Genomic DNA, 66,229 nt, shown 5'->3' on the forward strand with positions numbered 1-66,229 from the left:
CCAATGGAATGTTGTCTACTCCGGGAGCCTTGCTTCGATTCAGGTCTTTCAGTGCTCTGTCAAACTCTTCACGCAGTTTCGTATCTCCCATTTCATCTTCATCTACATTCTCTTCCATTTCCATAATATTGTCCTCAAGTACATCGCCCTTGTATAGACCCTCTATATACTCCTTCCACATTTCTGCTTTCCCTTCTTTGCTTAGAACTGGGTTTCCATCTGAGCTCTTGATATTCATACAAGTGGTTCTCTTATCTCCAAAGGTCTCTAATTTTCCTGTAGGCAGTATTTATCTTACCCCTACTGAGATAAGCCTCTACATCCTTATATGTGTCCTGTAGCCATCCCTGCTTAGCCATTTTGTACGTCCTGTCGATCTCATTTTTGAGACATTTGTATTCCTTTTTGCCTGCTCCGTTTACTGCATTTTTATATTTTATCCTTTCATCAATTAAATTCAATATTTCTTCTGTTACCCAAGGATTTCTACTAGCCCTCATCTTTTTACCTACTTGATCCTCTGCTGCATTCACTACTTCATCCCTCAAAGCTACCCATTCTTCTTCTACTGTATTTCTTTCCCCCATTGTTGTCAATTGCTCCCTTATGCTCTCCCTGAAACTATGTACAACCTCTGGTTCTTTCAGCTTATCCAGATCCCATGTCCTTAAATTCCCACCTTTTTGCAGTTTCTTCAGTTTTAACCTACAGGTCATAACCAATAGATTGTGGTCCACATCTGCCCCTGGAAATGTCCTACAATTTAAAACCTGATTCCTAAATCTCTGTGTTACCATTATATAATCTATCTAATACCTTTTAGTATATCCAGGATTCTTCCATGTATACAACCTTCTTTTATGATTCTTAAACCAAGTGTTAGCTATGATTAAGTTTTGCTCTGTGCAAAATTCTACCAGGCAGCTTCCTCTTTCATTTCTTAGCCCCAACCCATAATCACCTACTATGTTTCCTTCTCTCCCTTTTCCTACTGACGAATTCCGTCACCCATGACTACTAAATTTTCGTCTCCCTTCACTACTTGAATAATTTCTCTTATCTCATCATACATTTCTTCATTTTCTTCATCATCTGCAGAGCTAGTTGGCATATAAACTTTTACTACTGTAGTAGGTGTGGGCTTCGTATCTATCTTGGCCACAATAATGCATTCACTATGCTGTTTGTAGTAGCTTACCCGCATTCCTTTTTTCCTATTCATTATTAAACCTACTCCTGCATTACCCCTATTTGATTTTGTATTTATAACCCTGTATTCACCTGACCAGAATTCTTATTCCTCCTGCCACCGAACTTCACTAATTCCCACTATATCTAACCTTAACCTATCCATTTCCCTTTTTAAATTTTCTAACCTACCTGCCCGATTAAGGGATCTGACATTCCACGCTCCTAACCGTAGAACACCAGTTTTCTTTCTCCTGATAACGATGTCCTCCTGAGTAGTCCCCGCCCGGAGATCCGAATGGGGGACTATTTTACCTCCAGAATATTTTACCTAAGAGGACGCCATCATGTAATCATACAGTAAAGCTGCATGTCCTCGGGAAAAATTGCAGCTGTAGTTTCCCCTTGGTTTCAGCCGTTCGCAGTACCAGCACAGCAAGGCTGTTTTGGTTAATGTTGCAAGGCCAGATCAGTCAATCATCCAGACTGTTGCCCCTGCAACTACTGAAAAGGCTGCTGCCCGTCTTCAGGAACCACACGTTTGTCTGGCCTCTCAACAGATACCCCTCTGTTGTGGTTGCACCTACGGTACGGCCATCTGTATCGCTGAGCCACGCGAGCCTCCCCACCAACGGCAAGGTCCATGGTTCATGGGGGGGATGAAGAAATGTATGATGAAATAAAAGAAATTATTCAGATAGTGAAGGGAGATGAAAATTTAATAGTCATGGGTGACTGGAATTCGGTAGTAGGAAAAGGGAGAGAAGAAAACGTAGTAGGTGAGTATGGATTGGGGCTAAGAAATGAAAGAGGAAGCCACTTTGTAGAATTTTGCACAGAGCACAACTTAATCATAGCTAACACTTGGTTTAAGAATCAATAAAGAAGGTTGTATACATGGAAGAACCCTGGAGATACTAAAAGTTATCAGATAGATTATATAATGGTAAGACAGAGATTTAGGAACCAGGTTTTACATTGTAAGACATCTCCAGGGGCAGATGTGGACTGACCAAAATCTATTGCTTATGACCTGTAGATTAAAACTGAAGAAACTCCAAAAAGGTGGGAATTTAAGGAAATCCTTGGGTAACAAAAGAAACATTGAATTTAATTGATGAAAGGAGAAAACACAAAAATGCAGTAAATGAAGCAGACAAAAAGGAATACAAACGTCTCAAAAATGAGATCGACAGGAAGTGCAAAATTGCTAAGCAGGGATGGCTAAAGGATAAATGTAAGGATGTAGAAGCGAGTATCACTAGGGGTAAGATAGATACTGCCTACAGGAAAATTAAAGAGACCTTTGGAGAGAAGAGAACCACTTGTATGAATATCAAGAGCTCAGATGGCAAACCAGTTCTAAGCAAAGAAGGGAAGGCAGAAAGGTGGAAGGAGTATATAGAAGGTTTATACAAGGGTGATGTACTTGAGGACAATATTATGGAAATGGTAGAGGATGTAGATGAAGACGAAATGGGAGATAAGATACTGCGTGAAGAGTTTGACAGAGCACTGAAAGACCTGAGTTGAAACGAGGCCCCGGGAGTAGACAACATTCAATTAGAACTACTGACGGCCTTGGGAGAGCCAATCCTGACAAAACTCTACCATCTGGTGAACAAGATGTACGAGACAGGTGAAATACCCTCGGACTTCAAGAACAATATAATAATTCCAATCCCAAAGAAAGCAGGTGATGACAGATGTGAAAATTACCGAACTATCAGTTTAATAAGCCACAGCTGCAAAATACTAACACGAATTCTTTACAGACGAATGGAAAAACTAGTAGAAGCCGACCTCAGGGAAGATCAGTTTGGAATCCGTAGAAATACTGGAACACGTGAGGCCATACTGACCATACGACTTATCTTAGAAGAGAGATTAAGGAAAGGCAAACCTACGTTTCTAGCATTTGTAGACTTAGAAAAAGCTTTTGACAATGTTAATTTGAATACTCTTTCAAATTCTAAAGGTGGCAGGGGTAAAATACAGGGAGCAAAAAGCTATTTACAATTTGTACAGAAACCAGGTGGCATTTATAAGAGTCGAGGGACATGAAAGGGAAGCAGTGTTTGGGAAGGGAGTGAGAATGGGTTGTAGCCTCTCACCAATGTTATTAAATCTGTATATTGAGCAAGCAGTAAAGGAAACAAAAGAAAAATTCGGAGTAGGTATTAAAGCCCATGGAGAAGAAATAAAAACTTTGCGGTTCGCCGACGACAACATAATTCTGTCAGAGATGGCAAAGGACCTGGAAGAGCATTTGAACGGAATGGACAGTGTCTTGAAAGGAGGATATAAGATGAACATCAACAAAAGCAAAACGAGGATAATGGAATGTAGTCAAATTAAGTCGGGTGATGCTGAGGGAATTAGATTATTAAGTGAGACACTTAAAGTAGTAAAGGAGTTTTGCTATTTGGGGAGCAAAATAACTGATGATGGTCTAAGTAGAGAGGATATAAAATGTAGACTGGCAATGGCAAGGAAAGCGTTTCTGAAGAAGAGAAATTTGTTAACATTGAGTATTGATTTAAGTGTCAGGAAGTCTTTTCTGTTGTTGTTGTTGTTGGGATGTTTAAGGGGGACTAAACAGCTAAGGTCATCAGTCCCCCATTCCAAAAAACCGGCGAAACAAAATTTACGGAACAGGTAAAACCCCAAGGGGGGAGGAGACGCCCCTCCCCCCAGTCACTGAAAGAACACCAATGTGGCAGCGAACACTAGAGACAAGAAGAGTACAGACGAACACTGGACAGAAAGAAACGGAAGAAAATAGGAGGGTCGGAGACTGGTTGACTGACCATGGGAACAAAAATTGGGAAAGAGTCAACCACCCGAATACACACATTAATATCTGCGACCAATGGGACACTCGAGGACAAGATACACAGAAAGGGAAAAGGACAGGTCCCCCCTAAATGGAACCATAAAAAGGACTACCACGGATAAAATTTAAAACGTCGTCAGCCATGGAGGCATCGTCGCATAAAACCAAAGGCAACGTGCCCGGGAGATTAAAAGTCTGCCGGAGGTTGCGCAGGCAGGGACACTCCAACAAAATATGGGCGACCGTCAACCGGGACCCACACTGACACGGGGGGATCCTCCTGACGCAAAAGATGTCCATGCGTCAGGTAGGTATGGCCGATGCGGAGCCGACACAGGATGACAGAGTCCCTGCGAGAAGCCCGCAGGGAGGACTGCCACACATCAGTCGTCTCCTTAACAGCCCGCAGTTTATTCGGAGAAGTCAGGCTACGCCACTCGTCACGCCACATCTGAAGCACCTTACGGCGCAACGCCAGCTGCAAATCACGAGCCGGGAGGCCGATCGCCAAAGTGGGGGCATCGACCGCCCCTTTGGCCAGCCTGTCGACACGTTCATTCCCCGGGATGCCAACGTGACCTGGCGTCCAAACAAAGACCACCGAATGACCAGAGTGGGTAATGGCAAAAACAGACTCCTGAATAAAGGATACCAGAGGAGAAGAGGTATAGCAGCGGTCGATAGCCTGGAGGCTGCTCAGGGAGTCACTGCAGATGGACGTACATGAGCAGGAACGCATATGCTCAAGAGCGCGCAATATGGCTACCAGCTCTGCAGTAAAAATACTGCAGCCAGCCGGCAAGGAGCGCTGTTCAACATGGGCAGCGTGAGCAAAAGCGTAGGCAGGACAACCATCCACCAGGGAACCATCAGTGTAGACAGGCTCACAGCCTGAAAATGAGGCGACGAGCGCAAGAAAACTTTTGCACTTTTGCTTCAGCTGAGTAATATGAGGAACCCACGTGAGCCGGGCATCAAAGACGAGTCCTAAGAAGCGGCTAGTGTCCACCACTTCAAGTAGGTGACCGTCGAGGTAAAGTTCCGGATGAGGGTGGACCGTCCGACGCCTGCAGAAGTGCATAACTCGAGTCTTGGCCGCAGAGAACTGAAATCCATGAGTCAGAGCCCATGATGCCGCCTTGCGAACGGCTGCTTGCACCTGCGTTCGGCGACTCCCGTAGTCGTTGAGCTAAATGAGATGCAGAAGTCGTCGGTATACAAAGAAGGAGACACCGACGACCCCACGGCTGCAGCCAGACCATTAATGGCCACTAGAAATAAAAAAACGCTCAACACCGAGCCCTGCGGGACCCCATTTTCCTGTATATAAGATGAACTAGAGGCGGCACCGACTTGCACCCGGAAAGAGCGGCGCAATAAAAAGTTTTGAAGAAAAGCTGGGAGCTGACCACGAAGAACCCACTCGCGCAACGTAGCAAGGATGTGATGCCTCCATGTTGTGTCATATGCCTTCCGCAGATCAAAAAATACAGCAACGAGATGCTGACGGCGGGAAAAGGCCGTACGGATAGCAGATTCCAGCCGCACCAAATTGTCCGCAGCAGACCGGCCCTGACGGAAGCCACCCTGGGATGGAGCGAGGAGACCGCGCGACTCAAGGACCCAACACAAACGCCGCCCCACCATCCGTTTGAGCAATTTGCACAAAACGTTGGTTAGTGTAATGGGACGATAGCCGTCCACCGCCAGAGGGTCCGCACCGGGCTTCAAGATGGGAACGATAACACCCTCTCGCCATTGCGACGGGAACACGCCCTCGCTCCAAATGCGGTTAAAGATGGTGAGGATGTATCTCTGGCAGTCCCTGGAGAGATGCTTCAGCATCTGCGCGTGGATGCAGTCCGGTCCTGGCGCTGTATCAGGGCAATTGGCGAGGGCAGCGAGGAATTCCCTCTCGCTGAAAGGAGCATTGTATTTTTCAGAACGACGTGTGTGGAATGATAACGGCGTCCACTCGGCACGCTCCTTTAGAGAGTGAAAGGCAGGAGGGTAAGTTGCAGTCACAGAGCTCGTAGCAAAGTGCGTGGCAAGGTGGTCAGCAATGGTGGCAGCGTCCGTGCAGACAGCGCCGTCCAGGGAGATTCCAGGGACACCCATAGGGGTCTGGTATCCATAAATCCGCCGGATGCGGGACCACACGAGCGACGGGGAGACACGGGAGCCCAAGGATGAAATGTACCTCTCCCAGCATTCCTGCTCACGCCGTGCAATAAGACGACGGGCCAAGGCACGGAGCTTCTTAAAGGCGATGAGGGTCTCCAGAGACGGGTGCCGCTTATGACGCTGGAGAGCCCGCCTACGGTCGCGAATAGCCTCAGCAATCTCCGGCGACCACCAGGGGACAGACTTCCTCCGAGGAAGTCCAGAAGAGCGAGGGATGGCAGTCTCGGCCGCAGAAATAATTGACGAGGTCAAGACACGGACCACCTCGTCAGTGTCACCCTGTGGGAGAGAAGCAATGGTGGCAGCGGAAGTAAAAGCCGGCCAGTCAGCCCTGTTGAGAGCCCAGCGGGGCAGGCGCCCAGAAGAATGACACTGGGGCAGTGACAAATAGATAGGAAAATGGTCACTACCACACAGATCAGGATGCACTCTCCAGTGAAGGGATGGGACAAGTCCGGGGCTGCAAAGAGAGAGATCGATGGCCGAGAACGAGCCATGGGCCACACTGAAATGCGTGGGAGCACCGGTGTTCAAGAGGCTAAGGTCGAGCTGAGCCAACACATGCTCCACAGCGCAACTGCGGTCATCGGAGACAGTCCCACCCCATAGAGGGTTGTGGGCATTGAAATCGCCCAGAAGCAGCAATGGCGGCGGGAGTTGAGCCAGCAGCGCAGCCAAGACATGTCGGGGGAGTTGCCCATACGGAGGAACGTAAACAGAGCAAACAGTAATAGCCGGCGAGAGCTCAATCCTGACAGCGACTGCCTCTAAAGTCGTCAGAAGGGGTACTGGTGAGCTACAGACAGAGTGGTGAACAAAGAGGCAAACTCCACCTGAAGCTCGTTGACAGTCAGCGCGGTTCTTATAGTATCCCCGATAACCGCGAAGGGCAGGGGTCCGCATTGCTGGAAACCAAGTTTCCTGAAGAGCAATGCACAGAACAGGGGAAACACTCAGAAGCATCCGGAGCTCAGGCAGGTGGCGGAAATAACCGCCGCAATTCCACTGGAGAATGGAAGCAGGAAGGGACTGGGAGGGCATGAAGGCGACTAAGAGGCAGACGGCGCTGCAGAGTCAACAGCCGCCACCGAGCGAGAGTCAGCTGTGTCCATAGGATAGGTCCCCGAGGGTTCCGTGAGGGCGAGATCTGCGGCAGAGGCGAGGATCTCCACCGCATCCCCAGAGCCAGAGCTATTGACAGCAGACGGTACTGAAACTGCCGTAGCGTCCTTCTTCTTGGACACGTTCCGGTCCTTCTTCTCGCGTCTGTCCTTTGGCTTAGAGGGCTGGGAGAGTTTCTCTGAAGGAGCGTCGGAGGCTGACGACGACGCAGAAGCCCTACGACCAGCAGGTGGATGAACCTTCAGCCACTGGCTGACATCTGGCGGGGTAGCAGAAGAAACGGAAGAAGGGAGGGCCCCGAGGGACCCCTTCCGCGAGAGAGGAGCCGGCAGAGAAGGGGGAGGGGGAGGGGGAGGGGGAGGGATCGAGCCCCCTGGTTTTGGAGCAGATGTCACTCCTGAAGCATGTGCGGGGGGAGTGACAGAAGGGGGTTTGCCCCCAACTGCTAAGGGGGCAACAGAGGAAGGCTTGTCCCCAGACACGAGGGAGGCAGACATAGATGGACGGCCCTGAGGGCCAACTGAAGGCGGCACAGAGTAGGCGACAACTGCTGCCCGCGAGGGCGACGATAACGTAGCTGCAGCATAAGAAGTTTGAAGAGGGACAGGATGCAACCTTTCAAATTTCAGTTTTGCCTCGCGATAAGTAAGCCGGTCCAGGGTCTTAAATTCCGTAATCTTCCGCTCCTTATGAAGAACAGGGCAGTCCGGCGAGCATGGAGAGTGATGTTCCCCACAGTTGACACAGACAGGCGGAGGCGCACATGGGGAATCGGGATGAGAGGGGCGTCCGCAATCTCGACATGTGGCGCTGGATGGGCAACGGGAGGACATATGCCCAAAACTTCCAGCACTGGAACCACCGCATCGGGGGAGGGACGTATGGCTTGACGTCACAACGGTAAACCATTACCTTGACCTTCTCAGGCAATACAGCACCCTCGAAGGCCAAGATAAAGGCACCGGTGGCCACCCTGTTGGTCTTGGGTCCTCTGTGCACACGACGGACAAAATGCACACCACGTCGTTCCAAGGCAGCTCTCAGCTCGTCATCGGACTGTAACAAGAGGTCGCGATGGTAAATAATCCCCTGGACCATATTTAAGCTACTGTGGGGAGTGACGGTAACAGGGACGTCTCCCAGCTTATCACACAAGAGCAACGCCCGTGATTGGGCTGGGGAGGACGTCTTGAGGAGGATGGACCCATTCCTCATTTTAGACAAACCCGCCACTTCCCCAAACTTATCCTCCAGGTGTTCCACAAAAAACATAGGCTTTGTCGAAAGAAAGGAGTCACCATCAGTCCTGCTGCAGACAAGGTATTGTGGTACATAAGGCTCCAGCTTGGCACTAGATCTGCATCCCTCCCATGGCGCAGCCAACGAGGGGAACGACTGAGGATCATATTGTGCAGCATCGAATTCAATTTTGCCTCGCTTAGAGATGCTGGTGGCAGTGCGACCACCAGCTTGGTGAGATTTATTGCGCTTCATTGCGCCACATCCGCCCAGATGCCACCTACTCCGAATGAGGGCTCTCCCCAAGGGCGCCACCCAGCCAAAGCAACGGGTACCTGGCCGATATCCCATTGCCCGGAGTCCCCGTGCCCCAGACAAGATGGGCACATACTCCTTGGCATGCATGGGGAGGAAACAGCTCTGGCATCTGTAGTGCGATCCCTGCGTGGTCAGGGGGCTACCACCAAGAGGGTACATGACGACCCCACCACAACGGACTGGCTACCGTGCTGGATTTTAGGTGTTGAAAGGGTCCACAGTTGCCGTGGGCGCTAAGAAGGGGATTGCGCACAAGACGAGGAGGCAACCCAGAAGACATGGGGTGTAAATCCCTCCACACGACAATAGATAGCATTGCAAGATGGAGGTGCACGATGGACCAATAGAAAAACACCACGTAAGGCGTCCTTCCCCAAATGGCACGCACTAACAACGGAAATTTTGAAAATGGCAGGTCAACCCAAGTGGGGACCATCACATAAGGCCGAAACTTTGAAGACTCCTTTTAGTCGCCTCTTACGACAGGCAGGAATACCACGGGCCTATTCGTACCCCCGAACCCGCAGGGGGGGGAAGTCTTTTCTGAAAGTATTTGTATGGAGTGTAGCCATGTATGGAAGTGAAACATGGATGATAAATAGTTTGTCCAAGAAGAGAATAGAAGCTTTTGAAATGTGGTGCTACAGAAGAATGCTGAAGATTAGATGGGTAGATCACATAACTAATGAGGGTAAAAACCGTAGGTGGAGACCAAGAGATGACTACACTAAGCAGATTCAGATGGATGTAGGTTGCAGTATGTACTGGGAGATGAAAAAGCTTGCACAGGATAGAGTAGCATGGAGAGCTGCATCAAACCAGTCTCAGGGCTGAAGACCATAACAACAACGAAAGTTTATCTTGCAGGGAAATATATATACAGTGTGAGTGACTATTAAAATGTCAGATTAAATATTAGCTGTCGTATTTTAACAGGAAGTATTTACTAACCTCATATGTACTCATAAAATGTAATCCTGTTTTCTTTGTTAAACGTTTAATGTTTGTAAAAAATTGTTTGACGCACTTTATACTCTCAGCTGAAAATTATCAGCTCAAGTCCATGGGCAGCGAATAAATAAATAATCTAACATTTAATTTTATTCAAATAAAGGTTTTTGTTAAAGGAATTATTATGGAGTTTTCCCACTGAAAATGGAGAACATACTCTCAGCCAAGGTAGGTTCTGCTCTCTCATGTGTAAAATGCAAGGTCGTTACTAAAATGGGTGATAAAAATGTACGAACAACAAATATTGCACACCAATGATCATCTTGCCTGGAGGATGAATGGGCAGCATCTGACTTCACGGTCTCAGGGACTGGAAGCAGCTATGGGGTTGCCTTGTGATATACACTATGTGTGGGTTTTCCGTCACCACCAGCGAGAAGAGGAAAGGTTTCCTAGCTCAGCGGCCAATGTTCTTGCAGCAATAAATCATTTCATTTCCATAGTGAGTGGTTGTCTATGAGCTTAGACATTATTTTCAGCCAGTGCAGGACTTGCTAACAATGTACTGAAGACAGAAAATACATGAAGAGGGGAAAGCTAATAGTGAATGCTTGAACAGTTTTAACACAAAGGTTCAGGTAGCATTTTCTTGAGGTACGGTATTTAATAGTTTCATTTTAGTATTCCTAATAACAATATAAAATTAAAATGTTTAAACTAAGTACTTCATTTTTATTAATGTACATTTGGGCACAGCTTAGAAAGTTTACAAAATTCTAAATTGTAAATATGTTATTTGAAGATTACCTATTATCATTTGTAACACAAGATGAATTTTTTAAGAAATGTACAATGCATTTGATTATCTGTGACAAAATTTTTTTGCAGCCTCCTAACTTGAAGGTGACAGAAGTTCTAATGTGAAGTTCAGTTGTGTGGTCAAAAATAACATCTTTTAACTAGCATTAAGTAACCTAATGTCAATGCAATAATCTAAAAAAAGTTTTTTTTAAGAAAACAAGAAATAATTAATTCTACTTGCAGCACATAAAACTGAAAAAGAAACCAGGACAAAACAATCTGCAGATCAGCCTGCAATGAGGTTTCAAGTCGCTTGACGATGCAAAATGTAAGAATATGTTGTGTTTCATGTTCTCAAGTACCTTTTGAAACATTACAATATACCCATTATTTAGTCATAACAAGCAGTTAGGAATTGTTAAATGGATTGAACAATTAGGAACAGTATTGAAAGCATTTTAAGGAGAACAGTTACTTCTCACTGACTCATCCCATAAGCTCACTGATACGTACTACGACTTCAGGATGTGTGGCTACAGTCTCTGCCCATCCAGGTGTGCGCATCACCTCGCACAGATTGTGTCTGATGAAAATGATAGCACGGTCCCACAGAAGGTCGCAGGAGAAAACTGAGGCATTGGTTGCAGTTGCTGCGGCATTGTCCACATTCAGACAGCTGGCGATGTGGGTCTCACACTGACGCTTCAGCTGGTGCAGCTGGTACTTATCAGCGGCTATCAAGAGCTCCAACGGCATGTCCTTGAGAGCCGGAGCTACTCCTGTGTACATGTACAACATAATCTGCTTCAATATTTCCGGCTTCACGTCCTTTACCTCCACACGACCCTCCTTTGCTTCCTTTGTGTGGGGCTGCAGCATGGCAGCAAAGTAAGGACTCCGAACGGCCAGTAGTGCCCTATGTGCCTTTAGAACTGTATTTCCTGCATATAGCTCAAAGTCTGCGAGGACTTCATCACGCGTCATCTCGTCCACAGCCTTCACTATACCGCCGTGTGGTGGTTCTGTGTCTGGCACAGGCAGTTCATCCTGGATAACGCACTGTAAGCAGATTTCGCACTGGAGTACTATCTCATTTTCATTGTAATTCTGTTCGACATTGCCTGCTTTCCTAATGACCTGCATTTCTGTTTTTTCGCCTTCCTTCAGGTGATACCATTTGCACTGAAATACTTCACATATCACACCAGTCGGAAGAATTTCGTCAGCCTTCAACTTTGCTCTCAATATCTTGTTGGTTTCACTCTTTTTTAGTAAAAACCACAAAAGCACTTCATTTGCTCTCTTCGTAAGAACCATGCACCATTTACTGCCATTCTGATGGGTTAACGGAGCAGATTCGATACATGTTGTTCCTTCACACAACGTCTTCAAACCCGTCACAGTCCAAGTATGGACAGATGAGAAGTCCTCCAATCTTGTACTACTTGAGTACTTTAGAACAGTTGGTGTTTGTGCTGCTACTTCTGCAACTGCACTTTTCACTGTACCTGATGCTGGAAAAAAATCATCATCATCATCATCATCATCATCATCATCATCATCATCATCAAACGAAGTTGGATAATATAACATTTTCACTGTCATAAATAAATAAATAAATAAATATAAAAAATGAACTAGTATATGTTCCAATTATGGCGTACATATTGAGTTACTGGCCTAATGCTATAAAAAATACACTGATCGAAAAAAATATTTGTTACACACTTTAAAAAGCACAATGACAGATTTTGAGCACTGTACTTGTGGTAATGTGACCCTCCGCTGCTGAGGTAAGTCGTGGCAGTCCAGCTGTACGAACTCAACACAGTAACATTTCCCCTTGCCCAATTTGTTTGTGTGTCAATGTGGATTCTACAACATTTCTACAATGAATGGTGTATGACATGCAGACGAGTAACACTTTGGAGCAACAGTGGTATCGAAAAGATCCCGAATGACAGGAACTGGAGACAAGTGTGATGCTTTGTCAATGGCAATTTGTTTCACACCTATATGAATTGCTGCGTCCATCTCAACCAGGTTTGAAGAAACAGTGCGAAGACAACTCCAGGCAACTTATATCTGCAGCTGGGTATATCACAAAGGGGCACAGCTGACATGGGCAAATAGAGCTGTCTGTGTTCCATAAACCAAACAACACAGAAACTGCACAGTAGCTGATGGAATGTGTGTAATATGATCCTACAAGTCGCAATTTCTCTTCTTCTCAAATGAGACAAGGTCTGCTGTGCTGAGGCGTGTAACTATTATTGTTAGGAGTATGTTGTTTAGGCCATATGTGGTTCTGTGACATTTTGGGATGGTTTTTCCTACTACGATTTGGCTCACTCATTTGCAAAAATGGACTAGGGTCTTTATTTCAGCAGTCTCTGTGATCACGTAACACCCTTTCTTCTGTATCATCATGTTGAGAAAGCTTTTTTCCCAAGATGACACCAGCCACCTGCTTTCTTGGTGGAACCACAACCCCAATGAGTTGTCAAGCAGTTCAAGTTTAGGCTTTTTCAATGTTTTGCAATTCTGATGAGCATTTTCATCATCTACCATCATAGTCCCCCCCATGAACCATGGACCTTGCCATTGGTGGGGAGCCTTGCGTGCCTCAGCGATACAGATGGCCGTACCGTAGGTGCAACCACAACGGAGGGGTATCTGTTGAGAGGCCAGACAAACGTGTGGTTCCTGAAGAGGGGCAGCAGCCTTTTCAGTAGTTGCAGGGGCAACTGTCTGGATGATTGACTGATCTGGCCTTGCAACATTAACCAAAACGGTCTTGCTGTGCTGGTACTGCTAACGGCTGAAAGCAAGGGGAAACTACAGCCGTAATTTTTCCCGAGGACATGCAGCTTTACTGTATGATTAGATGATGATGGCATCCTCTTGGGTAAAATATTCCGGAGGTAAAATAGTCCCCCATTCGGATCTCCGGGCGGGGACTACACAGGAGGATGTCGTTATCAGGAGAAAGAAAACTGGCGTTCTACAGATCGGAGCGTGGAATGTCAGATCCCTTAATCAGGCAGGTAGGTTAGAAAATTTAAAAAGGGAAATGGATAGGTTAAAGTTAGATATAGTGGAAGTTAGTGAAGTTCGGTGGCAGGAGGAACAAGACTTCTGGTCAGGTGACTACAGGGCTATAAACACAAAATCAAATAGGGGTAATGCAGGAGTAGGTTTAATAATGAATAGGAAAATAGGAATGCGGGTAAGCTACTACAAACAGCATAGTGAACGCATTATTGTGGCCAAGATAGATACGAAGCCCACACCTACTACAGTAGTACAAGTTTATATGCCAACTAGCTCTGCAGATGATGAAGAAATTGAAGAAATGTACGATGAAATAAAAGAAATTGTTCAGATAGTGAAGGGAGACGAAAATTTAATAGTAATGGGTGACTGGAATTCGAGTGTAGGAAAAGGGAGAGAAGGAAACATAGTAGGTGAATATGGATTGGGGCTAAGAAATGAAAGAGGAAGCCGCCTAGTAGAATTTTGCACAGAGCACAACTTAATCATAGCTAACACTTGGTTTAAGAATCATGAAAGAAGGTTGTATACGTGGAAGAACCCTGGAGATACTAAAAGGTATCAAATAGATTATATAATGGTAAGACAGAGATTTAGGAATCAGGTTTTAAATTGTAGGACATTTCCAGGGGCAGATGTGGACTCTGACCACAATCTATTGGTTATGACCTGTAGGTTAAAACTGAAGAAACTGCAAAAAGGTGGGAATTTAAGGACATGGGATCTGGATAAGCTGAAAGAACCAGAGGTTGTACAGAGTTTCAAGGAGAGCATAAGGGAACAATTGACAGCAATGGGGGAAAGAAATACAGTAGAAGAAGAATGGGTAGCTCTGAGGGATGAAGTAGTGAAGGCAGCAGAGGATAAAGTAGGTAAAAAGACGAGGGCTGCTAGAAATCCTTGGGTAACAGAAGAAATATTGAATTTAATTGATGAAAGGAGAAAATATAAAAATGCAGTAAATGAAGCAGGCAAAAAGGAATACAGACGTCTCAAAAATGAGATCGACAGGAAGTGCAAAATGGCTAAACAGGGATGGCTATAGGACAAATGTAAGGATGTAGAAGCTTATCTCACTAGGGGTAAGATAGATACTGCCTACAGGAAAATTAAAGAGACCTTTGGAGAAAGGAGAACCACTTGTATGAATATCAAGAGCTCAGATGGCAAACCAGTTCTAAGCAAAGAAGGGAAGGCAGAAAGGTGGAAGGAGTATATAGAAGGTTTATACAAGGGTGATGTACTTGAGGACAATATTATGGAAATGGTAGAGGATGTAGATGAAGACGAAATGGGAGGTACGATACTGCGTGAAGAGTTTGACAGAGCACTGAAAGACCTGAGTCGAAACAAGGCGCCCGGAGTAGCAAGATGTATGAGACAGGTGAAATACCCTCAGACTTCAAGAAGAATATAATAATTCCAATCCCAAAGAAAGCAGGTGCTGACAGATGTGAAAATTACCGAACTATCGGTTTAATAAGTCACAGCTGCAAAATACTAACGCGAATTCTTTACAGACGAATGGAAAAGCTGGTAGATGCGGACCTCGGGGAGGATCAGTTTGGATTCCGTCGAAATGTTGGAACACGTGAGGCAATACTGACCTTACGACTTATCTTAGAAGAAAGATTAAGAAAAGGCAAACCTACTTTTCTAGCATTTGTAGACTTAGAGAAAGCTTTTGACAATGTTGACTGGAGTGCTCTCTTTCAAATTCTAAAGGTGGCAGGGGTAAAATACAGGGAGCGAAAGGCTATTTACAATTTGTACAGAAACCAGATGGCAGTCATAAAAGTCGAGGGGCATGAAAGGGAAGCAGTGGTTGGGAAAGGAGTGAGACAGGGTTGTAGCCTCTCCCCGATGTTATTCAATCTGTATATTGAGCAAGCAGTAAAGGAAGCAAAAGAAAAATTTGGAGTAGGTATTAAAATTCATGGAGAGGAAGTAAAAACTTTGAGGTTCGCCGATGACATTGTAATTCTGTCAAAGACGGCAAAGGACTTGGAAGAGCAGTTGAACGGAATGGACAGTGTCTTGAAAGGAGGATATAAGATGAACATCAACAAGAGCAAAACGAGGATAATGGAATGTAGTCAAATTAAATCGGGTGATGCTGAGGAAATTAGATAAGGAAATGAGACACTTCAAGTAGTAAAGGAGATTTGCTATTTAGGAAGTAAAATAACGGATGAAGGTCGAAGTAGAGAGGATATAAAATGTAGACTGGCAATGACAAGGAAAGCGTTTCTGAAGAAGAGAAATTTGTTAACATCGAATATAGATTTATGTATCAGGAAGTCGTTTCTGAAAGTATTTGTTTGGAGTGTAGCCATGTATGGAAGCGAAACATGGACGATAACTAGTTTGGACAAGAAGAGAATAGAAGCTTTCGAAATGTGGTGCTACAGAAGAATACTGAAGATAAGATGGATAGATCACGTAACTAATGAGGAGGTATTGAATAGGATTGGGGAGGAGAGAAGTTTGTGGCACAACTTGACTAGAAGAAGGGATAGGTTGGTAGGACATGTTTTGAGGCATCAAGGGATCACAAATTTAGCGTTGGAGGGCAGCGTGGAGGGTAAAAATCGTAGAGGGAGACCGAGAGGTGAGTACACTAAGCAGATTCAGAAGGATGTAGGTTGCAGTAGGTACTGGGAGATGAAGCAGCTTGCACAGGATAGAATCGCATGGAGAGCTGCATCAAACCAGTCTCAGGACTGAAGACAACAACAACAACAACAACAACAACAACAACAACCACCACCACCACCACCATAGTACACGATTCAATGTCTTTCTGATTTTTTCTCAAATCTTTTATCGCCATAGTGCCTATATTGAGTTCCTTAGCAATTTTTTGCCCCGATTGCCCCGGGTCCAGTCTTCTTAGCACTCCTAATTTTTAATTTAGTGAAGGAGTAATGTGATTACATTTCACTCCTGACATGACAAAAAACCACAGCCAGCTGTACAGTACACAAATTGCAAAACAAATACATACAACCCCGTAACAAACAATGGAAAAAAAAATGTTGTGCTACCACTGAGCAGCAAGCACCAAAACTTCACAGTGCAGAACTATACAAAAAAACACAGACAATGACAGAAATGATAATGGAGACGACATAGCACCAAACCAAACTGTAAACAACAATGGCACAATGGCTAGTCACCAACACGAGTCAGGGCAAGTTTGGCTCTAGCACAATCAGATCAACTGGAGCGGTGGACCAGCCAAGAACATCTGATTGGGGTTTTCCTATAGACATAAACTATCCTGAGAAAACCTACTAACAAAGCTTCAAGAACCAGCTTTACATGGTGATTCTACGAATGTACTCGATCCCCTATGTACTGCTTGCACAGGGATCGTCAGGCCAAGATTACAATAATTATATGGCACACAATGAGGCATCAAAACAATCATTCTTCCTGTGCTCCATACGTGAATGGAATGGAAACAAACCTTATTAACGTATTTTCTGCCACGCACTTCAGTGATTTGCAGAGTGTAGATGTAGATGTTGAATGGGGGAGGGGGGGGGATATGAGAGGATTACTCCAACAACACCTCAGGCAGTCAATGAGGCCAAAAAGCCCTACCTCACAGGGATGAATAGAATCCATCTTCACAGGTAAAGTGTAACACCAGGTCAGCCCCTTTGGCATAGTCTGCTAGCACCGAACGAATCATGTCAGCAAGATTAAGATGCCACCTCGAAGCACCAAATCAGGGCTGTCAATGAGCACATGGACCACCGTCAGGCCGGCTCTGCATCAATAGTGAGGAGGAACCTCACGTCAGCGAATGTGGCCATGTATCAGCCAAGGGTAGCTACTGTGGAGTTCTCTGCACTGTGCATGTGTGTATCCAAAGCCTGTTCATCCATCAAATCTGGAGCAATCTCGACAAGTACCACTTCTGAACCCACATACATCTCAAGGACAGCCAGAGCAGGTTGCGAAAAATTGTGGTGTCAACAGAGAACCAAAGCAGATTTCTAGACAAATCTGAGTTCAGAGCACAAGCCAGGGGGGCAAATACAATGTCTCCCTGACCAGAGGTGACAATTGAGGAAGATGCAGTTCTGAACAGACACTGGAGGCATGATGGAATTTTATATCCAGTTCTGGGTGGCTGTTGTGGGAGGTGCACGACATGGTAGTTGGGATGTTCAGGGAAGCTACAAACACATAATTCAGAAGCTGTTGTTGGCACCTGATAGATAATGGAGGAACTCCAGCCTCAGCTAGTAGGCTGTTCACAGGGCTGGTTTAGAAGGCTCCTGCTGCATGTTGGACACATTTTGTAGTGCTGCTAAAGGGTAGTGCACCCCAGCTAGGGTTACTGAGGCAGCAAAGCGTATTGAGGTGTCGCCAGCGTTTTTGATTAAGTTGGCGAAGGTGGGGAAGCCATGTCAGCCACGAATCTATGACCAGTCCCAAAAAGCGGTGCATCTGAACTACAGGAAGTAATTGATTGTTTACATGAAGCTCTGGGTATTCGTGGGGAGTACGATGACAAAATAAGTGCATCCACATGAGTCTTGGTGGCTGAAAATCAAAAGCCATGGGTGAGAACTCATGAATGCACCTTTCACATGGCGCCCTAATATGACACTGAGCAACACCCATAGTAGACGAGCAAATAAAGAGGGCGATATCAAAACCCCCCAGTTACCGCTAGTCCATAATGGTCACCAGAAAGAGGGCAATGCTCAGTAGAGTCATGCCGGATCCCGTACTCCTGGATATGGGGGGAGGGGGGGGGGGGGGGGGTGTACTGAGTGAAGCACCCACTTGAACCCAGAAGGTATGGTGTGACATTAAATTCTTGACTAAAATTGGGAGTCAACCCCAGAGACCCCACTCATGCAAGGATGGGGTGATGCCATAAGCCTTCTGTGGATCAAAAAAGACAATAATGAGATGCTAACAACATGCAAAGGCCCACCATTGAAATTAAATTACTAAACTAATTCAAATTACCATAAAAATGCAAATTTAAATGAAAAAACACCAGATTCCTTTCTGTTAAGCTGTAATGTTTTTCTGCAAGCTGGGTGCACTGGTGGACGCTGACGAAGTGCAGGACACAGCGGTCCAGAGGCACGAAGAAGGCTGCTCAGCACATGTATGGTGGACTTCAGATGGACCAAATTATCAGCAGTGGAGAACCCTTTGCAAAAACCGCCTTCAGATGCAGCTGAAAGGCCACCAAGATTCAAGGAGCCAACAGAGCCGCTTCCTCACCATGCATTCGTACAACTTTGACAGTGTCGGTAAGGCTGATTGGGCAGTAAATGTCCTGTGAGGGTTCTGGTTTCAGTACTGGAGCTATCACACCTTCTCGCCACTGAGATGGAAACTCACACTTGTTCCAGATCCGATTAAAGATGGCAAGGATGTGACACTGACAATTGCTGAGAGATGCTGCAGCATTTGGTTGTGGATGCAGTGTGGCCCTGGGGCCATATCAGGGCAATGAGTTAAGGCACTGTAGAGCTCCCGTTCACTTAATGGAGCACTATATGGCTCCAGGTGCCGGGTAGTAAAAGATAAGTGCATTCACTCCAACTGCTGTTTCATCAGCTGAAAGGTGGGGTGGTAGTTCTTAGATGCAGATGCACCATCAAAGTAGTTGTTGTGGTCTTCAATGCTGAGACTGGTTTGATGCTCTCCATGCCACTCTATCCTGTGCAAGCTGCTTCATCTCCCAGTACCTACTGCAGCCTACATCCTTCTGAATCTGCTTAGTGTATTCATCTCTTGGTCTCCCTCTACAATTTTTACCCTCCACGCTGCCCTCCAATACTAAATTAGTGATCCCTTGATGCCTCAGAACATGTCCTACCAACCACCTTGACTAGAAAGTCAAGTTGTGCCACAAGCTCCTCTTCTCCCCAGTTCTATTCAATACCTCCTCATTAGTTATGTGATCTACCCATCTAATCTTCAGCATTCTTCTGCAGCACCACATTTCGAAAGCTTCTATTCTCTTCTTGTCTAAACTATTTATCGTGCACGTTTCACTTCCATACACTTCCATCAAAGTACTCAGCAAAATGTTTGGCGACAGCGTCTGGATCAGTATAAATGGCATCATCTACGGAAATACACGGTACATCTGCAGGGGACTGGAAGCTGTAGATGTGTCCGATCTTTGCTCATACCTGTGATGGAGAGTTACGTTATCCAGTGGTGGAAATTTACTGTTCCCAGGATTCTTGCTTTTTTTCCATTTTATGAGGTAGCAGATTTGGGCATGAAGCTGTTTAAAAGTGACGAGGTGCTCCAATGAAGAGTGCCACCTATGGTGTTTGAGAGCCTGCCTAAGATGTCTAAGGGCTGTAACAACCTCTGGGGTCCACCAGGGTACCATTTTCCAAAGGGGGAAACCTGAGGAATAGGGGATAGTTGGCTGCCAAAAGAATTGCTGCCATTGTATGCTGAACAGCCATATCAATAATGCCTTGTGATGGAGAGCTAAGGACAACAGCAGAGGTGAATCCATACTAACAGCATTATGGAGAACCCATCTGGGCAGGCATCAGGGGAGCAATGCTTAGGGAGGAACAGGAAGATCAGGAACTGGTCACTTCCACACCGGTCATTGTGGACCCTCCAGTGGATAGATGGTAGAAGACCAGGGCTGCAAAAGGAGAGATCAATGGCTGAATAAGTTCCGTGTGCTACACTCAAGTGTGTGGACGCACCAGAGTTCAAAGGTCGAGCCATGCCAGTGAAATTTCTATGTCTTTACCTCAGCCAGTGACCACTGCTCCACCCCGAGGCACAAGGTCACTCACTATATAGAGTGTGCACCACATACACACAAACTTCATCTGATACCCTCTCATAGCCAGTACGATTCTTAAAATAACCTCGGTAGCCAAAGGATTTCCACCTTGTGCACACGGGGGCCACCAGAGTTTCCTTCACCTCAGAGCATTTCTTTTTGTCTTTTTATCCTTACAAGGCAAGGACTGGGAAGGTTTCCCTTAATTGGTTTAAAGGACAGAGGAAGAACGAGAAGTTCAACCGCGAGCAGCCTGTGGTTCCTTCAGCCACTTGCTAGGGGGCTGGCTGTGGACCAGCAGTAGCCATGGAAGGGAGGGTCCTGATGGATGTCTTCTTAGCTAAAGAATCTGGAGAAAGATGAGGTGCCTCCAGCTGGGGGATGGGAACCAGTGTCCTCAGCAGGTGGGGACTCAATGCTCCCCAAGCAGCTGCAGTGGGAGCACCAGGTCTCCCAACCGCCTGGCAAGTGGGGAAAGGGGAGAGGGGGGCGGGGGGGGGGGGGGGCAGCTCTGAGGGCCCACTGTAATAGGTGCAACAGAGGAAGGCACAGTCGACAGCAAAGGCGATGACATTGTGGCTGTAGTGTAGGATTGTGTCATTTGTATTGGATTAAGATGCTCCTACTCTTTTCTAGTCTCTTGAAATGTGAGCCTGCCTAGACTTTTATACTCCTGGATTTTCTTCTCACACTTAAATATGGGGCAGTCTGGTGAGCAGGGGAGTGGAGCTCGCCGCAGTTTACACAGATGGGAGAGTGGCACAAAGAACATTCATATGCAGTGGATGTCCACAATCCCTGCAGACTGGGGTAGCAGAGAAAAAGGAAGACATTGTCCCAACTTCATACACCTGAAGCATCTCATAGGAGGAGGAACATTGGGTTTCATGTCACACCGGTAGACCATCACCTTGACCACCTCAGGCAATGTATCACCCTCTAAAGCCAAGTTGAAGGCCCCAGTAGCAACCCTGTTTTCCCTTGGTCCCCTATGGACACGACAGATGAAGTGCACATCCCAATGACATTTTGATCGGGAGGGACCCAATCTTCCAATCTTCATCTTAGAGATGACTGCAACCCTCCCGTATTTGTCTTCACTGTGTTCCACAATATATAAATGCTTTGTGGCCGAAAAGGTGTCCCTTTCAGTCCTGGTACAAACCAGGTATTGAGGTGGGACCAGGGGGGGGGGGGGGAGGGGGGGAGGGGGGTGTTAGCTCCTTGCTATCTAGTCCTTCATTCCTCCCAAGGCTTGGCCAGGGAAAGGAATGCACTGTGATTGTACTTTGTTGCATCATATGAGGCCTTTCCATCCAAAGAGACTGCTGGGACTGTACATATTTATTCACCACGATGAGTAATTCAAATATGTTATTGCTTCCGTTTGGACCACAAGTGATCCAACACTTTCCTGCACGTTTTCAACTGATCATGTCACCCTGACTCCTGATGGTTGTGCCGCACACTTTTAGCACCAAAAGTTACACAAAACTGGTCACATATTGTTGTACATTAAACTACACACACCACCATTTGTTAGTGTTAGCAGCTAAGAATAGCTGCTTTAGATGTGTAGTAAAATAAGGTATACGGTTATGAGATGATTGTTTATCTTCTACAATAATTGTAGCTGGCCACCAGTCTTAATACCATTTCATTGCATGTTTAGCTAGAAATGGATCCATCTATTTGGGGGCTGTCAGTAACAAGGAAACACAGATGTAGTACACCATTAGATGACAAGGGCCTATGCTACTATCTGAACGGCTAAAAAAAAAAAAAAAAAAAAAAAATTTGGCTCTGGTGATCACAACATCTCTCCTGCATCAGACGACTATCCAGCTTACAGTCACCAAGATTCAAGAGTCTCTTTGGATTTAAATGTAGAAGATGATGACTCCTGTTCTGATGATGATGAGACCATGATAATGGTAATTGCACTGATGAAACTGATATCTCAATTGAGAAACCAAATGGACAAAATATAACACAAGTAATTTTTAATCGGGATTCAGAAATTAATATTTCCACCACTTTTGGTATCCCTTCTGATGTTTGCAAAAGGTTGGTAACACAAGCCACTTTGTAGGAAATAAATAAATATGCAGCACAGAAATTGTTCAAAATGCCAAGTGAGCTGACTATTTCTATACAAGCATTTCTCTAACACATAAGTTGTTAGATAAAAATATCCTTCTCCAGCAAACAAATCGCCCAAATAGAGCAGGACTTCCCTAGGATATAGCGAAGAAGCAGCTTAAAAAGGAGGAAATATGTGGAGCAAAGGACAATATGGGGTCAAAATTTTTAATTGGGTTGACAAAAGGAGAGTTCTAATGATTTCAAGTCTCCCTGGGCATAGTGATGTTTTAGAGGACAAAAGGGGGAGAAGTTATAATCAAACCAAATGTTGTGCTGGAGTACAACAAGATTTCAGTGACCAGATGTATTCATATTATTAACTCTTGAGAAAGGGGGTGAAAAGTTGCAATGGAACTTCAATTAGAGACCTCTATAGTATATGCTAGGATTCTGCACCGTAAAAAGAGCACTTCGAGGAGGAAGACGAGGAGGTTATTTCGAAATTTCAAACAGTCAATTCCCTTGCAAATATATGGATGTGCCATTCCTCCATCAAGAAAGAAAGCACATACTTTGGGAAAAAATGAGGGACCTGCAAGAAAATTTTGGCGACACTGCACATTCTGCTACAAATGGATTTTCACGCAAGAAAGCAGCATACAACAAACCCAAGAAAGTCACAACCTTCTGCAATGACTGTCTAGGACAACCTAAAATGTGCATCAGTTATTTCAATGAAAACCACATTCAGGGATGACTTTTTAAGGTTTTGGTGTTTATGGTGCAAAGGTTAGGTTGATAAGCATTTTTTGTATAATTTGTTTGTGTGTTTTGCAAATGAATTAGTAAGATAAACTGTCCTTCAAAAACAAAAGAAGCAAGAGAGAATAAAAACAAGAATGAGTTTTTAAAATTCCAGTAATTAAAGAGTGCAAAGTTTATGTGAAAATTATATTATTTTTATATCTAAAAACAAAGATGTGACTTACCAAACAAAGGCACTGGCAGGTCGACAGACACACAAACAAACACAAACATACACACAAAATTCAAGCTTTCGCAACCGGCGGTTGCTTCGTCAGGAAAGAGGTAAGGAGAGGGAAAGATGAAAGGATGTGGGTTTTAAGGGAGAAGGTAAGGAGTCATTCCAATCCTGGGAGTGGAAAGACTTACCTTGGGGGGAAAAAAGGATAGGTATACACACACGCGCGCGCGCACGCACACGCACACACGCAAGCAGACATTTGTAAAGGCCTTTACAAATGTCTGCTTTTGTCTGTATGTGCGGATGGATATGTGTGGGTGTGCGCGAGTGTATACCTGTCCTTTTTTCTGTACTACTATATTTGGCAAACACATACCTTCCAGGAAACAATAAAAATAATATAAATTAATGATTTGAATATAATAGAGGGAAACATTCCACGTGGGAAAAATATATCTAAAAACAAAGATGATGTGACTTACCAAACAAAAGCGCATAGTTTTGGGGTCATTTCACAATCTAGCTGGCCACTACTGAAGCAGTTTATGCAGCGATATGTTCCCTTTGCTACTGACAGCCTACCAGGTACATACATGATGAAGTGACGTCATGGCATTCAAAACACCGGTAACCTGAGCCGCATTTCAGCAAAGTTTTTATCAAGCCACCAGGCTGTGATACGCAGTACAGGAATTTCCACAAGGAGCATTTTAGGAGGGGATACTTCAGCCAGAAATTCTTAGTAGAATCTGATATGAATTCCACTGGGGCTTGGCCCTTAATTCAGTTTTAATGACTGGAGTTGGATCTGAATGCCACTGATACTCATATCTGTATCACTCAACCTTAGAGCTATGCAAGAATTGACCTGGTTCTGTATTCCTGGATTTTCTATCGTAAAGGAAAAATTGAAAACAAAATTCAGCATTTCTGTTTTTGCTTTGCTAAATTCAATTTCACAGGGTGTATACATGGACAAGGAAAAAAATTCCCGGATTTCCCGGTTAAAAATACACTTTCTCCAGGGTCAAAACATATTTTTTCCCCTGTTAACTGACAGTATATTTTCTCTCTGAACTGTATAACTTGTAAGTCTTTTGAATGGTTCTGGTTTTATACACAGGCGTAGAATTTCCCGGGGCTTTAGAAAACTAAACACAGAAAAAAACTGTTTTGAAAAGATCTTTAATGTGTAGCAACATGTCCACTGCATATTTTCGTATTACGAAAGTATAAATTTGAATTCCACCAAACACTGCTTGTTACTTTCCGAAGCATTAAAATAGAGATTGTGATGCGCTTTTGTAAGCCAGTCATAGCTCATGTCACGTGATCTAGCTAGCCGATCACAACGGGTATTCAGAGCTTAGGACACGTGATGTAGGCAACCAATAGCAACATCACTGTTAAGTAGCACGAACACACAAACAGAAAAAGTTAATGGTTTAAATTAATATACATATTGTAGCTACACAAAACACAAAGCTGTCACATATAATATTGGTCTATAAGATTAATACACTGCAAGAGAAGCTAAGCTGTAACATACAATGTTGGTCTTTTATGCACGTGTTACAATTTAAGATAAACACACAAAGGTGCCAGTAAAATTTTTAATGACAAATGTCTGATCTTCTGGGCTTGAAATTCATCTAAATGGCTTGTCATCAAAGAGTTGATTTTTAAATGAGAGTCAAACTCTCTGTGATTTAAGAAATTCATCTTACATTATCGCACATAGTTCTGGTGTAACTGCCAGAATGCTACTTTGATGGTAACGCTTTTCAAACCACCATTCAGAAAATTTTCCTACAACCTGTTAGAAATAGGTTCATTTCTGCAGTTGCTAGAGAGCGCCAGATGACAGGCATCATCGCACTTGCGCAGCTACGATGTCGTAGGGAGCCCATATGTTCTTACGTGTAAAACATTAAAAGATCTTACATTATATGCCATAAAAGAAACAAGGCATCAGAGGACACTCCAAGAGGATCTGAATTTCGTGACCCCAGATTCCCAGTGAAGTAAGCCATGACCTGATAAGCTTTTCAATGTAGTTTTCAGGATGTAAATTTTCTTGGAGTATTGTGTTCTCATGTTTGGTTCTTTATTATGGCATAATGCCAAATGTGCTAGAAGTTGAAAATGTGCACTTGAAATACAGCTAACAGTGCGTGGAACTAAACACTTCGTTTCGAATATATTGTCTGCCTCAGTGGAAATGATTAATAAAAGAAAATTTCTTTGGCAAACCGACAAAAATAACTTCATTGTTCTGCAAGGCAATTAATGCTTGACTGTCAGAAAAGTGGAAATAAAATAAAATCTGCAACTAACACATTTTAGCCATCCATAATTATGTATTTTAATTCACTTGATAGCTCCCGGTGACAGAAATCTGTTTTGTTTTCATTTGACGTGAGAGCAGTAAACCAAGAGGAAACAGCAAAATCACTAAATGTAAACATGGGTCACATGGAGACGACCCACTTCCCCACTGTAACTCAGACTGCTCTGCGCATCAGCCCCAGATCTACAATGTTTCCTAACCGGGACAATACCACGCCATTCCCTCACGCGTTTGAGATAGGACATAAAAAATTTAACAAAATTGAATTTTCAAAATTATGTTCATTTTGTAGCACACATCTTTCTCAAGAGTCTGATGCATAAAACACTTGTGTTTGAGGAAATGTAGGGCATGTTATTTGATCATAAATGCGCCAAAGTGCAGTGCCTCGCCTCCTCACACAGCATTCTTCTATCACACGTCACTGTACTTTGCTCTGTGGAATTGAAACATGTATATTTTGTAATGGATGCCATCAAACCATATTCAGGACAGTGGAAATTAAAATGTCCTATGGTGTGTCTCCTGCTTACAGTTGGTCAGTTTATAAAACAAGAAAAAAACTCTTCAGAAAATTTGCACTCTTTGTTCCCTATCAGCTAACAACATGCTGCTTTGTGTGACATAAAATTAAATGTAGGATACATAAACCCAGTAAAGACACTGGACAAGCAAGACAATACACATTTCGTCAACCCTTAGCTCCTAGAGATTTTTTTCTCTCTAATCTTGGTACAGCTTTACATGGTGTGCTTTCCTTTCTGCAAAGGAATTTATTACCTCATCAAAGTTCATCAAAGTTCGTCAAACGTTTTGCTACATGAACAGTCGAAATGTTGTCTAATACTGAAAAAGCTGTTCATACAAGTAAGACCCAAGACTGCTGTGGATACATCTATTTTGTCACTGTCTGCTAGATGAAACAAAACCTACGTTTCTAATACTGCAACAATTGTAATACACACCAAATAAACGAGAATGTTTTGCCACAAACGGTCTTTTTTGTAACGACAGAATATAATTCACAAAGTCCAACATCAAATGCCAATTAGACCTACTACAAGCAAAAAGCTTTACAGTAGGAAATAGTTTCACACTTCATTCATGCACTCCAGTTTCTCAAGCATTAGATCAAAAAGTAGTAGTAGTAGTAGTAGTAGTAGTTGTTGTCTTCAGTCCAGAAACTGGTTTGATGCAGCTCTCCATGCCACTCTATCCTGTGCAAGCTGCTTCATCTCCCAGTACCTACTGCAACCTACATCCTTCTGAATCTGCTTAGTGTAGTCATCTCTTGGTCTCACTCTACGATTTTTACCCTCCACGCTGCCCTCCAATACTAAATTGGTGATCCCTTGATGCCTCAGAACATGTCCTACCAACCGATCCCTTCTTCTGGTCAAGTTGTGCCACAAACTTCTCTTCTCCCCAATCCTATTCAATACTTCCTCATTAGTTATGTGATCTACCCATCTAATCTTCAGCATTCTTCTGTAGCACCACATTTCGAAAGCTATTCTCTCCTTGTCTAAACTATTTATCGTCCATGTTTCACTTCCATACATGGCTACACTCCAAACAAATACTTTCAGAAATGACTTCCTGACACTTAAATCTACACTTGATGTTAACAAATTTCTGTTCTTCAGAAACGCTTTCCTTGCCGTTCCCAGTCTACATTTAATATCCTCTCTACTTCGACCATCATCAGTTATTTTGCTCCCTAAATAGCAAAACTCCTTTACTACTTTAAGTGTCTCATTTCCTAATCTAATTCCCTCAGCATCACCTGATTTAATTTGACTACATTCCATTATCCTCGTTTTGCTTTTGTTGATGTTCATCTTATATCCTCCTTTCAAGACACTATCCATTCCGTTCAACTGCTCTTCCAAGTCCTTTGCTGTCTCTGACAGAATTACAATGTCATCGGCGAACCTCAAAGTTTCTATTTCTTCTCCATGGACTTTAATACTACTCCGAATTTTTCTTTTGTTTCCTTCACTGCTTGCTCAATATACAGATTGAATAGCATTGGGGAGAGGCTACAACCCAGTCTCACTCCTTTCCCAACCACTGCTTCCCCTTCATGTCCGTCGACTCTTATAACTGCCATCTGGTTTCTGTACAAATTGTAAATAGCCTTTCGCTCCCTGTATTTTACCCCTGCCACCTTCAGAATTTGAAAGAGAGTATTCCAGTCAACATTGTCAAAAGCTTTCTCTAACTCTACATATGCTAGAAACTTAGGTTTGCCCTTCCTTAATCTAGCTTCCAAGATAAGTCATAGGGTCAGTATTGCCTCACGTGTTCCAACATTTCTACGGAATCCAAAATGATCTTCCCCGAGGTTGGCTTCTACTAGTTTTTCCATTCGTCTGTAAATAACTCGCGTTAGTATTTTGCAGCTGTGACTTATTAAACTGATAGTTTGGTAATTTTCACATCTGTCAACACCTGCTTTCTTTGGGATTGGAATTATGATATTCTTTTTCAAGTCTGAGGGTATTTCACCTGTCTCATACATCTTGCTCACCAGATGGTAGAGTTTTAACAGGACTGGCTCTCCCAAGGCCGTCAGTAGTTCCAATGGAATGTTGTCTACTCCGGGAGCCTTCCTTTGATTCAGGTCTTTCAGTGCTCTGTCAAACACAGTTTCGTATCTCCCATTTTATCTTCATCTACATCCTCTTCCTTTTTGTAACATTACAGGAGATATTGGGACATATTGAAGTATTCGATACTGTAGACTTTTAGGGGATGTCGATACAGATATGCAAAATGTAAAGGGAAACTTTGGTGATGTTTAAATATTGTACTGTGTCAATATTAGGACATTTTGCACAGAAAGAACAAAAATAGAATTAATGTAAATATATATTAGTGTTAGTAACCTATTTTCATTCAATCTTGTAATTATATTTCATTTTGTAAAAGAAAGACTCACTGTTTGCTGTAGCTCTGATTAATTGTATAAATTATCAGTTTTGAGCTAAATTATTTCGTATAATATGGACAAGATACTTTCAAAAACTCACCAGCTAAAGAGAAAGTCTGTAAATGAACGTTTAATGCACACTTCTGGAACTTTCTATGGAGAAATTCTATATTATGATCGCAAAAATACGAAAACTTGTGAAAACTGTTTCATAACCTAATTTCGAAAGACGATTTGTATCAAGAAATATTGCTAAAAAGATTTATTTACGTTTTGAAACACGATTTAAATCATTTTACATATAAATAGTTGTTCTAAATCACTCAAGAAATATCCAGAATCAAATGTCAAGATATTTCTGGAAACATCGGTACAAATCTGGTGAAGGTTATCCAGAAGCTGGTAGAAAAATGTTATAAAATCTATTTGGAAATTATGCTCGTAAGAATTTATATGTACTGATCCTTTTACTTACTTTAATCTGTACTAAAATTCTGTAATGTCTAATTTAGTTTTAAGTCGTGAATTGCTATCGTATTGTAAACAAAACATTGTCAAAAACTCTCGTTGTTTGGAAAGATATTAATACACCTAGGAGTTGTCAGTTGCCAGTTCGGATATGCAGTGCGGTTAGCTCTGAAAGTCAGTTGTTGAGTCTGTGAAGTCTGTCAGTTCTGTTTGTAAATAAACGTCTGTAATGAAGAATTACTTGTTGTCGTCAATATGAACTCAAGACATTTTGCACGAAGCAGACACCTCCTAATGCAACGTTTTAATTTGGTGTTGGGGAGCTGAAATGTTATAATTTCCATAATATTGTCCTCAAGTACATCGCCCTTGTATAGACCCTCTATATACTCCTTCCACCTTTCTGCTTTCCCTTCTTTGCTTAGAACTGGGTTTCCATCTGAGCTCTTGATATTCATACAAGTGGTTCTCTTATCTCCAAAGGTCTCTTTAATTTTTCTGTAACCAGTATCTATCTTACCCCTAGTGAGATAAGCTTCTACATCCTTACATTTGTCCTATAGCCATCCCTGTTTAGCCATTTTGCACTTCCTGTCGATCTCATTTTTGAGACGTCTGTATTCCTTTTTGCCTGCTTCATTTACTGCATTTTTATATTTTCTCCTTTCATCAATTAAATTCAATATTTCTTCTGTTACCCAAGGATTTCTAGCAGCCCTCATCTTTTTACCTACTTTATCCTCTGCTGCCTTCACTACTTCATCCCTCAGAGCTACCCATTCTTCTTCTACTGTATTTCTTTCCCCCATTCCTGTCAATTGCTCCCTTATGCTCTCCCTGAAACTATGTACAACCTCCAGTTCTTTTAGTTTATTCAGGTCCCATCTCCTTAAATTCCCACGTTTTTTGAGTTTTTTCACTTTTAATCTACAGGTCATAACCAATAGATTGTGGTCAGAGTCCACATCTGCCCCTGGAAATGTCTTACAATTTAAAACCTGGCTCCTAAATCTCTGTCTTACCATTCTATAATCTATGTGAAACCTGTCAGTATCTCCAGGCTTCTTCTATGTAAAAAGCCTTCTTTTATGATTCTTGAACCAAGTGTTAGCTATGATTAAGTTGTGCTCTGTGTGAAATTCTACCAGGCAGCTTCCTCTTTCATTTCTTTGCCCCAGTCCATATTCACCTACTATGTTTCCCTCTCTGCCTTTTCCCACTACCGAATTCCAGTCACCCATGACTATTAAATTTTTGTCTCCCTTCACTATCTGAATAATTTCTTTTATTTCATCATACATTTCTTCAATTTCTTCGTCATCTGCAGAGCTAGTTGGCATATAAACTTGTACTACTGTAGTAGGTGTGGGCTTCGTATCTATCTTGGCCACAGTAATGTGTTCACTATGCTGTTTGTAGTAGCTTACCCGCATTCCTATTTTCCTATTTATTATTAAACCTACTCCTGCATTACCCCTATTTGATTTTGTGTTTATAACCCTGTAGTCACCTGACCAGAATTCTTGTTCCTCCTGCCACCGAACTTCACTAATTCCCACTATATCTACCTTTAACCTATCCATTTCCCTTTTTAAATTTTCTAACCTACCTGCCTGATTAAGGGATCTGACATTCCACGCTCCGATCCGTAGAACGCCAGTTTTCTTTCACCTGATAACGACATCCTCTTTAGTAGTCCCCGCCCGGAGATCCGAATGGGGGACTATTTTACCTCCGGAATATTTTACCCAAGAGGACGCCATCATTTAATCATACAGTAAAGCTGCATGCCCTCAGGAAAAGTTACGGCCATAGTTTCCCCTTGCTTTCAGCCATTCGCAGTACCAGCACAGCAAGGTCGTTTTGGTTATTGTTACAAGGCCAGATCAGTCTATCATCCAGACTGTTGCCCCTGCAACTACTGAAAAGGCTGCTGCCCCTCTTCAGGAACCATACGTTTGTCTGGCCTCTCAACAGATACCCCTCTGTTGTGGTTGCACCTACGGTAAGGCTATCTGTATTGCTGAGGCACGCAAGCCTCCCCACCAACGGCAAGGTCCATGGTTCATGGGGGGAGGGGGAATAGTCATATTGTTCCACAATTTGTGTGATGTCCCCATTTCTTCTCCTTCCTCATTCTAACAAACAGTCTTGTTATCACTAATTCTGTAACTACTCTTGCCAATGTCAAAGCTTATTCGCAGGTTAACTTCACTAACTCTGCCAGATCACCGGTTTAGTTATCCCGCGATTATTCTCCGGTTAAGTGTTGTTACATGTTCATACAACGAGTTTTCTGCACTTCTTCCAGAATAGAACTTGATGCGAATGCTAGCCGGGGACTACAACTGGCCCTTACTAGTACAGCAATCTGTCCAAGAATTTTCTGTCAAAATTTCATTTTCTTGGATACACCGAGAAGGTTATACATAATATTTCTTACCTGTTATTCTTTTAGTTCCACTAATTATAACAACACTCATCATTCACAAACCCCATCAACCACACAATCAGACAGCACTTGGCATTCATCCGTTCGGTCTTACTCCGCTCAGCTCGTATACCCCTTTTTGTCTGTAGGAAAGTGTGTTTCTATATGGGACGAGGATTCCCCTGACAGACATCATGTACACTATGCACGCATTCGCAAATCAACTTACGATTCATCCAGAAATCAACTTAGAATGGGTTCAAAAATGTTCAAAAACCGACAGGGATGCATTTCTAAGTCGTATGAATAACCAATAGACTAACGTGCGATGGATGCTAGTCGCTTTGTGAAACAAGGTTCTTTCCCTCAAGAATATGAATTTGCCCCTCCCCCTGCTGCGCATGCATGAATCTGGCAGCTTGGGTGCTCCAGTAAAATTTTTCCTGGTATCATCTAGCTGCTTGCTGCGACTGCTTACACAGCCAACATCAACACTTCTGTAGCCAGAAATGGGAGAAGGTACTACTCAACTGTGCATGCGTATGATACCTCTCGTAACTGCTAAAATGAATATAGTGTAAACAATTGTGACGTCACACTCATCTGAGGCAATTTGTTGTTACAGAGCATTGCACAGTCTTCCTAAAGCCTTTGACACATTTTGCTGTTGGCAGACGCTTGTATGAGCACTGTGTTTTGTTGCTGTATACTGCACATTCCCCTTGCAATTTAAGTTTTATTTTCGTTTTTTCTCTTGTTCATGTTTTATTGCTGCAGTATTATTCTGTAGTATCGGGACACATTAATATCCTTTGTTCGAGTATTGGTTCTTACCTATCAAAATTACAAAATTTTAAATGAAAACAAAAACAATGAAAAATTCCCGGAATTCTAAAAAATTCTCAGGTTTTTCCCAGTTGTCTCCCGGATCTCTCAGTTGTCCGGGGTCGTATACACCCAGTTTCTGTTCCAGTGTCACCTATGGCTGTGTGCAACTGACAGCTTTTACACAACTAGAATTTCTTTCACTTTTGTGGGAAGTCTTATACATTTCTGTTACAATAGTCATTGAAGACATCACACATTGTCTTTTCTACAGCCTGAAGATCATTTAGCATCTTTGTATCTATATTCCTATGCATTGTTTTACACTCGCTGTACGATATGCACTGTTCCTTACATACAGGGTGAAAAAAATACAGCACTTTGTGGTCAGCATGCAATTCCTAATCCAGGCTCAAGACAAAAGTTTATGTAGCAAAATCTGATTGGGTGCATTTTGAAAAATGACCTATGTAAACAAGAAGGTGAAAACACTGTCACACTGTGCAGAGCATCAGAATGTACAGAGGAATGTATGTCACCCCCACGCTACCATGCCATCTGTCATAGATCACTGAATAGACTGCTGGGACACCAAATGCACATACATCATGGCGCTATGGTTTGAATCCTCGTCAGGTTCCTTTTTTTTATTTTTAGACAGGTTCCTTTTTTATAGTTCTTGTTTATAAGCAGCTCATCATTTTGCCACATGACAATAGCCTATCACATGACGGTGGGCTCCATTAAACTGCACACATGTCTATTAACTGTGCAGCACACAACTATAACAGGTCATGTCAAGTACATGTACAGCAGCTTCCCAGCGGACTACACAAATGATGAATACATCAATATAATTTTGGTTCTGTGTGTGTCTGATAACCAAGCTGCTGCTGCAGCACAGTACCCTCACAGGTGCCATCCTGATAAAGTTTTTTGTCACCTAGAGCAAAGCCTTTGGGGAAACCTGTGATCTTCATCCAGAAGTTATGGATAGAAGTCATCCAAGAACTAGACATACTCCACAAATAGATTAAAATTCTTGAAACTGTTCCCCAATCACCCTGGTAAAGTACTTGTTATTGCAAAGCAGTTCTATATACCCCAAAGACTAAGGGTTGAAGTTTGTATAATGAAGAACTGCATCCATATCACTAAAGATCAATACAATACCAGTTGCCAGTAGGCTCCATTCAACGAGTGCAGCTTTGGGAATGGATTTTGCAACTAGTGGAAGATATCTAACACTTTATACCGGTTGATCAAAAAGTCAGCATAAATCTGAAAACTTAATAAACCACGGAATAATGTAGATAGAGAGGTAAAAATTGACACACATGCTTGGAATGACATGGGGTTTTATTAGAAAAAAAACCATATTGCTAGATGCGTGAAAGATCTCTTGTGCGCGTCATTTTGTGATGATCGTGTGCTCAGCCGCCACTTTCGTCATGCTTGGCCTCCCAGGTCCCCAGACCTCAGTCTGTGCAATTATTGGCTTTGGAGTTACCTGAAGTCGCAAGTGTATCGTGATTGACTGACATCTCTAGGGATACTGAAAGACAACATCCTACGCCAATGCCTCACCATAACTCCGGACATGCTTTACAGTGCTCTTCACAACATTATTCCTCGACTACACCTATTGTTGAGGAATGATGGTGGACATATTGAGCATTTTCTGTAAAGAACATCAATCTTTGCTTTGCCTTACTTTGTTATGCTAATTATTGCTATTCTGATCAGATGAAGTGCCATCTGTCGGAAATTGTTTTGAACGTTTGTATTATTTTGGTTCTAATAAAACCCCATGTCATTCCAAGCATGTGTGTCAATTTGTACCTTTCTATCTACATTATTCCACGGGTTATTCAGTTTTCAAATTTATACTGACTTTTTGATCACCCAGTACGTGTAACACTACATGGAATGATAAATCAAGCTTCACTCGTGATCATTTTCAACCTCCCCAACAGCTACTGCTTGTCAGAACGCAACCCAGACCACCCGTGAACGTGGTTTTAAGGAAGACTTTGGCATAAGTCTGTGGGCTGAATAATGGGAGTGCTTTCAAGCTCTTACCTAATGCTGATCAAGTTAAATTGTACATTTCTTCCCAATACTTTGCCTGATGCATTAGAAAATATTCTACTTGGTGTTTGGCAGCAGCTATGATTCCAGCATGATGGTGCACCACCACACTTTGGAATGAATGTGCGTAACTATTTAAATGAAGTGTGTCCAGGGAAATGGACTGGTCATACAGGCCCAACGTTCTGCCCTCCAAGTTTTCCACACCTAATTCATTAGATTTTGATTTGTGGGGACACAACAGGAACAAGTTTATAACACTCCAATAATAGATCTATAATACCTAATAGCCCACGTGCAAGCTGCTTTGGCAATGGTGGATGCAGTTGTGTTGCATAGGATACAGTGAAGTATGATCCAGCAAGTTGCGAAGTGTTTGCAAACACAAGGTGGTCACTTTGCACATCTCTTCTAAATCGAACATTGCTAGTACCTGTATGTACTGGCTCTATGACGATAACCCTGGATGTCAATCCTTCATAATGTGCTATTTAGTATAGCCTACCTATTGTAGTTTTTGTACCTCAATGGATATAGATGATGTTACTATATCCACTATTATTTTCTTCTGGCCTTATTTGTGCCATGGACAAAACAAAATGGTCATTTATGTCTGTAAGAAGTTCATGCTATGTCTTCATGTTTAAATATAGGTAACAGTAACAGAAAGAAATATACAAGCTACCACATTGTAGAAGTGTAAATTGGATACAATTTAATGCTTCAGTTAGGTGGGTGGGGGCAAGGGGAGAAGTAATTAAGTTTGGTGCGAATGCGACTAACATCAGTAAGTTTACATATTTGTTCCCACAGCATTTGCTAAGAGAACAGGTCTGGCTCAGTGCAGAGTTCATGCTACCTGTTTGTGGCTTGCTGTTACAGCATTGCCAGAGATTTGTTTATTAAATTGCAAATCAATTAAACCTATTGTTGGGACTTGGTTTTGCTAGATACACTATTGTCTTGAACTGAAATAAGCAATGGCATCTCAACCTCCAAGTGCAGCATTTTTTCCTTCTTCACCTTATATGTTGCATAACAGGAAGAGTCCATCACATTAGAAACAGTTCTATGTATATAATTGTCTACTTTTTGGTCCACCATTCTAACGGATTATTGGAGTTAGAGGACAAATTGAAATGGAAAGGGGTATAGAAGGGAACATATTGTAAATACAAGAGTCAGAAAAATGAAATGATACAGTCAGGAAAAATGTAAATAGACTTGGTTGTTTCCACAGTGATCTCACCATAACTATTAATACATTTATCCCACAGTGAGACCCAATCAATGCCTTCATGAAAAAATGTTTGTTGTTGCCTAAGACACCACGGTTGTATCCAGACATGTACCTGTTTGCCTGCAACAAATTGATGGTCATTAATGTCTTTCTTTAGGGCTCCATAAATATGGAAATTGGATGGGGGAGAGCTCAGGACAATATGAAGGGTGTGTGAGGACTTTGCAGAGAAACTTCTGCAGTGTAGTCAACCCTTGACAATGTGTTGGCATGCAGTATCCTGCAACAGGAAGATGCTTTCTGCCAACATTCCTGTATGTTTGGCCTTGATCGCACAGTTCAATTTTTGCACAGCACCCATGTGGACAGAAACTGAAGCACATTAATGTTAACGGATAGCATCATTTTGATGTAGGGTAATGCCTACCCATATGTTGCCAAGATTATTTCAACTATGCTGCAGAAGTTTTGCTGGGAAGCCCTTAAAAATCTTCCACTCTTGACCTCTCCACATGCGATCTCCATATTTTTTGAGCCCTGGAGACAGAAATTAGTGGCCATTGACTTGCTTCAGATAAAGAGATGCAATCTATAGGGACTACTTGTCAAATAATAAAAACTTCACTTACTATTTTTCCATCTCTTATGTTTTCATTTTAGTGCCCTTTATTCATATTGATTAGCACTGAATAGAAAGTCCAAGTGTTAAAAACAACATGTTTGTTTTCACAAAGATGATGCATATGACACTATGCTAATGTGAGCATCCAAGCAAAACTTATTCCTTACCATAGTTACAGAGCCTCAACACCTAGGTAACTGCTCGTTCTTTGATCATTGCGAGTTTCAATTGGTCGTAAATTTGCTTATGCTTGAATATTCCACCAGTGTATGAAGTTACACAAACAATTCCAATTAATTTGTGGACAGCTGCTATGTGAGTATCTTCCCTTTTACAATCTGGACAGTTCATCTAGTAAAATATGGTTACAACTTAGAACAGTCTTTTACTTGAGCATTCACACTTTAGATTTTTCTGTGGAGTTAAGTACTAAAGTGAAAGTGTGTAAATGTCAGAAGATGAAGTGATTATGCATCTGCATCTGTACGTTGTGTTGGAGAGGGTGCTTAGCATACACTATCATTTAATGCCCTTTTTATTACATTTATTCCTGGTACGGGAGAAGAAAAACTGTTGACAATCACGAATTTCTTAATTTTAGTACAATCATTATATGAGAGATATGCTGGAGAAGTTAATATGTTTCTTGCCTCTTTTGGAAAAATGAGGTATCTGAATTTTGTAAGGTCTCCCACTTCAGTTTATTGAGCATAGCTGTAACACATTCCATGAGCACAGTCTTTCTACAGACAGCAATTTATTGTGTGGGTTGATGAACAGCTGAAGAATGCCAGCAAAACTTAAAAATAATGTGGTAAAATACTTGCTCCAAACAAAAGGTCTGTAGAAGCAAAGTATTGTAAACACACATATTTTTGAAGAATGCCGTAGCCAGATAATCAAATAAAAATATTTAAATTCAAAATATATACAGGATAATGGTAATATGAGAAATAATGTAAATATGAAGTATCATACAACAAACAATATAAGTTAAAATGAAAAACACACACACACACACACACAGGGGAGAGAGAAAGATAGAGAGAGAGAGAGAGAGAGAAAGTGAGAGAAAGTGTACAAAGAAAGATACTTTACACTTTTGGAGACAGTACAATAAGGAACAACAAGGAAACTGACATAGCACATTTACTGTACATAACTTTCATTAAGCCATAATTTTAATATAATGAGAAAAAAATGTTCAGAAAAACAAAGAAATTGCAAACTTGCAGCCAGTAGTTAATAAATACCCTCCATAATATTCTGACCGTGTATCTGCAAGTCATCCCGATGTGAGGCATTGGAGACTGGCGAAGATGTCCATCATCCACAATTTATTAGTGTGCTGTCAGTATTACTCGCATGCACCAATATCATGGTAACAGACTGAGCACATTGCCCAGCAGGTAGCACCCTTGCTGCGGGAACTGCAGAACTCGGCTGCCGTCAGGATTACCACTCACAAAAACTGTCAACATGCTCCGTTTTTGATTAGTCACAAAGCATGCAGGCCGAACACAGGAAGAACAGATACAGGAACCATCGGTATAACAGCTCTAAATTGTCGTAGCTCTGTTGGGAAAGTACCGCAGTTCCAAGCACTAATAGAAAGCACCAATGCTCAAGTCATTGTAGGCACTGAAAGCTGGTTAAATCCAGAGACAAGTTCAGATGAAATTTTTGCGGAGAACCTAACGGTGTTCCGAAAGGATAGGCTAAACACAGTTGGCAGTGGTGTTTTTGTTGCTGTTAGAAGTAGTTTAGCTTGTCGCGAAATTGAAGAAGATAGTTCCTGAGAGTTAATATGGGCAGACGTCATTCTTGGCAACCAGAATAAAATAATAGTTGGATCCTTTTACTAACCTCCCAATTCAGGTGATACAATTGCTGAAAGGTTCAAAGAAAACTTGAGTGATTTCAAACACATACCCGACTTATACAATTATACCTGTACTTAATGGCGACTTTAATATACCCTCGATATGTTGGTGAACTTAAAGTAGTAAAGGAGTTTTGCTATTTGGGGAGGAAAATAACTGATGGTCGAAGTAGAGAGGATAGAAAATGTACACTGGCAATGGCGAGGAAAGCATTTCTGAAGAAGAGAAATTTGTTAACATAGAGTACAGATTTAAGTGTCAGGAAGTCATTTCTGAAAGTATTTGTATGGAGTGTAGCCATTATGGAAGTGAAACATGGACGATAAATAGTTTGGAGAAGAAGAGAATATAAGCTTTCGAAATGTGGTGCTACAGAAGAATGCTGAAGATTAGATGGGTAGATCACATAACTAATGAGGAAGTTATTGAATAGGATTGGGGAGAAGAGAAGTTTGTGGCACAACTTGACCAGAAGAAGAGATCGGTTTGTAGGACATGTTCTGAGGCATCAAGGGATCACCAATTTAGTATTGGAGGGCAGCGTGGAGGGTAAAAATCATAGAGTGAGACCAAGAGATGAATACACTAAGCAGATTCAGAAGGATGTAGGTTGCAGTAGGTACTGGGAGATGAAGAAGCTTGCACAGGATAGAGTAGCATGGAGAGCTGCATCAAACCAGTCTCAGGACTGAAGACCACAACAACAACAACAACAACAACAACAACAACAACATGTTGGTGAAGATACATGTTCCATTTCGGAGGTACACATAAAACATCATCTGAAATTGTGCTCAATGCATTCTGTGAAAATTATTTCGAGCAATTAGTTCATGAGCCCACAAAAATAGCAACCGGTTGTGAAAACACATTTGACCTCTTAGCAACAAATAAATCTGAGCTAATAACTGAGCATCAAAATGGATACTAGGATTAGTGAACACATGGATGTCTTAGTGAAACTGAATATGGAAACCCCCCAAATCTTCCAAAAATAAAAGAAAAATATACCTATTCAAAAACGGAGATAAAATTAATTCCATGCCTTCCTGAGAGACACTCTCCACTATTTCCAGATTAACAATGTGAGGTTATGGCAGATGTGGCTTGAATTCAAAGAAATAGTATCAGCAGCAACCGAGAGATTTATACCAAATAAATTAATAAACAACAGAGCTGATCCTCCTTGGTAAACAAAATGGGTCAGAACACTGTTGTAGAAACAACAAAAAAAAACATGCCAAATCCAAACGGACACCAAATCTCTAAGATTGGCAATCTTTAACAGAAGCTTGAAATTTAATGTGGACTTCAATGCAAGATGCTTGTAATAGTTTCCACAATAAAACATTTTCTCGAAACCTGACAGAAAATCCAAAAAGATTCTGGTCATATGTAAAGTAGGCTAGCGGTAGACATAATCGATACCTTCTCTGTGCGTTAGCAGTGGAAATACCATCAACGACAGTGCTGCCGAAGCAAAGTTACTAAGCACAGCCTTCTGAAATTCATTCGCCAAAGAAGATGATGTAAATATTCTGGAATTTGAATGAAGAACAGCTGCCAACATGAGTAACATAGTAGATTTCCTCAAAGCAACTTAAAAACACTTAACGAAAGCTAGTCTTCTAGTCCAGTTAGGTTCCTTTCAGAGTATGCTGATACAACAGCTCCATACTTAACAATCATACATGACTGTTTGCTTGATGAAAGATCCATACTCAAAGACTGGAAAGTTGCACAGGACACACCAATAGTCAAGAAAGACGGTACGAGTAATCCTGTAAATTACAGGCCCATACCATTAATGTCAATATGCAGCACGATTTTGAAACATTTATTGTGTTCGAACATTATGAATTACCTCGAAGAAAATGGTCTATTGACATCAAGTCAATACCGATTTAGAAAACATCATTCTTGTGAAATACAAGTAGCTCTTTGCTCAAACAAAGTGTTGAGTGCTATCGACACGGGATTTCAAATTGATTCCATATTTCTAGATTTCCAGAAGGCTTTTGACACTGTACCACACAAGTGGCTTGTAGTGAAATTGTGTGCTTACGGAATATTGTCTCAGTTATGTGACTAGATTCATGATTTGCTGTCAAAGGTCACAGTTCGTAGTAACTGATAGAAAGTCATTGAGAACAACAGAAATGATTTCTGCCATTTTCCAAGATAGTGTAATAGGCCCTTTGCTGTTCCTCATCTATGTAAGTGATTTAGGAGACAATCTGAGCTATCATCTTGGGTTGTTAGCAGATGATACTGTCAGTTATTTTTTGGGTTGGATGAATACTGTAATAAAATAAGGGAAAGTAAAGCTCACACAAAGATATAGGTGTTCCTTTAAAGTCAGTACCACCATTAAACTGCTTTTTATTTGCAGTATTGCATTTACACTATCAAGATTTCAGCTTTAAAGTGCCATTATCAAGGGTTTTTTTTTATATACTGGGCCTAAGATGCCATACTGTCGTATTTAAAATACACTATTAGACTCATTGTTCAGTCAAGATGATATACTCAGTGATAAAACAAAGCAGAAATACTGACTCTTAGACAATGAGTCTAATAGTGTATTTTAAATATGACAGAATGCCAACTTAGTCACTGTACAACATTAAAACACTTGATAATGGTACTTTAAAGCCAAGGTCACGATCGTGTAAATGTGAACACTGAAAATAAAAAGTCTAATGGCAGTACTGACTTTAAAGAAATGTATTGTGACTGTGGCCCCACATTATGAAAAAATCGGATATAGGAGTTCGTTTTTTTACATGTGCATGTAGAGATTGGAATAATAGAAAATTATTGTGAAGGTGGTTCAATAAACCTTCTGCCAGGACTTAAATGTGATTTGCAGACTATCCATCATGTAGATTTAGATTAAAGCAAAGTGTGGAGGTGCTAACTTCCCATACAGCCTTTGGTGGATACTATCATCATTCATCATATATTCAGCCACACATATTTTCATGTACTCTTTAACAGTGGTGTCCCAAAAAGATGTTGCTATGGCCAAAAGCATTATTTTATCATACTCCATTGAATGTCTGGTGGAGATACTGTGTTTGGAAATAGTAGACTTGCTTGGTTAGACAATGCAAGTGCAGTATTCTTCCACGTTGTGTGTGAACTGATCTATACAAGTCATACTACATTGGCAAAGTGTGTAGTGAATTCCAGCCTTGCACAATAACAAATTACTCTTCACTGATCCCAGATGGTATACAATCTATGGTGGATGGAAAACCACTTTCACTTGAAATTTATGGAAGACTTTTGCTATCATAAACAAAATACTACCAACAAAAGGAGGGCGGGGGTAAATCTATAAATTTTCTCACCTCTTTGTGCACGTCATGCTCCTAGAGTTAAACTTTTAGTGACTTTTAATCTGCCGGATGGAATATTAATATTCCCTGTACGCTGCCTTTAGGACTTTACCTAAAGTATCTGGTTCTAAAACTATGTGAGCACCACTGTGCCCAAGGAGACTCAAATGGGAATTCCTGGAGAAAAGGTAATGATCTTTTCGAGGAACACTACTGAGAAAATTTAGAGAACAACATTTGGAGCTGACTGCAAAATAATTCTACTGTTGGCAACATACATTTTGCGTAAGGACAACAAAGTTAAGATAACAGAAATTAGGGCTCTTGCGGGGACATACAGGCAGTCATTTTTCCCCTCATTACATTTGCGAGCACAAAAGTAAATAGACTAGTAATGGTACAGGGCACCCTCCACCACATATCTATGTTGACACAGACATACATGAAGAATTCCTAAATGCAAAAGTTTTCTTTTGCAGATATCCAGTAGGATTGTAATAAATCTTACAGGTGGAATCAATTAGCATACAATACATCTTAATACACAAACTACGAGGTGCCAGTACTGTTGCTTTATCTTTCAGCCTTCAGTACTACTACATCAAGATCCACTCAGCAATTTCATAGTGCAGCTCTTTCTGCGGAGGTTAAGTTACTGCACTCAGCAGAAGGTCTAAAAAAAAAAAAAAAAAAAAAAAAAAAAAAAAAAAAAAAAAAAAAAAAAAAAAAAAAAAATGACACGCTTCCCTTCTCATTTCTTCTGCATCAGCCAAAGGAAGACATCATTCAGCTTCTTCAACACCACTCACAAAACTTTGAAGCTGATGCTACAAGTGCACATACAAAACTGAGGTCTTTGCACAATACATGCAGCATTGCATCGTCCATATTTTTCTTCACGAAACTGACAGCACGATGTCATGAAGTTCTCCACTGGGACAATGACTGCCGTGGCAGCATACAATCAAATTCTGACGTCTGCTGAGAACATGCATCGTTATTTATCCAAACAAATGTGGCCAAAGTCACTCCGTCAACTCGATACTGTGATACAGGAAAAAGATGTGTTACAACCATTAGATGTAAGTGGTACAATTCTTCAGAAATGGCTTGGAAAATGTGACACTGATGCTGTTAGGTAGATGACTCAATTTAGCAACTAAACCTAGGGCACCTGCTATAATCAGTTTTGGGAGTAGTGTTGAAGAAGCCATATAACTCCTTCCTCTGGATGCTGCAGAAGAAATAAGAAAGCAAACTTCCGGTGCCCTTTTGGAAGCACATCCCCAACACAGTAACAAACTCCACAGAAAGTGTTGCACCATGAAATCTCCAAGAATATCCTGACATATTGCTACTGAAGCCTAACAGCGGTAATGCAACATTACTGTTGCTCCATAGAAGATAATGAGGCATTTTAAGTGACTAAACCACTGGGTCATCTGTCCCTCCATTTCATTAGGGAAACATGTAAAAAGTAAAGTGAAAAAAGTGGGAACTTGGCTGCTCCAACTACATAAGTAAGTGAAAGAATTTGAAAAGGAGATGACAGTAGTTGTAACACAACAGGTAAGTGAATCTTAACACTGGAAGTCGAGGAGTGTTATAGTTTACTGTAAAATTCACTCTCCCTCATGAAATGCGAAATTTTGGTAGTGCCTGTTTAGTCATCTGCAAGCGTCTGAGGTAGTGAGGTAGACAAGCTGAGAATCCACCGAAGCAGGGCGCACTCAATAAGAATGTGCACTACTGTCAGTGGACTACCACAGCTGCAGTGAGGAGAATCCTCTTGGGCGAGTCTCACGTGGACGATGCAGTCAGCACAATATAATGGCATCATTCTGAGAGGCCTGGAAAGATGCATGTCACACTTGTTTTGGGTTGTAGCAGTCTGTCAATCCAGTTGCCAGAGCCTCAAAATATTGTCTCAAAGCTGAGATAATAAGTCGGTGCCTGGTATTCCGACACTGAGTTGACCTCCTGTAGTTGCGTCTGGTGGCACGGTCAGCAGGTTCATTTCCTGGAATGCACATGTGGCTCAGTGTCCACATGAAGGTCACTATCCAGAGCTGTAGAGATTAACCAGTAAGTGCTGGATGTTTGGGACCAAAAGATATTTGGGCTAGCACAAATGTTGCCTCCATAGTTTGTATGTTGATAGAAGTATGGTCTAGCAGTGATTCTATCTACAAGAAGACTGATTACAGCCCTACATGATATGTACAATGAAAAAACTTCTGTATTCACGAATTCTTCCTAGTTATCTCAAAATACTCTCGTAAGATTAAGATTGCATTGTTATGAACCACCAGGACTGTATGACCTTCCTAGAATTCATAGAGGTCCATCTTTTACCTAATAATAAACTACATTAGTGCTCCTGCATATGATTTAGACCAGAGACCACCAAGCATTTTTCACAAGAGGCTGGGTAACTGGAAAAAAAAGGGCATGCGCGGGCCGCATCATCATTCTCTACATTTCTTAAACACCAAAACAAAATCTCAGGGGAAAAGGATGTAAGCTCAGCATCTCATGTAAATCACGGGTGAGTGACAGGTAATGCATAAAACACAAGGATAAAGATATTTATTTACTTATTTATTTACTAAAAAATTTATCAAAGAACGCAATTTAGCAAAAAGATAGGTATAGCCGACCTAGGGTGCACATACATGAATCTGACAAATTAAGCAACAAGATATTTGTTGAACTGACATTTGGTCTTCTAGATACTGTTTAGTTTGGTATTGATGTATCTTATCAAGGCAATTGGTTTCAAATGTACAGTAGTCAACCTTGTTCGATATAGTGACTTCAGAAAGATCATTTCTAAAAATGATTGTTCACAGACATAAGTTGTTCAAAACATTGATGTAATACCAGTGGAATATATCTTCAGTTTCGGAAATTCACCATCAGATAAACAGCAGTAAAATTCAACAACGTTTCCTTCTTTGTGCTTCCCTTCCAAAAAGTCATTGGTTTGCAAAACAATGAGGTGCTACTGTAGGTCAATGGCAATATCATCAAGCTTACAATCAAACATATTATGGAAAAGAAGTAGTTCACTCTCAATGTTGTCAAGATAAAAAATAAAAAAAAATGCTTCAAGTCAAGATTTCCTAGGACTCCATATGTCATATGTCAATGACAGACCAAATTTATAGGTTGAACTCTTGACTTGCTGAAGTAGGAACGAATGTTCTTGTGATGGGCGGTCACATTGTTGCTTGAAAAATTCCAAGGGGAGTCCAACTGGTTCACCATACATGGATTCTGCTGCAGAAGCTTCAATGTCAAACTTAATGGCCACACATAGTCCTAGTAACACCAGCGGTAAAGCAGATATGTCACACATTAAATACATTTTATCAAGCAAATTCAAGTACCGTTGGCAGTCCAGTTGAAATTATGTCATGGCCGGATTAGTTTGAAGACCCTTCATTTAGACGAACGCAGTACATTACATTCGTTCAGGTTGAGGATCAACTGCTACACTCTGCACCAAAAGTTGATCATCTGGAAGCCTTCCTGCATTTCACCACAATTTTCTAGTGTCACTACTTCAGTGTATACAACAGCATCACTATCCATGTAAAGCCTTGAGGAACTTAAAATGTTATCTACTAGGTCATTTATAAATGTACTGTGAAAAGTGATGGTCCTAACTACTTGCCTAGAGCATGCCCGGAGTTACTTTTATGTCTGAATACTTCTCTCTGTTCAGAATGACATGCTGTGTTCCGTTGACTAGAAACTCTTCAATCCAGTCACACAGTTGGTCTGATGTCCGAAATGTTAATGTGCTGTCCCCCAGTAGCCAACTATTTTATGAACGACTTTGAGGAGATAGCACTTGACTCAGCAGCCTTTAAACAAACCTACATTGGAGATGTGTGAGCAATACTATAATAGGATGGCCCCATAGAGAAGATAAAATAATAAGAGTTCTTACTTCACCTCAACTACATTAATAACATACGGTCCCCTATGTAAACAGAGGAAGGTGATTATCTGCCTTTCCTGAATGTTTTGGTTAGATGGATGAATAATAGTTCTCTGAGACATTCCGTTTATCATAGTCCCAACATTACTGGTTTGTATTTTCTAATAGGGCACCATTAGTTAAAACCTAGAACCATGAAATGTATAAAGAGGAAAGCATGCCCCCAAAATTTCTGCGTTTTCTTCCCTTTGGTTGCAATTTTTCACTGAAGATAGCAAGAATCCTATGTAAATTTCAGGTAAAAGTGGTTTTCCACCCACCATCTAAGACTATCTGGGGTCAGCGATTTGTTATTTCAGAAGGAGGGAACATACAAAATACCTTGCCACTGTGGTGTATCTTCCATAGTACAGATTACATGCACAGTGAAAGAACACTGCATAGAACATCAATGTTCCACTCGCCTTTGCAACCTAGCCAGTCTGCTAATGCCAAAGAGTCTACACCTACCAGACAGTCAATGAAGTATCATAAAACAATAATCTTAGCCACAACTGTGTGGTTTTGGGGTTCCATTATTAGGGAGTCCATGGCAATATGCTTGGCAGAATATCTGATGAACCATGATAGCGGCTACTGATTGGATCTCCACAATTTCCCCCAATCAAAGACTTCAGATGATGCTGATGGCTGTCACAATAAGATAACTTGAGTTCTGTAATTTCATCAGTGAGGGTGCTGTCAGCTAGATAATTTGCTCATATGTCACCACAATCTTTATGCATGCATGGAATACTAACAGTGCTAATAAAATGTGGACTTGGTGATGTTTCTCAACAGTATTCAATGGCTTCACCTGAGTATTACTGACAGCTATCAGAGACTGTAGTTAACAACTACTGGATGCAAGCACAAATTTCTTTGAACAGCCAATTCGCTGGCCAAATTTTAAAAGTTCACGAATGTTCAATTTTAAAAGGTTTACTGGCGTATACTACATACTAAACAGTGTAAGTTTAGTACCGGCAGATAAAATACGAAAAGTGTGTTCACTGAAGTTCATGCTTTCACCACAGAGCTCAGCAGGGGTCTAAAGCAAAATAACCCTTTCTCCTGTAACGAAAAGATAAGTTAATAAACAAATCAAAGATAAAACAAAGAATGGTTCTGCGAAAGACAGATTTCAGATGCAGCATTAAATAATTCCAAAACATTTATCATATTTGAATTTTCCACATTTAACAATCTACAGATTTTGACATTTATGGAAACATTAGTAAAACATACAAATCCGAAAGAAGCATCAAACTTAATACTGACAATTAAGTAAAATAAAAGATATCAGATAAAATAGAAGTTTCTATAAACCATAATAACAGGTGAGGCTACAGTTCATTTCTACTAGTGCGAATAAATAATATGAACAACTGAGCAAAACTAAAGGATCTCTTCTCAGCTTGAAGGAAGTACAATATAGAGAGATTCATGCTGAAATTAATTTTTTTTGTACATAATTTTTTAGACATTGGGAATCAAGGCTAAATTATGACCACTGATTCATTTTTATCACCAGCAAAATAAAACAAATAGAATGTTGGCCACAATTATCTTTACTGAATTAAAAAAAATAATAATAATCAAAGCACCAACTAATGGTCACAATTTACTGATGACTCACAACAATCTTTGAGAACTATATTCCTATCTTTAGGTGTGAAACATGTCAATTCAATAACTGCATTATTTCCAAGTGTGGAAAAACTATGGTCAATATCAATACTTCAACACACATGTACAATTTGTCAGTTGCAGCAAGAAATTTAAACCTTTCAGTCATTCTAGATGTAAAAGATATGGTGGACAACCACACAAAACCAAAAATTTATTAATAATTTATACTTAATCCGTAACAACTATAAACTATCTGTTCGACCCATAACACTTTTGTATTCTGATATTTCGCACACCTCTATGATGCACTGTTGTTGCCCTTTTCCAGGGACTTGAGAGGTCTCAAAGACGAACCCTAGTGTTTGCACACACCATGTTTTGTTGAATGTTACCTTTTGTCCATGGCAAGGTTAAGGAAAACTGGACATTCTATGCAATATGTTTTATGTGAGACCAATGTGGATGCTCAAGAGCACCTCAGTGAATTCTCAGACATGAAGACTTCAACAACAGCGATGTGACCCCGATTTTGAGATATTTAGTGAACAAACAACATCGAAGCTGGAAATAAAGTGGTTGTGACATGACAGCTAATGGAGAAGCTCACATCTTCAGTAGGAATATGTGTTTTCAATGGAGAAAACCGCAACCACCAGGTAATGTAATAAAAGGCTATATAACACGTTTCTGCTGCTGCCTGGACTGCAACAGATGGCGAGAAGTCTTCAAGGAAACTCTGCTGTTTTGGATATATGGAATCCCTTCTTTACCCCAGATATTCTAGACGAAATCACTGAGCAAATCAAACTATCTAGATTTAAAGCACAGTATGTTACCGATCACTTATCCTATCTACAAGATTGTGATATCACTGAACTGAAGGCACTAACTGGGCTAATTAGGGTATTCAGCCATTTTTAAATCACAGCTTGTTTGTAACAAATGGGAGTGGGCAGAGATGATTTTAGGTGAAATGTTAGTAAAGTAAGTTTATTTTTATTATCTGCTTTACAATTAAAAATTGAAGATGATTTGGAGGAAGGGAAGGAAGTAGGCAAGTCTCCAGCAATTTCACAAATTTTTCTGCATTTCATTGAGAACTGCCAACCATTATCTTCTGCAACTCCAATAGTGTGTGTCACTGAAATGTTTGTACCCTGCCATGGAAGGTTTGGGTACAGAAGGTATATGCCACACAAACTGGCACAATAAGGCTTAAATATTCAGTGCTTAACTGAACAACATATGACTTCCTTGTATTACTCTCACACTTATTATGGGAAAGACAGAGACAGTCAAACACTTTCAAACGGTGTAGAAGATCAGCACTCCCAAACAGGCTGTCCTTCAGCTGGTGAAAGCCACTGAAAATATGCAGAGAAATGTTACAGGTGACAGTTGGTAATACACAGTAAAACTATGGCTGAAGGGCAACAGGCGGATTCCATATTCCTCGAGTTCTGAAAAGCATTTGACATTGTGTCCTACTGCAGACTGTTAAAGTGGCTCATAGACTACTTCAGTAACAGAACCCAGTACATTGTCCTCGACATCAAGTATTAATCAGAGAGACAGATGTAGTAAGGAGTGGGCCAGGGAAGTGTGGTACGGCTGCTGTTATATACACAGTGATCTGGTGGACACAGTGAGCAGCAGCCTGCCACTGTTTGCTGATGATGCTGTAGTGTACGAGGTGTCGTTGAGTGACTGTAGGAGGATACAAGATGACTTAGACAAACTTTCTAGTTGGTGTTATGAATGGCAGGTAGCTCTAAATGTAGAAAAATGTAAGTTAATGCAAATGAGTAGCAAAAACAAACTCAAATACAGCATTAGTAACATGCTGCTTGACTACCACATTGAATAAATATCTATACAAAATTATGCAAAGAGAGATGAAATGCAACAAGCACATAGAAATGTTAGTAGGGAAGGCAAGTCATTGACTTCAGTTTACTGGCAGAATTTTAGGAAAACTTGATTCATCTGTAAAGACGACCAAGGACAATAGTAGTGTGATGCATTCTTGAGTACTGTGTGAGTGTATGGGATCCACACCAGGTCATATTAAAGGAAGACACCGTACAACTTCATAAGCAGGCTGCTAGATTTCTTACCAGTAGATGCTTCAGGAACTGAAATGGGAGCCCCTGGAGGGAAGACTATATTCTGGTCGAGACACTTCTGAGAAAAATTAGAGAACCAGCATTTGAAGCTGACTACAGAATGATTCTACTGCTGCCAACATACATTTCACATAAAGTGCATGAAAATGAGACAAATTATGGCTTGTATAGAGGCATACAGTCAGTCATGTTCCCCTTGCTTTATCTGTGAGTGAACAGGGAAAAAATGAAAGACAGCCTTGGGCCATTTTCTCCATATTTGTTGATGTTGCTTGTGGTGTGAATTCTGGTGTTACATAAAGCTTAGCCATAGACAAAAGTCACGAAGAGTCTCCTAAGAGACCTTGTAATGTGTAGGCTTTCTATTTGGAGGAAAACAAGATATGTATCAACTGTGTGGTGTTCCAATTTCTTTGGAATGTTCTAGGAAGGTCTGGGTGAAATATGATTCAGAGCCTCGTGAGAATATATAACTACTTTCCTCTTGATCTTTTAATTTAAATTGTTGCCAAATTTCTCCTTTCATAAAAGTACAGAGTGCAACACAGTAGTCACTCTACATTGGAATGAAGTGAACGAAACTCAAAGCTGTTTTCACCAAAAATTTCTCATAAATGAAATGCCTTCCCCAATATATTTTCATAGGGAACCTGTAATATTCTCTCACTTATGATACTCTGAACAAGTGGAGAGGTAACAATCTACTACCAATTTAATAATACGTGAAATAAAAATTTACCGTAAATTTTGCTGTATTTTAGTTGTCCAAGAGTTTAAATCTTACACTGTTAAAAAAAATTCAAGTTTCCATGAAGTCTAATTACAAAATGTGTCTCAGACAACATGAAGTCATCAAAATATACATTAACCACAGTAATGGTTTTGTATGCAAAAATAATTAATAAAATAAAATGAGACACTGAGGGATCACTCCATAATAGTTGTGCTCCTGTGAATGTCCACAGGAGCTAACAATTGTGTAAACAAAGTAAACCAAAATGTTCTTACCCTGAATGTAATAGTCATTGATCACAATAAAATTTGCTACATACATTAGCAAATCCAATGAAGGAAACAATCCCTGAAGAACCTAGTGTTTTAATTATCTGTAAGTTTATTCATTAACAGTCAATATCTGATAGACATTACTCTGTATTCAGGCCATAGCATTCAGGCAGCTATTTCCATCTTTAGGCAATTCTCTTTGTGTTTGGACACAATGCGTTAAGTCCATTCTCTACAAAAAGAGTGGTTGGAGCTTTTCACAAAACCATACTGTCCAATATCCTTGAATCCACCAATTGTTGATCTTAGAAAATATCCTGAGCTCAAACATAATGAACTCGAAATAACTGACCTCCAACATGCCATTCAACGAAAATTCCATATGCGACACATGTAAACCAATGTGCACTTTTCTTACAAAGACTTTGGTGAAAGCAAACAGCAAGCAGCACTATTTCTTGGCCTGTGAAAAGCACTGTACTCTGTACCACACAAAATAATTATTAACAGAAGTCAGAGAATACAGAGTACCAAACATAATTTGTCACTGGGTTGAGGATTTACTGGAACAAAGGATGCAGCATGCTATCTTAGAGGGAAAAATCACTGACAGGTGTGGAAGTTACCACAGGTATGCCCCATACAAGTGTGTTGTAATCTCTACTGTATTATGTTGCATAATAATTCATTGGCAAACAACATTAACAATAACCTCTGTTGATGCAGTTATCAATATAGAAGCACTGTTAAATAGCTGCATACTTATTCAGTCAGTTCTTGACGAGATTTAAAAGCGGTGCAAAGGCTGCTAACTTGGTTTACGTGTCCAGAAACACATAATGTGCTCTTTATAAAATTACAATTTCTATCAGATTCAGCTTATCCCTTATACACGGGTATTTTTTAGAACCCATGTCTGCATATTTAGTATAAATACAGAAAATTGCAACAAGTCAATTTTTTGAAATTTAGCTTAATCCATCAACTGGTTTTAGAACCTTTTCAGGCTTCAATCTTCATATGTGGAACATGGAAGCTACACATTTATTTCCATAGCCTAGTGAAAGTTACTGGCGATTTGAGAAGAAGGTACATAAAAAGATTTTAATGGTCAGCCATGAAAAATAGTTATACAGGTGCATGAACACAGTTGCTCATTTGTTTTATTACACAAATATGTTTCAACAACTGTGGCACTTCCACTGGGTATTTCCCTTCGACTGTTCCTGAAATACATACAGGCAAATTTTAAGTCGGGTAGGAATATATTACTTTAGATTTAGCGATTTAAACTACATGTGTACTTTATCTTTTTAATTTTGTATGGTTGCCAACAGAACCAGCCATATCTTTAAATTAATAGACCATGACATCTGCAAACACAGAATGTTCTTACGGAACCGTCGAAACTTAATTTTTGCTTCAGATACAACCTTCTCTTAAAATCATTGCATATGGCCCATTCACACTTACTATTGCTGTATTGGACCTGACCTGGGATATGGCAGGTTTTCATTTGCTTGCTAATTGTGTCTTTGTTTAGTGTTAAGAATAACCTATAGAAATTGGTAGGCCTAAAAGATCTGTGAGGCTTTGGTATGAAGAACTATTTGATTTGGTTTGGTATTTATGGATTAGGCTGTGTACTGGGATGTTAACAGCATTTGCTTATGACTTTTCCTGCTCATTGCCAAATTCTGCATCTTGATAAGTTGCTGTGGCTTGTTCTTATGTTTCACTGCACTATTTATGTTTCTGATGTACGTCTGACAAACATTTGTTTCACTGTTTTGATTCGGATTAGTGGTCTCGAAATTTGATTTCATTCCAATGTGTTTTCATTCTCTCTCACACTCATGTGTAAAGGTGGAGGTGGGGGGAGGGGAGGGGGGTGGCCTTGACCATGCTCTGAACGTGCATACAAAACAAACACACTGTGCTGCATGATGCTCAAAGAAAGAACTCCGACTAGCAGGTAGCTAGCCCCCTTCTGCTCCACTCTCTGAGAAGTTGACCACAAAGTTATTTTAACATGAGTATAGGGTATTTTTAATCTTTTCTGCAGTGTATTGTCAGTTCTATATACGACATATATTCCTTGCTTCCCCTTACTGTTTTCTATTCTGTATGTTGTTTTGTTATTCACATTCAGGCAGATGACCACGGGCAATGTTACAAAATAAAGACACAAATGTTTCAAAATAATCACATTAGAAAAATTGAACCAAACCTACACTGAACGGAGAGTTAACAATCACACAACAGAAAATACATGAACACACAAGATGAAGAAAACAACAAACAGGAAAACATGGCAGACAGTGACATCTGTCTGCCAAACAACACACATAAAAGGAAACATAAGAAAACAAAGATTACTTGTGGCATATATAACTAATAACAAAGTGCGGAAAATATTAAAAATACCCTAAATCACTAAGGTAAATTCAAGAAAGCAGGAATATGTCAGCTGACCTGTAATGCCTGTGATTCAGTGTGTTCAGGACAACACAAATAGACTTGCAACAAAAGCACTGAAGGGTGACAGCTAACATTCATTATCGAGAACCCACCCCATTAAAATAATCTCCATTCTAGTAGCATGGCAACAACCCTCCAGCTAAAGACAGTGACCGTCTTTACCACTTTTAAACAAGTGGTGAAAATTACCACATCCAAAAGACTGTCATAAAGGCGAAAAAGCTATCTATGATCGAACGGTAGTCACCTCCCCCCTTACTTCCTTATTCACTGAACAACAACAATTTTTAATAGTTGTAACCCGACATGCTGTACTAATTTAGTCCTCTGGATGATTTCACATGTATATATTCCAGGAACAATTTAAGGAAGAAAAACCAACGAGGGTGCCGCAACTCCAGTGAAATGTCTTTTGGTATCGAAGCAAAAAATTATTGTGTACCTGAAAAAAGCCGGACTCTTAATTTAATTAGTTTTTATTTTGATGCAACTACAGGAATAACACTTAAGAGTTTTAATGTAATCAATTCCATTACTTACTATGAAAATTTGGGCGACTTTGCAGTTCGTAACCACTTACCAGCTTACGTTGCGATTACAACTGTGCAATCCATCAGACGAACTCCCCGATTTCGTCTCAGCCAACGTCACTCGCTACGCTATCAGCCAATGACTGCCTCCTCCAGAGTGGCCAACTCTGCGTCACAATAACCCCCTATATCGCATTTGAGTTCGGTTTAAATCGAGCCAAAATATGTTTTTACAGTGCCATAAAGAATCAAACTGTTATTCCAGGTGTCAAACGTATTTCGCTAAAATATTCTATACAGACAAAACTTAGCTGATTATAGCGCTCTAAGAACAAACAGAAGCGCGACAGTTTACTCACCGGTGCAATATTGGTATCTATTCCCACTAGATGCTTTACAGCTAAAACAAACTAGTAAAATAGAAATTCATTATACAGATCTGTATTTGCATTCACCAATGTTTCTGTGAGAAACAGAGTTTCAAAATTCTCATACCCAATACCAAGTGATTATCAAGTGATCCGTAATGTCTGATGTGAGCACGCAATAGCAAAACAATTTTTTAAGCAGTCACTTACAACTTCATTAACCATTAAATCAATGCAATTTTCTGGACATATATATTGCTTCACTTGTAAAACCAGGTCTCCACCTTGATATCATTTATTGTCGCATTTGTTGTCGTGAGAAACATACGTTTAGGGTACATTGGATACTAAAATATTCTTCATGTATGTAGTTCTTCTTCTGTAAGAACTTATCACTTGATCCAAATGACCATATCTCGGCTTCAGGCGACAATTTTGCTGCAGAAAAAGCTTGATTTTCTTCGGGTATCATCTTCTGACAACACTAGAAAACAAACAAACGCTTAAAATTAGTATTAATGGTCAAAATGTTTGATACACATCAATAGCTCTTACTTTCTGGAGCTGTAGTACACAACATGAAGAAAGCTATTCCAACATATCAACTAGCACAGAGCAGAATAATCTCTCTCGCAAAAATGAATTAATATGATGAAAATTTTAAAAGAATAATTTGTTGCCTACCTCAAATAAGTACATAGCATATACCTTATTTGTGGTACCTTCAAGCACATTTAAGTAAAATAACATTTCTGTGTATTCTTCTTGTTCAAATACCAGTAATTATCGACATTCCTACAATCATAAAACTACATAATGTCCTATTCATATTTTTTGCCTATTAAATAACTATTAGAGTTCAAAATGAGTATACAATCTCAGAACATGAATATTGAGAAAGTAAATCATTCAACAATCCTCCATTATCTGTGGTATGTACGTTTTATACAGAAGCATGAACTTGAATCCTTGAGTCAACACATTTTCCGCATATGTTTTAGGTGAGCAGGATTATTTTATTGTACAGTTCTTTGCCTATGGCCCTCCACACACAGAGCAACTCAAATGCTACCCGTTGCTGACGTTAGCTGGTCCTTCGCGCACTTGCGTATTCATTTATTATGAAAATGAACGACAGGACACTAACATAACGTTTGTACGGGAAGTGGAAAAACACCTTCGTTTATGTAACTTCAAGCAGCCAGGCTACTGCAGGAGGGATTTAGCACAGAAAGTGTGGTTTTGAGTGGGGAAGGAAGTTCATATGACAGGTTTGTAGTGTATTGTTCATCTGTTGTTTAAAATAAAACTAGATGCAAAACTAGGAGCAAATGCAGATCATTCTGGGAGCATTCATTTGTGCTGTTCTATTAAATTACATTACTGTGTGCAAGTGCACCATGAAAACGGCAGGATACGACAATACAACCACAAGTCTATGGTATTTGTATACACAGTAGTGTTCACATTCAAATGATCTACATCTACATGACTACTCTGCAAATGTGAATTGCAGAGTAGTCATGTAGATGTAGAAAAGAGGATGTAACGGAAAATGTAAACATTTATTTAAAAAATCATTACAGCCATATTTAATAGTGTGCAAATATAAAATTTTGTATGTGTAAAGCAAAAGAGCCTTGTTTTAAAGGAAAAAATTTAATAAAATATGCAGGATTAATATTTTACCAGAAATTTTAATTTTTAATTTTTTGTTATTGTCTTTATAAAAAGCCATAACTCAATTTCTAACCACGCAATTAATCTGAAAATTTTATTGTAGCATCCTGAGAAGGTTACAAGACCACTGAACTACAGATATTAATTTATGGTGCAAATTGTATCATTAACAAAGTTTTTAATTTTACACATCGAAAATTAACTTTTTTCAACATACAATCATCTAAAAATCAGAATGTAATTACATGATCTCGTATTTTTCAGTTCCAGGGAGACAGCAGCATGTTGTGGCGTGTGGTTAGAATTGCTTTATTTTACAAATCATGAGCAGGACAACAACAAAACCAATTACTTATGATTAGTGTAACATGGGGTTTCATTTAATCGCTGCCTCTCCCAGATAAAGAGAAATCTCCACCTGAGAACATGTACCAATGTTGTCTGTCAAGCAGTGTAAATGGGACTAAATTTTTTCACAAGAGTGATCTCACATAATTTTGCGAACTATTATTCAAGGTGGCAACGTTTTTCTTAAACAAAATGAACTATTTTTACACACAATACCACAAACGCACAACACTAATGTATTCTTCCCTGTCAAAAAATATTTCGTAATAGTTCTTATAAAATAATCAGGTAGACCGTCAGCGAGAGCGCAACATTAGTTCCTGCTACTAATAAGGCGAGTACACCGTTCGCTTGTTACATATTTTTACGAGCCTCAAACAGGAGCGACTTATTTTCAGTTATCTGTGTAGTTACTAGTTTATTTTTGTAATTTTTTACATGTTCGAGTGCTTACTAGGGACAACCTTTCATTTCAATAACAGTGTAGTGTACAGTACCACTGTTGCTATCGACCATTGCATCGATTCTCGTATCGTGTAGGCTTTTGCTTGTTTGGTTCGAACAGCTCAGTGTCAGTTAGACTGTCTGCGAGAGCGCACCACTACTTCCTGCTACTAATATGACGAGTACACCATTCGCTTGTTACATATTTTTACGAGCTTCAAACAGGAGTGACTGCAGTAATGGATAGGAACAGCTTCAGGCTGAGTTGGCTTCCGTCACACAGCTTGAGGCTGCTGCCAAGGGGCGTCACTATGTTGTAACCGCAGAAAAGCCAAGTCTAAATGCAGTTGTTCTCAGACGATACACCAGAAATCATACGGGGAGATAGAGTTAACAGGGGACGCCAGGCGTGTCAGAGGGGTCACAAAAGATAACGACGCAGCCAGATAGCCGAGGCGGCGGTCCAAGCGGCCAGGCAGCTGCGCGTGATAAGCAAGGAAGCAGACTCAGCTATTAAGATAAAAAGGGCGCTCTGGGCAGGTCCCTTAATAAGCAATAACTTACAGTATCAACACTCTTGGCTAGAGGGAGAAGTCTGGGAGCGGAGAGAGAAAGAAAGAGGGCCCTAGGTGGGGACCGCACTACGTCATGAGGAGCCAATGAAGGGCTCAGGACGCAGTGGGTGACCGTATAGGGAGAAGCCCCTCTACCCCTCCACCCAGCTTCTGAAGAAAAGTACTGAAGTTAATACTAAAACAATCCCTAATAAGGAAAAGTTGCACTCGACGCTACGTCATGCCAAGCGCTGGCGGGGTCGAAGGGGAAGAGCTCACAAAACTCGGAGGCACGCCGCTCCGGGGATCTCTCTCTCTCGGGTTTAGGCAGCGACGGTAGTCAGCGTGAGTAGCAGCCGACTTGGGCTGAGGGCGGGCTGCAGGCAGACAGTTGGAGATAGTCGCCGATGAGCGTTTAGGCAGCGACCGCGGGACTCTGACGTAGGGTGCTAGTGTGGGCAGCAAAGTGCTGGAAAGTTCTATCAGGCAGCCAGAACGGTGGAAGTCAGTCACCGTCTCTGTAATGGGCTTGGCTATTCTGTAGGTACAATCACTACGCAGTTAGGGTGATCTGTATTCTTTATGAATAAATTAGAACTTTTATAACGTCCATACGAGTTTACTTCTACCAACATCCTAGCCTTGTACCTTCACACCAGGGAATTTAACATCTTAGCCAGATCAAAAGTATCCCTCTCAATTAGGTCAACCGGCTAATTCCCGTTTACGAACCGTGTCGCTCAATCCCTCGCAAAACCCACGCTTGGGACGCGACAACTATGGGGGATCGGACGCGGGGATGTGAGGGACGTCGAGCATGTCCCAAGTGTCCTCTGGCTGGTCCACTGCTGTGACCTCCCTGAGTACTGCCTGCACTGAGGCTGACCCCTCACCCGTTGTCGAGTGGGAGATCATTCTAAAGTCTGGCAGGCAGCGAAAAACTTTCTGAGGGGCATATCATAGGGCCTCCCCGGTTCATTTGACGAACAGGTTTCGAGCGTTATCAGTAGCTGACGACGTCTCTGAGCTGGATGCAGTCGTCCACCCTGTTCCAGAGGAAGCTTCTCGGCCCGCAAAGGTCTGGGCATTCACAGGGGGTGGGTTTGCTGGTAGTTGGGATCTCCAACATTGGGCGCGTAATGGGGCCCCTTAGGAACATGGCTGCCAAAGAGGGAAAGGAAGCCAGTGTGCACTCCGTGTGCATACAAGGGGGAGTCATTTCGAATGTGGAAAGGGTACTTCCGGATGCCATGAAGAGTACAGGGAGCAGCCAATTGCAGGTGGTGGCTCATGTCAGTTCCAATGGCGTGCGTCGCTTTAGATCGGGGCAGATTCTGTCAGATTTTGGGGGTGGCTTGCAGGAAATGGAGAAGACTGCCTGTCTTGCTCCCGAGATTAAGGCGGAGCTCACCATCTGCCAGCATCGTCGATAGACCTGACTGTGGTCTGTTTGGTGCAGGGCGGACTGGAGGATCTGAACCAGAGTCTCAGGCAGTTCTGTGACCGTGTAGGCTGCAGATTCCTTGACTTGCGCCATCAGGTGGTGGGTTTCCAGGCTCCGCTTAATAGGTCAGTCCACTACACACAGGAGGCGGCTACACGGGAGGCGGGGACTGTGTGGAAGGGACTGGGCGGTTTTTTAGGTCAGAGGGTCTCAGGGAACCACAGAAGGGAAGTCTGTCTAAAAGTGGGCAGGTAAAACGCAGTAAGATAGTTATAGAAACGATTGGTATTGTAGTTGTAAATTGTCATAGCTGTGTTGGGAAAGAATCAGAGCTCCAAGCCCTAATAGAAAGCCCCGAAGCTCAAATAGTTGAAGGTACAGAGAGCTGGCTAAAGCCGGAAATAAGTTCAGCTGAAATTTTTTCAAATGATCTAACAGTGCTCAGAAAGGATAGATTAAATACAGTTGGTGGTGGAGTATTTATTGCTGTCAGAGGTAGTTTGCCTTGTAGCGAAATTGAAGTAGATAGTTCATGTGAAATACAATGGGTACAGGTTATACCTGACAATCGGACTAAACTATTAATTGGATCGTTTTACCGACCCCCAGTCTCAGAAGACATGGTTGCTAAACAGTTCAAAGAAAACTCGAGTCTCATTTCAAATAAGTACACCGCTCATACAATTATAGTTGGTGGTGACTTCAATCTACTCTCGATATGCTCGAAAAATTATACGTTTAAAGCCAGGGGCAGGCATAAAACATCATCCAAAACTGTACTGAATGCTTTCTCAGAAAGTTATTTTGAACAATTAGTTGCAAAAGCATACTTGACCTTTTACAACAAATAATTCTGGACAAATAGTGAGTGTTGTGACGAATACAGGGATTAGCGACCACAAGACAGTTGCTGCTAGGCTGCATACCGTTACACCTACAACCATCCAAAAGAAACGCAAAGTACATCTATTCAAAAAGCTGATAAAAAACTCTTAACGCCTTTTTAAGAGACAGTATTCACTCCTTCCGATCTGATCATGTAAGTGTAGAAAAGTTGTGGAATGTTTACAAAGAGATAGTATCAACAGCAATTGAGAGGTATATACCACATAAATTAATAAGTTATGGTACTGATCCCCCATCGTACACAAAACGGATCAGACCATAGTTGCAAAAGCAACGAAAAAAGCATGCCAAATTTAAAAGAACTCAAAATCTCCAAGATTGGCAAAGTTTTACAGAAGTTCGAAATATAGCGCATACTTCGATGAAAAGATGCTTTTAATAATTTCCACAACGAAATTCTGTCTCTAAATCAGCCAGAAAACCCAAAGAGATTCTGGTCATACATAAAGCACACCAGTGGCAAGATGCGATCAAAACCTTCACTGCGTGATAACAACGGTGAGGTCACTGATGACAATGCCACTAAAGCGGAGTTTTTAAACACGGTTTTCCAAAACTCCTTCACCATAGAAGACGAAGTAAATATTCCTGAATTCCAATCAAGAACAACTGCCCAGATCAGAAACATAGAAGTAGATATCCTTGGTGTAACAAAGCAGCTTAAATCACTTAATAAAGGCAAGGCCTCTGGTCCAGATTGTATACCAGTCAGGTTCCTCTCGGAGTATGCTGATAAAATAGCTCCATATTTAGCAGTTATATACAACCACTCGCTTACAGAAAGATCCGTACCTAAAGACTGGAAAATTGCTCAAGTCACACCAATACCCAGAGAGGGAAGTAGGAGTGATCCGCTGAATTACAGGATTATATCACTAACTTTGATTTGCAGTAGCGTTTTAGAACATACACTGTATTCGAACATTATGAAGTACGTCAAAGAAAACGATTTATTAACATACAGTCAGTGATAAATTCAGGGGGTGGCCCAGGGGGGAAAGTCCCCTCCAGAAATTGGAAATTCTCCCCTGAGAAATTCGTATCTGTAGTTGTGGTGAAACATAAAAATTATCACCTGGTCTGTAAACTTGTACCGTTGTGACAAAATTTAAACTACGCCAGCTGTTGTTGCTAACGAAATTTGGAGTCAACTACGGGTAAGTAGTGATAACATGCAGTTTTTACAAGCAAAATGAATGTGTAACACAATAGGTGGCGGCTGGGTCCCTATAGTTTGGTTTCGTTACTTATCGTTTCGGTTTCGAATACTCAGCGTCGATTTTTCTGTTATTATTATTATTATTATTATCGCCAACACCAACAAATTAGCAGTTGCTGTATAATAAGAGTGCAGTAAAGCTAAGCGTTGTAATGTGTGTTGCCAACGCCGATTGTGGAATAAGTCAGCCCTTCCTCTCTCGTGCCTTCCTTCACCGCACTTCCAATCGGCCTAATGTGTAAGTTCATCCCTTAGCTACGCAGCCCACCCTCGCTGCGAACTTTATTGTTATCCGCCACTCGTAGCTATACTTTATTTGCCGTTTGGAATGAACCTGATGTTGCAAAACACGTCCCTGGGTATTACTATGGAATTGAAAGTAGCATCTGACATTATAAAAGATTGTTTTTAATTTTTTTATTGCATTACTGGGAATACTTGGAAGAAGAAACAGCATTGGTCGTATTTTTTTGTTTTATTATCCGCAAAATCGATTTTCGGTCACTTAGTGACCATCCTCAGTGCTGTAATATACAATTTAAATTGGTAGGAACTGGTGTCAACAAGCTTAGAGCGATCACATAAACTGAGTTTGCGGATAATAAAACAAAAAAAAAAAAATACGACCAATGCTGTCTCTCCTTCCAACTATATACATTATCTGGTCGTGGTTCACAGGACACTCCATGGAGTCACCAATCAATTACTGGGAATATTTCCAAGATTTAATATCCATATAGATTTTTCCTAATCGATGAGTTCTAAGCTCAAACTAATTATTTGTGTACATTTGACAATGATTTTCGCAGTGTCAATGGGGATACACATTTTTGCCTAAAGAAGCGGTACATTCCACGATGAGTGGGACGTTTGGCAACGCTGGTCTACGAGTATAATCTAAGTTTTCATTGTTGTATAAAAACTCAATGCATTGTTGGAATTGTTGTAAGGTTGTAACAGTCAGTCGGCAGGTTACTATGGAAATGTGATGTGATTATGTGGTGTACTATCTGCAGTCTTCGTCAGTTTATAACATAAAAAGAAGAGTTAGTGCCTAAATACTATGTCGAAACAACAAACTTTAATTTCTTTCTTTTCTAATAAAAGACAGTGTATTGCAAAAGACAAAGACGAGTGTGAGTCTACTGAAAGAAGTTCTAGACATTGTGACGATGACCTGCGTAGGTCTACCAAGTCTTCAGTTTCCCTTCCACAGTTTTCAAACTGTTGTTGTTGTGGTCTTCAGTCCTGAGATTGGTTTGATGCAGCTCTCCATACTACTATATCCTGTGCAAGCTTCTTAATCTCCCAGTATCTACTGCAGCCTATATCCTTCTGAATCTGCTTAGTGTATTCATCTCTTGGTCTTCCACCCTGCCCTCCAATAATAAATTGGTGATCCCTTGATACCTCAGAACATGTCCTACCAACCGATCCCTTCTTCTAGTCAATTTGTGCCACGAACTTGTCTTCTCCCCAATCCTATTCAATACCTCCTCATTAGTTATATGATCTACCCATCTAATCTTCAGCATTCTTCTGTAGCACCACATTTCGAAAGCTTCTATTCTCTTCTTGTCCAAACTATTTATCGTCCATGTTTCACTTCCATACATGGCTACACTTTCAAACAATAAATGTGCTATTTCTGGCCCATCCATAAATTACAATCTTAAACAAAGTATTGAACGCGAGATTAAGTATCAGCAAAAATGGAAGTGTAAGTACAATTGGCTGTACTTTGATCATGAGCAGGGTGGGACTTTCTGCAAATTGTATGAAATCCATTTCAAAAAGCATATCGAAGCTCTACAGAAAACAGAAGGAGTGTTCATTTTTGTACCTTTCACTAAATTTAGAAAAGCTACTGGAAACACAGGAAAACTAGAAAAGCACGCCAACTCAAAAAACATGCAAGAGACGTTGCACTTGACAATTGTAGATTACAAGGATTAAACGCTCCAATTCATACACAGATATTTAAACAAAATGAAAATGGAAAAGCTTTAAACTGCCAAGCACTGTCATCGTTAATTCGAAGTCTGTTTTTCCTTAGTGAGGAAGAAATACCCCACACAACAAAACATGAATCTCTAATTCGTAAGGTAGTACTGAAAAGCGACATTAATCTTGAAAAGTGGTTAAAATTTCAGAGCGAAAGGTCCACATATCTTAGTAAGTATACTGCGTCAGAATTGTTGACTTGTTTGGGAGAGTCTTTTGACTTTCAAGATGAAACACTTCTCCATGACATATATTTATCATTAATAGCAGACGAATCTACAAATGGTTCGAACCAAAGGGAACTGTCTTTAGTAGTACGATATGTTGCACCGCATGCGTCGTTTGAAGTGAAGGAAAAGTTTTTATGTCTCGTTGAGTTGAAAAGCACTTCAGCTGAATCCATATTTACAGCAATTGATACTGAACTAAAGAAAAGAAAACTTCCTTGCGAGAGATTATTATCTTGTTCTTTCGATGGTGCTGCTAATTTTAGTGGTTCTATCTCAAGAGTCTGCGCTCGGTTGTCAGAGAGGAATGGCCATAAGCTTCCATACATTCACTGTAGAGCACATGTTTTGTCAATTGCTGTCACCAACTCTAGGAATAAACACCTCATTATAAAACGCGCATTACACGTTGTTAAAGACATTTACAAACTTATTCACAGCTCTTCCAAACGAGAAAATATTTTGCATGAAAATCTGTGTGCTTTATAGCAAACTGTTTTAAAAATACCCGAAGCTGTTGGCATCCGAAAGCGAAGTACCTATTGCACAGTTCATACTATTTTCCTAACCTACAAGTCATTTAGAATGGCATGTGAACCTATACACAAGGATGGCCCGGATTTAACAAGTCTAGCTGGAGGAATCTTGTTAGTAATGATAATTTCAATTTCGTTTTAGGTTTAGTAATTTTAGATGATACATTAAATGCAGTCTCAAACCTGTGTAAAGTTTTGCAGAGAGACTTAAATTTCGCAAATCCCTCTACTTGTTTCTGGGACTCTAGGACATGTAAGACACATCGACTGTCTTTCTGACTGCAATGGACATAGTGCAGAAAATGAAACTCTTAATAAAATTAAAAAACTACAGGAGGACGCAACAGAATTTAAAGGTGTGCTATTCACGAACGTAGAGGAGCAAATGCAAGCTATGAAAAGCGCAAGGAAATTTGTTATAAGTATGATTGATGAAACTGAGCAATGGTTTGATGAGACAGCAACAAAAGTTTTAAAAAATTTCTAGAGTTTAGTGATAATGATTGTAAAGAACTGTGCTTTATTTTGCGACTTACATACATCGACGCTGTTATTGCAGACTTGCGTTGTTTTAGGTACGTTGTTAGTAATAAATTATATGATACACCTTCTGATGTTGCTTCTTTCATTCTGAGAGCCGACATCGGCTACGAAGCACTACGTTCATTCACTGAATGTGTACTGTGCATTCCCGTTTCGACTTGCAGTGTGGAAAGGTCATTTAGTACAATGAACAGGGAGATCACAAAATTATTCAATAGGATGGGTCAGGGAACGCTCCAATGTTGTGTGAAGATTTCAACTGAAGGGGACGACAGGCTAACAGAAAGTTTTATTGATGACGTCATCAAGAGATATGCTGTAAAAAAGCCTCGACGTATTAGTTTGATGTAAATGTGAGATTTTTGCATGGAATAAAATTATTTTATTATCTAATATAATTAACTTAGGCTTAGCCTAACAGCTTAGTACTGAACCTACATATTATTTAATTATATATTAGCTATTCAAGAAAATTTTTAAATATTAATAGCGCTGATACATCTTTAGAACGCTATCACTTAAATTTTAAGCCTATAACATTGACCTCTAAACCCCCCCCCCTCAAGCTATATTCCCCTCCAGGGCAAAGTGGCTGCATTCATCAGTGCATACAGTCAGCATGGGTTCAGGAAATAACGTTCTTCTGAAACACAACTACCTCTTTATACTCATGAAGTAATAACTGCTATCGACAGGTGATATCAAATTGATTCCATATCTTTAGATTTCCAGAAGGCTTTCGACACCATTCCTCACAAGTCTTCTAACCAAACTGCGTGCCTACATAGTATTTCCTCAATTGTGTGACTGGATTCGTGATTTCCTGTCAGAAAGATCACAGTTCATAGTAATAGTCGGTAAGTCATCGAGTAAATAGAAGTAATGTCCGGCGTTCCCCTAGGAAGTGTTATAGGCCCTCTATTGTTCCTGATCTATATGAACGACATAGGAGACAATAGATTGTTTACAGAAAATGCTGTCATTTACCGTCTTGTTAAGTCATCAGATGATCAAAACGACTTGCAAAATGATTTAGATAAGATATCTGTATGGTGCAAAAAGTGGCAATTGACCCTGAATAAAGAAAAGTGTGAAGTTATTCTCATGAGAACTAAAAGAAATCAGCTAAATTTCGATTACGCGATAAGTCACACAAATCTGAGTGCTGTAAATTCAACTAAATACTTAGGGATTACAATTACAAATAAATTAAATTGGAACGATCACAAAGATAATACTGTGGGTAGAGCAAACCAAAGACTGCGATTCATTGGCAGAACACTTAGAAACAGGTCTACCAAAGAGACTGCTTACACTACGTTTGTCCGTCCTATTCTGGAGCATTGCTGTGCGGGGTGGGACCTGCATCAGATTGGATTGACGGATGACATAGAAAAAGTACACATAAGGGCAGCTCGTTTTGTATTGTCGCGAAATAGGAGAGATAGCGATACAGACACCATATGTGTATTGGAGTGGCAATCATTAAAACAAAGGCGGTTTTCGTTGCGATGGGATTTTCTCATGAAATTTCTATCACTAGTTTTCTCCTCCAATTTCGAAAACATTCTGTTGGGACGAACCTACATAGGGAGAAATGATCATCACTATAGAATAAGAGAAATTAGGGGTTGCACAGAAGAATTTAAGTGCTCGTTTTTCCACCGTGGCGTTCGAGAGTGGAATGGTAGAGAGGCAGCATGAAGGTGGATCATTGAACACTCTGCCAGGCACTTTATTGTGAATAGCAGAGTAATCACGTACATGTAGATGTTCATACATTAACAGAGAACAATTTCACCACGCAAGATACTTTTTGCAACATATTTAAAGATTATTCATTACCTAAGTCGAGTTTATAATTTTTAGGTGCGTTCTGGGCCACCAATACACGATTATTATCGTGAAAATTGACGATCAAGATTCTTATGTCCTTTTTAGTTTGATTTGAAACTGCCACTGCAATATTTCACAAAGATGGCGGCCAACATACAGTTACTTATCAGTTCTGGTTCAGACATTGTTTCACTGTCAACAAATAATATATAATCTTTTCTGTACCTTAACTATATGCATTAACATTTAAAATTATTTCTCTTTGTTAATCACTCATTATTCAGCACTTTACCAATAATCCATGTGGTAGAACAATGGCACTAATGGCTTTGCATTGTAGCCGAACAGAATACTTAACATTTATGTAGGACGAAAATCATATAAAAATAAAAGTTCAAACACACATATTGATTTCAATGACAAGGAAAACTGTATTTTTCAAATATTACTTAGCGATATAATGCTGTTTTTTACCGACCTCAGGGCTACAAGATATCAATCGTGTACGATCATTAGAACAGTTCGAACAATTACTCTAGATGTATCAAATATAACAAAAGATGAAGATTTCCATTATATTTTTCCATGAGTATTGTCTGAG

The 66,229-nt window shown here is 40.9% G+C and overlaps 1 protein-coding gene across 5 annotated transcripts; it reads right to left on the minus strand.

Annotated features, from left to right (window-relative positions):
• Positions 1–10,555: 10,555 nt before the first annotated feature.
• LOC126292101 (speckle-type POZ protein-like) lies at positions 10,556–53,681 on the minus strand. Of its 5 annotated transcripts, none has more exons than XM_049985925.1 (3): positions 53,570–53,659; positions 46,730–46,819; positions 10,556–12,153 (listed from the first exon to the last, which is right to left on the minus strand). In XM_049985925.1, exons 2-3 carry the CDS (start codon positions 46,767–46,769, stop codon positions 11,126–11,128), a joined length of 1,068 nt encoding a protein of 355 aa, XP_049841882.1. In that variant the 5' UTR covers positions 46,770–46,819; positions 53,570–53,659; the 3' UTR covers positions 10,556–11,125. The 5 variants fall into 5 exon arrangements, with proteins under 5 accessions (XP_049841882.1, XP_049841881.1, XP_049841883.1 ...); XM_049985924.1 differs by having other exon boundaries at positions 53,530–53,659; XM_049985926.1 differs by lacking the exon at positions 53,570–53,659 and adding an exon at positions 52,743–52,757.
• Positions 53,682–66,229: the final 12,548 nt, after the last annotated feature.

The sequence above is a fragment of the Schistocerca gregaria genome, chromosome 9 (assembly GCF_023897955.1).
Source record: "Schistocerca gregaria isolate iqSchGreg1 chromosome 9, iqSchGreg1.2, whole genome shotgun sequence".
Lineage (NCBI taxonomy): Eukaryota > Metazoa > Arthropoda > Insecta > Orthoptera > Acrididae > Schistocerca > Schistocerca gregaria.

Bases quoted from the DNA above. Each gene is read 5' to 3' on its own strand.
- LOC126292101 (XM_049985925.1), bottom strand. From the start codon at position 46,769: ATGAACTTCAGTGAACACACTTTTCGTATTTTATCTGCCG. The intron at 12,154-46,729 runs GTACTAAACTTA...ATTTTTTTCCAG, and splicing joins TTTTCGTATTTTATCTGCCG to CATCAGGTACAGTGAAAAGT.